At 40.4% G+C, this 60,948-nt stretch overlaps 5 protein-coding genes and 1 pseudogene across 8 annotated transcripts in view; 3 read left to right on the top strand and 3 right to left on the bottom strand.

Moving 5' to 3' along the window:
* The first annotated feature begins 6,703 nt into the window (after positions 1–6,703).
* LOC128736911 (UDP-glucosyltransferase 2-like) lies at positions 6,704–8,724 on the top strand. The gene is made up of 5 exons (XM_053831421.1): positions 6,704–6,815; positions 6,876–7,105; positions 7,171–7,462; positions 7,522–8,071; positions 8,136–8,724. Exons 1-5 carry the CDS (start codon positions 6,706–6,708, stop codon positions 8,514–8,516), a joined length of 1,563 nt encoding a protein of 520 aa, XP_053687396.1. The 5' UTR covers positions 6,704–6,705; the 3' UTR covers positions 8,517–8,724.
* Positions 8,725–15,861: 7,137 nt separating this feature from the next.
* LOC128734722 (UDP-glucosyltransferase 2-like) lies at positions 15,862–18,497 on the bottom strand (annotated as a pseudogene).
* An 8,160-nt stretch (positions 18,498–26,657) lies between these two features.
* Positions 26,658–43,096, top strand: LOC128736429 (uncharacterized). Its single transcript, XM_053830911.1, has 14 exons — positions 26,658–27,451; positions 27,510–28,062; positions 28,121–28,503; positions 31,306–31,339; positions 35,428–35,615; positions 35,682–35,899; positions 35,959–36,250; positions 36,315–36,864; positions 36,921–37,289; positions 41,241–41,407; positions 41,469–41,686; positions 41,746–42,037; positions 42,094–42,643; positions 42,701–43,096. The coding sequence occupies exons 1-14, from the start codon at positions 26,820–26,822 to the stop codon at positions 43,094–43,096; spliced, it is 4,842 nt and encodes a 1,613-aa protein (XP_053686886.1). The 5' UTR covers positions 26,658–26,819.
* Positions 43,097–46,260: 3,164 nt separating this feature from the next.
* LOC128736881 (UDP-glucosyltransferase 2-like) lies at positions 46,261–48,488 on the bottom strand. Its single transcript, XM_053831381.1, has 5 exons — positions 48,233–48,488; positions 47,958–48,175; positions 47,607–47,898; positions 46,995–47,544; positions 46,261–46,939 (listed from the first exon to the last, which is right to left on the bottom strand). The coding sequence occupies exons 1-5, from the start codon at positions 48,349–48,351 to the stop codon at positions 46,556–46,558; spliced, it is 1,563 nt and encodes a 520-aa protein (XP_053687356.1). The 5' UTR covers positions 48,352–48,488; the 3' UTR covers positions 46,261–46,555.
* Positions 48,489–53,181: 4,693 nt separating this feature from the next.
* Positions 53,182–55,538, top strand: LOC128738437 (pyrimidodiazepine synthase-like). Of its 3 annotated transcripts, none has more exons than XR_008412109.1 (4): positions 53,182–53,544; positions 54,011–54,603; positions 54,667–54,843; positions 55,334–55,538. XR_008412109.1 is itself a non-coding variant. In XM_053833562.1 (4 exons), the coding sequence occupies exons 1-3, from the start codon at positions 53,517–53,519 to the stop codon at positions 54,790–54,792; spliced, it is 747 nt and encodes a 248-aa protein (XP_053689537.1). In that variant the 5' UTR covers positions 53,182–53,516; the 3' UTR covers positions 54,793–54,828; positions 55,334–55,538. The 3 variants fall into 3 exon arrangements, 2 of the variants coding, with proteins under 2 accessions (XP_053689537.1, XP_053689536.1); XM_053833562.1 differs by having other exon boundaries at positions 54,667–54,828; XM_053833561.1 differs by having other exon boundaries at positions 53,183–53,544; positions 54,667–54,788.
* Positions 55,539–55,601: 63 nt separating this feature from the next.
* LOC128738435 (myoneurin) overlaps positions 55,602–60,948 on the bottom strand; it is a 12,414-nt gene continuing 7,067 nt past the window's right edge. For both annotated transcript variants that reach the window (XM_053833559.1, XM_053833560.1), the window contains one exon: positions 55,602–56,118. In XM_053833559.1, the coding sequence (XP_053689534.1) occupies positions 55,970–56,118 (149 nt within the window). In that variant the 3' untranslated portion in view covers positions 55,602–55,969. The remainder of the gene's footprint in view (positions 56,119–60,948) is intronic.

The raw sequence follows: 60,948 nt of genomic DNA, 5'->3' as shown, positions 1-60,948 counted from the left end.
CCACGAATTGCAAATAGTTGATTGGTAGAATCAAGTGAAGCATTCGGAAACATGACAAGACGGCCGTACAACGCTCCTGTTCCGACATCCAATAGAAGTTTCGCCAAACAGCCGATTACGAACCGTTTTCAATTGTTCACTTTTTTTCAACAATGGTTAATGTACATATCTTTAATTTCAGTAAATCAGATCTTCTTCAGCTATCGTGTACATCGTATACGATATACTAATAAAAACATTTTCTATTTAAATCTCAGTAAAATGGATATTGCGAACATTAAATTTTTTGCAGAAGATAAGAAATCTTATTTGCTAGCTAACGCACTGATGATTGAAAATGAAATGTGTATTTAGATCATGTATATGAGACCTGGATTTAGTTGAGGCATGTATGGTTAGTGTGTGTCATGAGAGTGTTATATTTAATTGTTTAAGGTCATTTTATTGGTTTTAAGCAAAACTGTAGCAATATTTCATTCACTTACTTACTTAGGTGGCCTGCCGTCCTAACCCAGCAAACATTTTCGTACGTATATCAAAGTATCAAATATGATATATGTACCGAAATGTATCTAGAAAAATCGCATTCGATGCACGAAACCAGCATATGCGTACTGTTTTGGAGGCGATATACGTACTTCAAATTATATGAAAACATTTCACATTCATAAGTATTTGTATGCGAAGAAATCCGACTCAACATGATTAGTTCCATAATGCTAAACAATTCTGTGACGACAATCGTATGTGAATCAGTTACTATCATTTTGTACGAATAAATGTAAACTAGGGTGCGCTTTATTATGCTTTAAGCACGATTTCGAATTTGTTTAGCGATATTTAAGATGATTTCCACACATTATTATACGATTTGTGGTTTGCTGGGAAGACAAAGCCTGTTGAACAAAGTTTTTCCATGTAACTCGGTTGAGGGCTACCGCTCTCCAATTCCACCGAGTACTCCCGCCAGATCTCGCTCCACCTGGTCTAACCATCTTGCTCGCAGCGCTCCTGGTCGTCTTGTTCCTACCGGATTTGAGGCGAACACCATCTTTGCAGGGTAGATGTCCGGCATTCTTGCAACATGCCCTGCCCATCGTATCCGTCCAGCTTTAGCCACCTTCTGGATACTAGGTTCGCCATAGAGCTGTGCGAGTTCATGGTTCATCCTCCGCCTCCATACTCCGTTCTCCTGTACGCCGCCGAAGATCGTTCTTAGCACTCGTCGTTCGAAAACTCCGAGCACTCGCAGGTCCTCCTCGAGCATTGTCCATGTTTCATGCCCGTAGAGAACAACCGGTCTAATAAGCGTCTTGTACAGGGTGTACTTTGTACGGGGACTTAGTCTACTCGACCGCAATTGCTTGTGGAGCCCATAGTAAGCACGACTTCCGCTGATAATACGCCTCCGAATCTCACGGCTGGTATCATTGTCCGCCGTTACCAGTGAGCCAAGGTAGACAAATTCATCGATTACCTCAAACTCATCGCCGTCGATCAGTATACTGCTGCCCAAGCGGTGTCGTTCGGCATCGGTTCCGCTGGCCAGCATATACTTTGTTTTAGACGTATTTACCTTTAACCCAATCTTTTCTGCTTCGCGCTTTAGTCTGGTGTACTGTTCAGCCACCGCCACAGATGTTCTGCCGATAATATCCAATCGACTAATTGTTAGAATTGAATATCGTGCCCCGCGTGTTGATAATACCTTGTAGCGCTATGTTGAACAGCAGGCGTGAAAGACCATCACCTTGACGAAGCCCTCTGTGTGATTCGAATGAACTTTACAATCCACCCGAAATCCGAACACAGCATTGTGTACCATCCATCGTAGATTTAATCAGTTTGATGAGCTTCCTGGGGAAGCTGTTCTTGTCCATGATTTTCCATAGCTCTTTCCGGTCGATGGTATCATATGCGGCTTTGAAGTCAACGAATAAATGATGCGTGGGAACTCTGTATTCACGGCCGACGGCGGAAAATGATTTAGGACAGCACTTTATAGGCGGCATCGCTGATCGCTCGATAGTTCTCACAGTCCAACTTGTCGCCCTTTTTGTAGATCGGGCAGATAACCCCATCTTTCCACTCCTCCGGTAGCTGTTCCGTATCACAAATTCTAACAATTAGTCGGTCAAACGGCTAGCTTTTCTGGTCCCATTTTAATAAGCTCCGCTCCGATGCCATCTTTTCCAGCTGACTTGTTGTTCTTTAGTTGCATGATGGCCTCCTTAACTTCGCCTATCGTTGGGGCTGACACCTCTTCCCCGTTTGCTGCATCGTCGAAATCGCTTTCCCCGCCGCTATGGTTCTCCGCCCGGGCGCCATTCAGGTGTTCGTCGAAGTGCTGCTTCCACCTATCAGTCACCTCACGATCGTCCGTCAGAGTACTGCCAGTCTTGTCCCGACACATTTCGGCTCGCGGTACAAAGCCTTTGCGGGATCCGTTCATTTTCTGGTAGAACTTTCGCGTTTCCTGAGAACGATGCAGCTGCTCCAACTCTGCATATTCCTGCTCTTCCATGTAGCGCTTTTTCTCCCGAAATATTTGGTTTCGCTGCATCTTCTTCTGTTTGTGTCTTTACACGTTCTGACGTGTGGCACTGCGCATCTTGGCCGCCCGTGCTGCGTTCTCCTCATCCATCACCCTCCTACATTCATCGTCAAACCAATCGTTCCGCTGATTCCGGGCCACATGCCCGATGGAGCTCTCCGCTACACTGCTGATGGCTGTTTTGATAGTGCTCCAACAGTCCTCGAGAGGGGCTTCGTCCAGCTCGTCCTCTTCCGGCAGCGCAGCTTCGAGTGAATGCGCGTAGTTTGTGGCGACGTCCGGCTGCTTCAGCCGCGCGAGATCTAACCGAGGCTGGCGTCGGTACCGCATGTTGTTCACAACGGAGAGTCTTGGGCGCATCTTAACCATCACTAGGTAGTGGTCCGAGTCAACGTTAGCGCTTCGATAGGAGTCGATAATGTCTGAGAAGTGCCGACTGTCGATCAAAACGTGGTCGATTTGTGAGATTGTCTGATTTGGTGACCTCCAGGTGTACTTGTGATGGATTTTGTGCTGGAAAAAGGTACTACGTACGGCCATATTCTTGAAGGCGGCAGAGTCGATAAGTCTTAGGCCCATTTCATTGGTTCGCTGGTGTGCACTGAACCTTCCAATCACCGGTTTGTATTCCTCATCCTGGACGACCTGAACATTGAAATCCCCGATGACGATCTTGATATCATATTTTGGGCAGCGGTCGTATTCACGCTCCAACTGTGCGTAAAATTCCTCCTTGCTGTCATCGGAACTAGTTAGGTGAAGGCTGTGCACGTTGATGGTGCTTATATTGAAGAATCGACGCTTGATTCTCAACCTGCACATTCGAGGATTGATTGGCCATCACCCAATCACCCGTTTCCGCATCTCGCCCATCACTATGAAAGCTGTACCCAACTCGTGTGTGTTGCCGCAGCTCTGGTAGATGGTATGTCCATCTCTGAACGTACGTACCGTTGAACTCTTCCAGCACACCTCCTGCAGCGCTACGACTTCGAATTTGCGGCTCTTCAATACGTCGGAGAGCACTCGAGTGCTCCCTTGGAAGTTGACAGATCGGCAGTTCCACGTCCCGAGATGCATAGTTCTTTTTCGTCGCATGGGTCTATTCCGATTGTTCCAGTAAGAATTTATTTGTTCTTCGTTCCGTGCTTTAGTATTTTTCGTGGTGACGGCTTGCAAAGCCTGCTACACCAACCCCTGTTTCACCGGAGGGCCAACGAAGCTCGAAAGAGCCCTCCTTTCCTGTCACCTTGGCTTCCACCGGGGTTGGTTACCCGATCTCCACCAAAGTTGCTCGTATCCCGGCTGGTACCACAAGGCGGTAGGAATATGAGTTGCTGAATAAGAGGCTATGAACCACAGTAGGGTCTATTTTATGCCTACACGTGCACAAGGCACCGACGGTACGCATTATTCAGCCGTTTACCAGCCGATTCATTTCATTCAAGGCATGCTTAATGCATGTCCATAATGGTTATTATTATATATGTATTAGGATTTACTATATCTATATAATAAAACCAAGTTGGCAATGGTGTATGTATAGAATAAACTCAAGAACGGCTTAACGGAATTGCATGATTCTTTTTCCAGTTGTTGTGTTTTGGTCTGTGTCAGGTTTATACGTAAAAAAATAATGAAAATGCACGCGAAAAGCTGAAAATAGTATTACTGATTGCATGAACTGACTGAATGACTGAGAATTGTACCATCCAAAGTGCGAGATCGCTCATAAAAGTGCTATTTTACATTAAATCGTTTCGGTAACTTCGGAGCACTTTTTCGTTACATTCCAAGCAATAAGTGCGCCGAAGAGCCTAAAACGATTTAAGCTAAAATAGCACTCTTATGAGCGATTGCGCACTTATACATTGGACCATTTTCCTTGCAATCCGCAATAGAAAACCGATATTTTGCTTTTCCCGCCATCCGTCGCATAGACATGTTTTCGACTGTTGCTGGGTAAACAAACACTTTGTTTAAGCTAACTTTGATGGAATGGTTGATTGCGCCGGGTTTTATCAGAACATCTGTTCGTTACAACTGTGCTAAACCATTAGTTAGAAATGGCAATCTTTCAGTCCAGCCATCTCTGAGGAAAATGGGTGAGATTGGAAAGCGTAACATACACACACACACACACACACACACACACACACACACACACACACACACACACACGCACACATACACACACACACACACACACACACACACACACACACACACACACACACACACACACACACACACACACACACACACACACACACACACACACACACATACACACACACACACACACACACACACACACACACACACACACACACGCACGCACGCACGCACACTCACACACTGGGGAAGTAGATGTACGAACGCCAGAGGAGCCAGCCTACTTGAAGCACTGGCAACGCTCGAAGTAGAGCCGAGCAACGTTGGAACCACCAGCACCTTCCACAGAGATGGCCGAGAATCTATTATCGACGTCACCTTCTGCAGCCCGTCGCTGAGAACCGACATTAGCTGGAGAGTGTGCGAAGAGTTCACGTACAGTGATCACCTATACGGTACAGTGGTACAGCTATACGGTACACTATTGGCCAACGGAATCCCGTGGCAGCACAAACAGGAAGAATTCAAGAGCGGCAGTGGAAAATGGAGGCATTCGACAAGGACCTCTTTGTCGAGGCACTACTACCACACAGCGAAGCCCAGAATTGTGATGCCGACGAGCTGACCGAGGCGCTAATGAGAGCATGCGACACAACCATGCCGAGGAAGGTGGAGTCTAGAAACCGACGGCGCCCGGTACTGGTGGAACGAGTCACTCAACGCAATACGAGCTAACTGCAACAGAGCTAAAAGGTGCTTCCAGAGAGCAAGAAGTACCGAGACAAGAGAGGAAAGAAGAAGTGACCTCCGCGTTTCCAAGGCCGCACTGAAATACGCGATTAAGCAGAGCAAAACTAACTCCTTTTGTAACCGTGCGTGGCAGAGCTCATAAACTTGGCGAACAAGGTGGCTTCGCGCTACTCTCCTAAGAGAGACCACCGGTCTGTTTGATTGCCCGACTAGTTTTATGTAGCATGGACTCTATGATCTCGCGAGCCTCGTACGGTTGCAACTTTGGGATACGCGACGGCCAACAGCTTGATTTCTGCGATCAGGCTCTTCGACGGAAAACACCTTTCATTTAAAATTAATATCACGACCGAATGGAGAAGCAGGATGGAAGAATATGGCAATCCGAAATGGGAACGAACGGTGACCCAGTAACGTTAGCCGGCGTTGATAACTGCAAAGTGCATGAGCACGGCATCCCCTCGATATGCCTGAAGGAGTAACGCTAGAAAGCGTGATAATTGGAAAAATGCAACAGCACATACTCCTCCTGATGTAATACTTCATTGTGGTACCGAGGGAATCCAGGCAGAGGGCAAGGATGAGGTTTTGGTGGGTGAGAGTCCCACACAACGTCCGGGTTGGCACCGGATAAGAACTTTAGTTTTCTGAAACCTTGTGTGTGTTAAATTTAGATGTTAACAGTCGCTAAATGCTTAAAATTGAATTCAAATGTAATATACAACGTCGCTGATATTTTCATTGAAGCGAAACAAATCAAATGAAGCGAGTTGGATGCGAAATCTGCATCTTTTAATAAATCTTTAATAAATAAATAGTCTAAGTAGAAGATAAATTTTCGTTTCACTCTATCTTTACTGTGTTTACTGTGTGAACAATGTGAACAAATAGGTCTGCCGGAAATATATAGGTCTCATGATACTTTATCAGATAAGTCCACTAATCATATGATTACTTTAGCAAATTTTAGTAAATGCTTTTTTATTCAACAAATAGATTAGTAAGTAAATTTGAATGATAGCCAAATATCCATATATCGATACATTTGATTAAAGAAGTCAAGAAGTCAATGGCCGTTGCCGACTTGATTCGGCGGCTGCAATCAACACATATTGCAAGTTCATGCCCAGCGGCCAAAATTAGATAACGAGCGACCTTGGATGGCTAAAAACTTACGCCAGTAGTGGCACCCGGTCAATTGACGGCCTCTCCGTTATCTATTCCATTCAGTCGTGTCCCGCGAGTGGTTGTGTGTAGATCGCGTGCCATTCAAACTAAACTCAGGAATGGCGCAATTGGTGTATGTTCTGCTGATTGCGACTCAGCTGGTGAACACCGTGTTTGGTGCAAATATTTTGTGTTTATTCGGAGTTGCTAGTCCAAGTCATCACATTTGGTAAAATAAAGTTGAACTGGGTTGGCGACAATTTGAAAACAATTGACTTATTTTCGGTAGGAATCGGGCAATCGTGGATGCACTGGCAGCAAAAGGTCACAATCTAACCATTCTTTCAGCAGACGTAGAAAAAGATTCACCTGCCAACGTCCACTATGTCGAACTGGAGCAAACGTACCCCGAGCTATACAGTGGACACGACAACATAGATCTAATGGAAATGGCCAATGAAAACATCTTCAAAGCGATAGTTTCTTTCTACGGAGACTTCGTTATTCAGGAATGCAGGGGTGCGTCATAATAGTAAATTAATAATAACGATTTTATTGAGTTAATCGAATTGTTTGTTTTATAGGGGTTCTCAAATCTGAAGGACTGAAATTTGTTAAGAATTACCCAGACAATTTCAAATTTGATCTTGTTCTGTACGATATGACGTGCGGTGGATGTATGAATGGCCTAATACATAAATTCAATTATCCACCACTAGTCAGCGTGACGGCATTCAGTAACCCACCCTACGTTACCGACGTTATAGGCGGTCACAAGTACTCGGCTTATGTGCCATTTTATTCCTTGCCTTACGGAACTGATATGACGTTTCTCCAACGAGTTCAGAATACGATCCTCTACTCTGTTGATTATATGTTTGTATAAAATTTGTTTGTTTTTGGACAACGTACTACAACTTTTTGTTATTTTTTAGCTATCGAACATATTACAGCAATCCGAGACTGGACAGTATGGTGCGAGAGTATTTCCAGTACGATGATCTTCCTTATGTTACCGACATTGACCGCCTGTCTAAAATCATTTTAGTCAATGCACATTATTCGATAGATTATCCAGAACCAGCGCCTCCTAACTTGATCCCGGTTGGTGGTTTGCAAATAAGGGATGCCAAAAAGCTGCCCAAGGATATCGAAGATTTTATCTCAGCTGGTAAGAAGGGAGCAGTACTGTTCTCACTAGGCACGAACGTTCGAAGTGATCAGCTTGGCAGCGAACGTCAGCGAATGTTTATTGAAGCCATGCGAAATATACCGGATTACAATTTTTTGTGGAAATTCGAATCGGATTTGAGTTTTGATTTGCCAAAAAATGTCATTATACGGAAGTGGCTACCGCAGAATGATATTTTGGCGCATCCAAAAGTTAGGGCCTTTATTACTCACTCGGGAATGTTAAGTACTCACGAAGCCACTTGGCACGGAGTGCCCATAATTGGACTGCCATTTATCGCCGACCAGCATCGTGTAGGTTGAAAGTAGTATTAACCAGATATTAATCAGTTCTTATCTAGCGCATGTTTTGTTTCAGAATCTACAAAGATCCATTCGATTAGGGGTTGCGGAAAAGATGGTGCTACAAACCTTAACAACTGAACAAATACGAAGCACCATCGTGAAGGTGCTGGAAACGCCTAGCTATCGGGAGAACATGAAAAAAGTATCGGCACTTTTTCGCGACCAGCCGGAAAAACCGATAACGCGTGCCGTTTGGTGGATCGAGTGGGTCCTGCGGCATCCCGACGATGACAGTCTGCAGTCCCCTGTGCTGAAGTTAGGATTCTTAAGAAGCAACCTGGTGGACGTGATCGGTTTTCTAGTGCTGGTACCAACGATCGTATTTTTACTGTTCTTAAAGAAATGTGTTTTCCAAAAACGCAAAAAACAGGTGGAGAAGAAAAAGCAGAATTAAAATGTTTCTTACGAAGTTGCGCGATCATGTGAGAATTGCTGCTTCTTTGTCTAGGTTTTATGGTAGTAACTAAATTTGTTAGATTATTAATTTGTGTTAGTAAAACACGACACCACAAATTACAGAGACTATAGTTGAATGACATGTATTCGAATTACTGTTCATTTGATTTTAACGTAATATGACGTAAGTGTTAATTGGTGTTGTATGAAAGTGTTATTATAAGCAAACATATTAGAAAAAGATCCCTAATCCGAAAGCTTTCTGTCTCAGAAATTTTAATTTAATCTTGCAATAGCCCAGTTAACCATTTGGTTTGTATATCTCGATTGCAACTGAGATATACGAAATCATATCTGAACGAAAAAGTTATCCATATAAGAACATATATGTACCAAAGTGGAGGCGATATACGTGCGAAAATTATGACAGCTATTTGTAATTCTATTTTGCGTAGTTTTTATAACACGCAACTAAATACTCCTGAATATATGATTAAGATATAACTTAATATTGAAATCGTCTATACTGCTTTATAATTCACAGTCATGAATTGTATATGAAGACACGGACGACTGCAAAACAACTTATTGTTCACTTCAGTTTGACATACTCTAATCATTATACAATGCCAATGTGAAATTGACATGAAAACGATTTAATGTGAACTTTCTATTACGATTTTGTGTTATCTGGGAGCTGAATATCTACTGAAATATTTTTTTCTGATTTCAACGTCAGAATTAATTTGCAAATGCTTTTTCAATTCCCAATTATCAAGAGAACTATAGGTATTGGAATTTTTCATTTCGAATAATCCCCTGAGAGGTAATTTTATTGCATTGTATGTAGTTTTGAATGATCAACTTCAAGATCTCTAGGGGAGGAGTGAAGAGCTTCCAATATGAAAATATAATTTTCATTGTTAGTCTAATGTGCGATTGCGATGTTCAGAAAGCGAAATATGGGTTATTGCCTAGCATTCTCACAACCTGTCCCGCCCATTGCACAGCGGTCCAAAATCACAAAAACGAGGACATTAGAAATTGGGTCTTTGGAGAAGTTTATTACTGAGATATAGCTCATTTTCTTATACTATTATGGAGGCCGTGAATTCACCTATTAGGGCGATACAATTTTCAATTTTTCCGAATAAGTTCAAAAAAATTTTGTCTTCGGAAAAGTTGTAGAACATACTTAAATAAGCAACTTTGTAGAATAAAGTAGCTAGCTATCTTCTACTGGTTGCGAAATATAATGATTTGTTTAAAAAGAGCATTTAAAAATCGATTATGCTCAATAACCTTGCAGGCGATTTTCTCTTTGCTTTTAAATGTGCGCACAAATTACAAGATAAAACCTGGCTGAAAGTAAATTTGGACGCTCCTCGTGTGTCACCGGCACGCCCCTTGCGGTACGAACTGGATCCATTTGACATAACTTTGTTTACATTTTAATGAAAAACAACTGGTGCAAGTTTAGCAAAAATATTCCACCACATTGCGGAGCAGGAGAGAATGGAGCCCGAACGACGCAAAAAAAAATCTTGCACAAACACCTGGGAAATCCAGAGTGGTGTGGATCAAAGTTAGCGAAAGTGCTAAGGATGCCAAAATCGAGTTTCAAGTCCAATCCTGGGATCTCCATCCGGAATATGGCTAGACGGTACGATACCAACTATCAAGTCACTCGAAATATCCTCGCTCGAGAAGGCTATAGGTTCTACAGTGCCAGTAAGCATCCGGATCGGCACTTGGAGTAGGATTTGGTAGCTAAGAAGTTTTGAGGAAATTCAACGAATATATTTTAATGGTCGACGAAACCTACGTAAATGAATTTCAAGCAACTTCCAAGCTACTGCAATCCAGTTATTTATGGGTTTTTCTGTGACACTCCCGAGTTATAGATTGTTCTATGCCTCCAAATTTACTTTTAGCTAGGCGCTAAGTCACAATTAGCTAACAAAAGACATAATTTAGAAGCCCTAAAGAAGATCCAATACTGAGATCGAAACGTTGATGCAAAAGAGCCTATAATTAAATAAAAAAGAAAACTATTCCAATTAAATTTTACTATCTATATTTATTTGCTAATAAATATAGATAGTACAATTTAATAGGAATTGTTTTCTTTTTTATATAATTTCTGGTTCCGTATTCTACTAAGACGCTCCAAAAACTTCAGATGTAAAAGAGAACAAATCGTCTACTTCATTTAAAAACTGAACAGCCAGCTCCCAAATCTATTATTACACATAATACATTTCAATGTTTATCTTATTGTATTTTATGAATCACTAGTTGATTGCGCGATCTTAATCGGGCCCTTTATCTTTCAGTCACTTGTACCTCTGTTATTGTAACGAAAATTCTCATAATGCAAAAGATAAAACCCTTTTTCTTCATTTGAATGTGTACACTTCCTTTGTCAGTTCTCCTTTTGTTGTCCTCCAGCCACTTGTAAATTTATCTTCTTCTCGGTAATCCGTATAAATCGACACAAAGACTTTGTTACGTTTTTGAACCACCCCCTTGTTAATGGCCACCCTATTCCCTGCCCCTTTCAGAAATCAATCCACCCACTTGTACAACTGCTATCGTTCCAAATGCAAGAGAAACGCACCCGTTTACCCATTTGAACCTTCCTCCGTTCCGGAATTATGGTGGAACATACATTCATACTCACTTTCCTAGGACGATTTAGCTAAAGCTAGGTTGAAACTACTCAAAATTCCCTTAAAGAGTACAAACTCAGATTTTGAGTAGTTTTTCAACCAAAAAATTGGGAGTAGAAACTTGAAAGTACGTTATTTGTCACAGAGAATAATTCAATTATCGGTAGCAAGTAGCCAAAATTGGTTGAATTTTTTACCCAAAATTTGAGTTTGAACACTTTAAGGGAATTTTGAGTAGTTTCAACCTAGCTTTAGCTAAATCCGTCCTATTTACGGGTAGAATTATTAAAGAGTGTAAGATATTCCATCAATATGAATCAACAATCAAACAACAAAAGCTGTTTTTTGCGTTGAAAGCTCATCGCAGTGCATTTGGCGACACTTAATGTCATAAAATTACGACGGCACCATTCAGCGAGAAAATAGTGCTTGGAGTCTGAAGCAACCATCGCAGCATTGAATAAGCTGGTAGATTTTTGTGTCATCGGAATACAAGAATCCCGTGTCACGAGGTAATATCGAAAACAGTAGAGGCTCAAAGATACTGCCTTGAGGGACTCCGGAATTGTTTCTAAACCAGCAAGATTGTAACGTTGCTTGCCTCACAGCAATTTTACGACCCCGCTGGAACGATTTTATATATTCAACCATCGTGACAGATATTCCGAGTTTATCACACTTAGCACATAATATCCTATGATTGACACGATCGATCAGGTCAGTGTATACAGCGTCAATTTGAAGACTATAACAGAAACGAAGGACTTTTTTCACATATCTCTCCTCGATGGAACCCCCCTCTTTTCTCACAGTCACTTGAATCTCCCCTCCTTGTTAGGGACCACCTTCCCTCTGTCAATTTCCCTGCGTTGATTCTTTTGCATCAAGGAGCATGTTTGCCAATTTTGATGAAGAACCGCCCTTTTCGGAGTTATGGTGGAACGTACGTTCTTTTCTCGTCCCGCTCTTTTTTAAACCCTCCGAGTCAGCTCTCTGTTCTGTCATGCAGCCACGTAGTAATGTAGAGTATTTTTCGTTGAGACAGAGCCACTACAGACACAAAGTCTACAAATATTGAAACACAACTGAAGTGGCCGCTGCAAAAACATCAGTCAATCATGGCTATCCAGTCGTCCGAGTTCAACAAATTCAACGAATTGGAACACAATTACTTACTTTACTTTAGTGGCAATTGTCCCTTACCGATCCTGCGCCGAACGAATTATGGTCCTCCAGTACCGTCGGTCCTGGGCTGCCGTTCTCCAATCCCCACGAGCACCAGCTGAATGTGCATCGTCTTCGACAGCACACACCCACCGAGTGCGGGATCTACCTCGGAGTCTACGGCCTCTTCCTGGTTCTCTGCTGAAAATAGTTTTGGCTACTCTTTCGTCGGGCATTCTGGCCACGTGTCCAGCCCACCGCAGCCTGCCACATTGCACTACCTTCACAATATTAGCATATTTGTATACTTGGTACAGCTCGTGATTCATGCGTCTGCGCCACACTCCATTTTCCATTTCACCACCAAGTATAGATCGCAGAACTTTACGCTCAAAAACCCCAAGTACTCGCCGATCAGCTTCCTGTAGCGTCCATGATTGTCCGTATTGGGCCACCGGGAGGATTAGTGTTCTGTAGAACGCCAGTTTTGTGCGAATTTGCAAACTACGGGACTTCAGCTGGCTACGTAATCCGTAGAAAGCCCGATTCGCGGCTGCAACTCGTCGTTTCACTTCGCGGCTTACATCGTTGTCACATGTCACGAGTGTACCAAGGTATATAAATTCCTCCACTACTTCATATCGTTCCCCATCTAACTCCACCTCGGCACCAACACCACCTGGGCTCCCACGTTCCCTACCAACAACCATGTACTTCGTTTTGACGGTGTTAATGTTAAGCCCCAATCTCGCCGCTTACCTTTTAAAAGGCTTGAAGGCCTCTTCCACTGCTCTACGGTTGATTCCGATGATATCGACGTTATTCGCAAAACCAAGAAGATCTCACATGCTGATGATTCGTGATGATAGTTCCATTCCTTTCCACGTTTGCCTTCGTAATGTACCTTCCAAGGCAATGTTGAATAGCAGGTTAGAGAGTGCATCCCCTTGCTTCAGTCCATCCATCCAACGTCACGAAAGCAGCTGAGGTCTCATCCTCTATTCGCATGATTTGGATCCGTCCAGCATCGCACGAATCAGCGTAACTAGTTTCGTCGGAAAACCATGTTTCGTTTAACTGAATCGTACGCCGCTTTAAAGTCCACAAACATATGGTATGTCTGCAAGTTGTATTCCCGGGACTTGTCTAGCAACTGATGCAGGGTAAGCATCTGATCCGTCATGGAACGACTCTCACGAAAACCAGCTTGGTACTCGCCGACGAAAGACTCCGCTAACGGTCTCAGGCTGCAGAATAGGATACGGGAAAGCACCTTGTAAGCAGAATTGAGCAATGTAATTCCTCGATAGTTTTTACACTCCAGTCGATGTCCCTTTTTGAAAATTGGGCAAATAAGACCATCCAACCACTCCGCCGGCATTTGTTCTTCCTCCCAGATCCTGACAATGATCCGATGGATTGCTTCGAACAGCCGCTCGCTTCCCGCTTTTAAAGTTCAGCCGGGATACCGTCCTTCCCAGCAGCCTTACCGTTTTTCAGCTCACTGATTACCTTTTTAACCTCCTCCTGTGTTGGTGGCTCCACAGATTGACCATCGCTTACAATTCCTATCCTGTTCCTGCTGATCTCCGCATTTACCTCTCCATTCAACAGTGTCTGGAAGTGCTCCTTCCCCCTGGCTGCTACCGCCGTTTTGTCGGTAAGCAGGTTGCCAGCACTATCATTGCACATCACAGGCATGGCAAAACTCCTGTATCTCACCGTTTTATAGAAACTTCGTGTGTCGTTGCTGGCGTATCGCTCCTCTGCGCCAGCGAGCACGTGTTCCTCGTACTTGCGTTTCTTTAGACGATGGATTCTTTTTTCCGCAGCTCTAGTCTCTCTGTACCTCTCTCTGTTTTGACGCATTCCCGCAGCGAGCATGCAACTCCTGGCCTGGCTCTTTTCATCTGTCACTCTCTGGCATTCGGCATCAACCCGGCTGTTACGCTGTCTTCCACGCGCCGTGCCTGCCACCTCTCTCGCAGCTGTTTCTATGCCACCATGGATGTTCCTCCACAGCCCACCTATATCTTCTCTTTTACCTGCGATTCGTTGATCAAGCTTCCTGGCGTACTCCACTGCTACGCCGTCTGCCGTTAACCGCTGGATGTTGAAACGCAGCGTCCTCTCAGTGCGAGCTTTTGCCGTGTTCGACAGCCTTGCGCGAATCTTACTCACTACGAGATAGTGGTCAGAGTCGATATTTGGTCCCCGAAAAGACCGCACGTAGATAACATCCGAAAAATGTCGACCGTCAATCAAGACATGATCGATCTGAGAGCTAGAGTCTTCATTCGGATGCCTCCAGGTGTATTTCCGAATATCCAAACGTGGAAAGTAGGTGCTACAGATGGCCATTCCTCTGGCCGCGGCAAAATGTATGAACCTCAGACCGTTATCATTGGTCGACAGATGAAGGCTATGTCTTCCAATGACTGGACGGAAGAATTCCTCCCTCCCGATCTGCGCATTTGCATCTCTGATGATGATTTTCACGTGGTGTTTTGGGCACTCTCCGTAGGTCCTCTCAAGCCTGTCGTAAAACTCGTCCGTAGCATCATCAGATTTATCATTTTTCGGTGCGTATAAGTTGATTAGGCTGTAGTTGAAGAATTAGCTCCTAATCCTCAACACGCATATACGGTCACCTACGGGCCTACACCGGTTAACTCGTTGCTTTTGTTTTCGCAACACTACGAAACCGACTCCATGTTCTGCTTTTTTACCGCCAGTAGATGTGGTACTTGAAAGAAGTGCCTACAATAGGGTCTACTGCACGGAACTCCCTTTCCCCGGAATTTGGCAACCGAACTTCCTGAATAGCAGCGATCTCCACTCCGAGTTGATGCTGCTCTCGAGCAAGCAAGCCAGCCCGTGCCGGTTCATGGAGAGTTCGGACATTCCAGGTACCAAGTTTCCTATCATTATCCCTTAATCGTTTCCTTGTCCCTTGCCGTGTCCTATACCGATTGTTCCGTCCTGAATTTCTTCCTTCGTTGTTCGTGGTAATTGAGTTTTCGGTATACTACCTCACCGGGGTCGCAATACCTACATCCCGCTTATGGGTCGCCATCTTAGGTATAGCTTGCGGGATACAGCATTACATATTCAGCCGCCCGTTACGAGACAGACGCGGTGTGAGCCGCCCCTCACCTGGAGAACAGGCGCTCTAGTTCGCACCTCCTAGCTTAGCTGCTTCAGTAAGTACATGCATTTTCGGGTAAGACCATCGACCGTCATCATTTGACTTAGATTTGCGTGGAGGCGCTAGGTGGGAGCTTGAGAAAGCCAGAGCTATGTTTGACGCTCCTTCCAGGCAACTCTCTCCATTTCATACCCATTGGAACACAGTACACTTAATGAATGCTTCATATAGATTTTTTCTCAGCTTTACAATGGTGAGCTTAAAACTGAAATCGGTTGGAGTGCTTTTGGCGAAAAGGGCAATTTTCTGGTAAAAGTCAATATGGCGATCAAATCCAAGTCAACCGTTTTATTTCGTGAAAGAAAGTATTATAAACAGTTGAAGAAATGAAGAAAGCAATGGTAAATATGCAAAAATATGTCAATTTTGTGGTTGTGCAAAATCTCATTGGTGTAGTTAAGGCCAAAGTACGTGAATCGGATACGGAGGCGAAATAAAATAAAATAAAGACGCTATAGATAAGTTTAGTTGTTTCATTTGCTACCCTGAAAATTAGATTGAAATCGGATAAACCCGTCGGTCATGTTCCCATAATTTTTCGTCCAATCTTTGACGGGATTTCTATGACATTCTACTTGAGCAAAGCAAGAGGATCAGCTGTTGTCAGAACAGCTGCTGATATCTTATCGTGTTTAATATGCACCATTTTTGGAAGATACAAATACAGAGTAGGCACTAAATGGTGTCAACGTTGGAAACATTTACAGCTTGATTCACCTTATCATTTGATGAAAACGATTGTTGTTATCCAAACACACGTGTTAAGATATCATCACAGCAGTAGCGATGGTTTCAAATTATCAACTAATTAATAATTTCAAATCCATTACAGCTAGTTTTGCTTTTTATCTTTGTTCGGCGCGGTTTGTACGGTACACAGTGATATAATCTTTTCTAGTGCAATTTTTACGCATACCGCAGCCAGCCCTAATCCAGCAATCAAAAAGAATTTCACATCGTAGAGATTACTTTCCAAGGTGCCCATCCATTTCGAGGGCGACTGAATGTGCCTGGAATTTGGATGCCGAATAGCCCATTCGATCCACCAAATGGCGCGATCCAGTGGATGCTCCGGCTGATCCCGGAAAAGTGACGATCGAATACGCATATTTTCCTTGTAGAGGGGATTTTTTAGAATTTCCGCTAAGGCTTCGTGAACTTTCGCGGCAGTTAACGAGTTGTGGTCCAGCTTAAGGGCAACTCCAGCACGTACGGATTTGTGTAGATTCTAGAATGAAATTGAGTACCAAATAAGGAGAAATAGTGCAATCCCGATTGCCGTGCTTACTCTATATTGATCGCAAACAAAGGGAATTCCCACCATGGGAACTCCATGCCAGGTTGCTTCGTGTGTGCTCAGCATTCCACCGTGTGTGATAAATGCCTTTGCATTCGAATGGGCCAGGATGTCATTCTGTGGTAAAAATGGCTTGATCATCACGTTTTGCGGCAAATCAAACTGCATGTTGGTTTCAAATTTCCACAGAAAATGGTACTCAGGAAATTGACGAAACACTTCCAGAAACATTCGAATAGTGTCGGTTCCCAGACCACTGCTCATAACGTTGGTGCCCAGTGAGAAGAGCACAGCACCTTTCGGTGCTGCGTCGAGGAATTTTTTGAGATCGCTAGGTAAATTTTTGGGTTTAATGACTTGTAGACCTCCTACTGCAATGTGATTGGGTGGAACGGATTCGGCAAAATCAACTGAGTAGTGGTAGTTTACAAGAAGTAGGAAAATTCGCTTTTCCAACTTGGATGCACTTTCTAGTTGAAAATGTAGTCATGTAGTCTTCGATCTTCGGAAGAAACACGTGATGACGATAACTGAAACGATTATTTTCATCCAATTTGACAAAATTATCAGTTAAATACTCTTTACTTACTAATGATCATAGCTGTAAACGATGTAATTGTACAACCGTTGAAAAAAGTTCATATCGTCGTCGTAGTTCAGCATTACATACGGAACGAACGCGTATTCTTTGTGTCCTCCAATGAAATCAGGTGTGTAGGAGGGATTATTATAAGCGGTAACTCCGATAACTGGTGGATATCCAAATTTCTTTAGCAATCCGAGCATGCAAGGCCCCAAAGTAATGTCAGCTACAACCAAATCCACCCTAAAATTATCGGGGTAATCCATGATACGATCCATTCCGGTAGAATTGAGAACTCCTTTACACATCCCCGTCCCCCACGCGTACAAACTGCGGATCCCACCAAATGCATTTGCATTTGCCATTTCATCGAGATCCAGAACTTCATGAAGAAAGGAATAGGCTTTCTCCAGATGGATGTAGCTCATGTTAGGTTTCGCTTCCTTTTCCACGTCAGCTGACACGATCGTCAGATTGTGTCCCCTTGCTGCAAGTGCTTCCATCCATGCTCGATTCCTGTAAGAAAAACATTTATATTATTGATTCTTTCCCCAATATTGTTCTCCGACAAACATACCAAATATGATGACTGTGGCTGGGAATAGGGGTTAAACAAAGGATGTTGGCCCCTAAAGTTGGGACCACCTGCGTTGCACACAAGCTGAGTAAAATAAAAACACTGTTGATCATGTTAGTAACTTAGAACAAATGAACCGCCATAGGTTAACGACGCAGGGTTTTGATTTCGCAGTCCGTATCAAGAACATCAGTATAGTAAATTATTTTTTGCTGGCGATCTCAGCTCAGTATATAACCGCGGCATTACAAACGACTCGCCGATAGACGACGAATGATTAATGCTGGCTGCACGTGAGTGCCTCAATGACACGCACGAACACCGGTCCGGTAGTTAATGTAAGTGAGCAAACTTGTTGCAAATTGCAACTGTACTTTGATGGCTGTGCAAAACACTCCCACATGCCTCTAGTGGACCTATCTAGTCGCGTTCATATTGTACCGAGAACGTTTGCAGGCATCTGCTAAGAGGTTGTGAAATATATAGCAAATTATTGTTCGTTATAAAATTTTTACTTTTCTTCCTTGAATTAACCTCGAGTAAATCTGGCAAAGTACCGAAGTCTTGTTTCAATTCGTGTATAACTATTTGAATTACAAAGCATTTGTAAAGTATTTTGAGAGGTAACACATGAATGCGCGAACTAATCCAGAATGTCATCCTCCGATCTAAAAATTGACGGTTTGATTCATTATTATCACTTAAATATTCTTTCTATAGGTATAGGCTGACCCGACGTGCCGGATTTTGCAGTACACTGCCGGGTTTGAATGACTTGCCCCAGTTGATCAAACATCCTGAAAAGTTTACCGTATTTATCATTTTTTTATCTTGACAGTTAAATGTTGAAACGCACAGAGAAACGCTGCAGGTGAGACAGATTTTTGCAATAAGAACGACGAACTGTTGAAATAATTGTGTGTCATTCAATAGAAAAATTTGTAGAATTTTGAATTAAATTGCCCTCAAACAAATTTGTTATACACTAGAGAATGAATTTAGCAAATAAGCCATTTAATATGTGCCGCATGCATTCAGATAACTTCTGCTTTATGCTAATACCTACCTCTCGTACTGACTACAATCTCATATTAAATCATTAAAAGTAATGTTAGACGATGTAAATGTTGCAAGTTCGTGGGTTTGAGTAAGAGTAAAACTTTATGCGCAACACATTTGAGGATATTTACCTAGCAGGTCTACTAGTTTGCTAGTATTGTTTGTTTATTTTGCTAAAAATTATAAATTAATTTCGATATGTATTACCAGTTTTCTAATATACTGTAGCTTTTTACAGGCATGAATTCAGAATCTTTCCGCCTAAATGTGTGATGACTCTTTATCACATTTGTTTTATAGGTATTGTCCTCGAATATATTTGGACTTGGAGAAAAGTATTACTTTTTTGATTTAAATCATTTCATGTACGTTTGAGATTTGACTTAAATTAATTAAGGACCCTCACTCACGACTTTCGTTATTGATCTTTCATCATTTACCTTTTTTTCGTACTTACTTACTTACTTTAGCAGCCGAAAGCCTTGCCTTATCAAGAATTCCTCTCCATTGTACTCGGTCCTGGGCTACTCGTCGCCAATTCGCTGCGCGTCTCGACACACGGAACGGATTTCAGTGCACAGTTGTCCGGCATCCTTGCGACGTGGCCGGCCCACCATAGTCTCCCAACTTTCGCAAGGTGTACGATGAGAATCTCTCCACGCAGTGCCTGTAGCTTGTGATTCATACGCCTCCGCCACTCTCCACTTTCCGTTTGTACTCCGCTAAAAATAGTCCGCAACACCTTTCGTTCAAAAACGGCAAGTGCACGTATGTCCTCCGTAAGCAAATTTATTGTCTCAAGTCCGTAGAGGACTACCGGTCTGATTAGCTCCACGAAGCATCTTGCGGAGGGAAAAGTAGGCTCGATTTCCAGCTTGAATGCGTCGTTGGATCTCCTTACTCGTAATGTTGTCTGCGGTGACCAGAGATTCCAAATATACGAACTCATCAAACATTTCCAGTTCATCACCATCAATAGTCCCTGTCCGTGAGAGGCAAACGTTGCCTTCTCTGGAGCCTTTCCCTACCATATATTTGGTTTTCGATGCATTGATTTGTAACTCTATCCTCCTAGCCTCCGTTTTTAGTCTGGTGTAGATTGCCTCCGTCGTCCCAAGGTTTCTAGTAATGATGTCGAGGTCATCTGCGAAGGCTAGGAGTTGGCTACTCTTGTTGAGGATTGTTCCTCTCGTTTCGATGCCCGCTCGCCGAATCGCACCTTCAATAGCGATATTGAATAACATACAGGACAGTCCATCTCCTTGCCGCAACCCTCTGCGCGATTCGAAAGGACTTGAGAATGTCTCCGAAACGCGCTCGTATCACATCACTCGCTCCAGAGTAGCTTTGATCAGCCGCGGCAGTTAGTCCGGCAAACCGTACTCGTGCATTATCTGCCATAGCTGTTGTCGTTCAACTGTATCGTATGCTGCCCTGAAATCCACGAAAATATGATGCGTGGGCACGTTGTACTCTCGGCGTTTCTGGAGGATTTGTCGAAGAGAAATGCTGAGAGTACAGCGTGCCCACGCATCATATTTTCGTGGATTTCAGGGCAGCATACGATACAGTTGAACGATGTTGTTGACGAAAATGATTTTTCGTCTTTCATATTTTTTTCGTATGGATTTTCGGTTCGGTGACGATTCGGTGGGTCGTTTTTTTTTTTAATCTGCCTTTCCCGAGCAGGAGCGAAAAGTCAAATAATATAAAAACAATATCAAACTGTGTTATAATGCTATATTTTGTTATTGAATAGATATGGAGATACATTGATAACACATTTTGTTATTGAGTAGATATTTAAAACAGTGGTTGTAGGATGAGTTTAATAACTGACTTTGTTATCATATCATATTATGACCTTAAAATGGTTTTCGATATATTCCATAATATTTTATTTTATTGATTAAAGAGATTTTGGGTTATAAATATTTTATAAAATGATTGTTTAATATCTCATATGCTACTGCTTTTGTTATTCAATACCTTAATAATAGTAAAATATCTTATTTCAAACTTTGAATACATTCATATTATTGCTTTGTTATTCAAATAACACAAGTCGTTATTCTTTGAGCCTTAAAGGAGCCAAAATTTTGATACTATTTTTTGTTATTTTACCAACTATGGTAGCCAAAACAAGACAAAATTTTGATATGAGTTATTCGATTTCCATAACACATTTTGATATTATTTTGCTCCTGCTCGGGTTCTGGCATCTTTAAATAGTCTTTTTGTCTATTTCCAGCGATTTGTTGTTATTTTATATCGTCTTCTTTTGCGTTCTTCAGTGCGTTTGTAATCTATTTTGCCATTTCTTGTTGCTGTTCTGCCTTCGTTTAATCGTATTTTTATCACCTTTTCTACATCTATTTTTGTCTTACCGTCGTTTTTGGCATATTTAGTCATTTCATGTCATGTCTTTTCATTGTATTGTTGTTGTCTTTTGTCTTTATTTTGATCAGTTTTTCGCCTATTTGCCATAACTTTTTCGTTATTATCTTTTCCCCAACTCATCGCCATGTTTTTGTTGTCTATTTGCTGTCTTTCCGTCTTTCTTACGTTGTATTTTGGTTTTTCTACACGTTGTTACCGTACACGTTTTCTACTTACACCGTCGCCGTTTTTAGTTCCGCCGTCTGTTCGTCATTTTTTGACTCAATTTTTGTATTTTTTTGTCACTTTTTTCTTCACTTCATCTTACCGTTGCTGTCGGCTTTTTGGTTGCAGTTCTGGTAACTTCATTTTGGCATGCGATTTTTTTTCGTTTGTTTTTTCTTATCAACTTTCTATCGTTTTATGTTGTCTTTTCATCACTTTTTTGGCACCTTTTCTCGTCATCCTTTTTGTTTTCAAATAAACCAAAACTGTCATAAAAGATCTTTAATCTCAATGCAATATAAAAAAGTTGGTAGTCTTTGTTGTTTTGTTTACTGTCGTTTCGTTTTTTTAGTTTTTTGCATATTTTGTCATCTAATATTGACGCCTGTCGTTTTTGTTGGTTTTTTGACGGCCGTTCCCCATGTTTGTCGCTGTTTTGTCGTCTTTTTGTCATCTTTTCTTCGTTTTGTATTGTCTTCGTTTCGCCTTTTTTTTCGTTGTCGTTGTGCCTATGTTTTGCAATTTTATCCTCGTCCTGTTTATTGTGAAGACAACAAAAAGCTATCTTTTTACTGTCCTTTCGTCGTTCTTTAGTCTTCTTTCTGTCGCATATTTGCCAACTCTTCATCGTGATTTTTTCGCGTCTTTTGTTGCCTCTTTGAAGTTTTATATTGTGTTTGGTCATGATAGATGTTTGTCCCTTTTTACCGCATTTTTATTGTCTTTTGATCGCCTAGTCTACATCTATTTATAGTCATTTCGTCGTTTTGTATAGTGTTTTTATTGCTGCTCTATCGTTTTTTTCGGCGTCTTGTCATTGTATTTTGCCACCTTTCGTCGTCTTTTCGTCATCCTATTGTAGTCTTTTAGATACCTTTCCGCCTTTTTTCTTTGTCATCTCTTTGTTATAGACTAATCTCAAGTTTTTAGTCTTGACCTTGAAATGCGGTCATACATATATATTAATATTTTTTGAAACGATGGTTCTACAATTGATGAAGGGACGGTAGGGGAAAGAAATAAAAATTTTAGGGTGAAGGATGGAAAGAGCGGAAAGGAAAGGAGGGGGGGTTGTTGGTAGCTACGCTTGACAAGTAGTCATTTTGACTCCTACCTTTTGTCCAATGCTGGAAGGTGCATGAGTCGAACCAAGCTATAATCTGAGATTATAACCGGATTCGAACCCAGGCGGGTGTTGCGGGTGTGCTTTTGGCTGTTTTTGTCGCATTTTCGTCGGATTGTGCCGTTTTCATCGTCTTTTTTGTCTTTTTGAAACCTTTAAACATCGTTTTGTCGTGTTTTTTATGTTCATTGTAAATACTATAGTTTTTTTTGTTTTTTTTTTGTGAGATACTATAGTATTTAATCATGTTTTTTTGTCGCCATTTTGGCTTCTTTTCGTCATCTTATTGTTTTTTTCGACGCCTTTTTGTTGTCATTTATAGTGTTTCCCGTCTTTTTGTCATCTCTTTGTTACATTTTTGTTCTTACCGTTTTGTCCACTTTTTTGTTGCTGTTTTGGGATCTTTTCATCGTCTTTTTTCGCGTTTCGCAGTTTTTTTTTGTTTCTTTAACACTTTTTTGTGAATTTTTGGTTATTTTGTTTGTTGTTAAGACAACAAAAATGGTTCCTTTTTACTATCTTTTCATCGTTCCTTCGTTGCTGTTTTTTGTATGTTTTGTCGGCCTTTCAACCCACTTTTTGTCATGTTTTTGTTACTTTTAACGCTGCAGCTTTGGATCGCATTTTCATATTGTTTCCATCGGTTTTTTGTCGTTTATCGTTTATCGCGCCATCTTCGCAATTTCGACGGCGTCTCATCGTTGTCTTTTTTCGTCTTTAAATTTCTTGTGTTTTCTGTAGGTTTAAATGTTTAACAGTTTTCGATTACGGCGTCAAAAGATTAAAGCTAATTTATGCAAATAGAACAAGAATTCCAGCTACTTGGTTATAAAGAACAACTATATTCGCTTGACAGTAGTAAAGGATTTGAAAGTCCAATCGCACTTCTTAAATTATACATTAAGAACTATCAAAACGTACGAAAAAATTGAAATGAAAATGATTCGCCTTTTGCAATACTCCAACAGGGAACAATAAAAGTGTGAATATTCAGGGGATAGACAAGATCATCGGGACAGGCAAAATTTGGACGAAATTCAAACAGACATAATTTCTACAAAATAAGACCTTTTGAGATGATAAAAATATTATTAAATTTCCATAACATAAAAAATAGAAGCGATGAAAAAAATCAGTTTTTGATCATACCCCTGGACAACTCGCAATAAGGTAAGAGTGATACGATCGCAGTAAACAGCGCGTGTGGACGGCAGCAAAATTTTTCGCTGTCAAAATTTTTCTTACAGTTTGTAAAACAATATTTAATAAAACGAATTATCGGTTCCGTACGAATTGGGAAGTTGGAAATAATCAAGCAGATTAGTTGTTAAAATAATCAAACAGATTAGTTTTTCGGCCAGCGGCAGCAGATATAGAATTAGCATGTGCCTTGAAGATAGTGACAAACAAGTTACATGTTTGGATGCAGACGGAATTACTGGAGGCAACTGTTACTGGAAGTGGTCCGAATTTACGCTTGTGCATACGGTAGTGACTTTTGCGGTTTATGAAGTTCTGCCCCGGAGGCACCCAAAACCTAGCTTTCGAATAGGACTTTAAACTGTTTCAAGTTTAATCGAAAATGCTGTTCAGTGGCGGGATTTAATGGAATGGACGAAGAAACAAATGCCGGTGAGGTCGTTTCATAACTTCACTCGTTTATCTATTTGATTTTCCTGCATTCATATATTTTATTATTTCTAAATTTTATTCTTTTACTAAGTAATTAAAATGATGCCAGGTAGACGGAATTTTTCAATTTTCAGAGAGCGAAAAAAAGGCGCTATAACCTTGGCCTATTGCAGCCAGACTATGGTTAATGCCATAAGTTCATCCCCGAGGGTCCGGAGTATCACTTAACCTTTATTAGCAAAGATACTCCCAACGACTACAATTTGTAATCTGTAAATTAATCAATATCTTCAAGGGAAGCGGTTGGTACGGGAGGTCCACGCTTTCTTCCTTCCCCTTGATTTCAATGAGTCGAATGGAATTCAGTATCATTTTTAATTCCAGTTAATTCTTTGGAATTCTCTCTGCGGTACATGCTGCGCAGTTGGCCTGGCCGTTGACAAGAAAAATGACCGATTTAAGCAATCGGCATTTTCCAGGATGCCTTCAAGTATTGGCTGCGTTAGTGTGAGATAAGATAAGATAAGATACCCCTGGACAACTCGCAATAACTCCGGTGTCCACTTGCTATTGCAAATCTCGAAATATTTTAGAAAAACTAGAAAAATTCGCCCGGCGAATGTAGTTTGTTTCATCACGAAATTTTCTATTTTGTAGAAAATATGGCCGTTTGAATTTAGTCAAAGTTTTATATTTTTTGAACATTTTCTGTAGCCAATGACTGTAGCCTGAAGATGATGAATATTATACTATCAATGCATAAAAGTGTGAAGAGTTCTATGTGTTGTGAAAGTGAAAAATGCAAGTTTATATTGACAGCATCGTATCATAAAGTAAATCTTCCGCTTTTAATTCACTACATTTTTTTTCTATTCTATTTGTTTCTTCCTCTTAGAAGGCCTCTATAAGAAACTTTCATTCTTATTCACTTATATGTAGCGCACCCGTAGGTTAACTGAAAGAAATTTTCAACTATTTTCGTAAAGTTTATGAAAATCCCAGGGTACGAGCACTTGATCCGTAGGTCCGTAGAAAATTCCTAAATCCGTAAAACGACGGATAAATCCGTAGATCAGTCCTCGCAGTTCCTACTTTGAGAGTGTTTTGTAGAAAACTTGATATATTTTATAATAAATTCAATGCATTGCATAAATAGATTATCAGTGTGATTTCCTTTTCGATGCTCGTCGACCAGGATAAGTAAGTTGTAGAATTTGATTCAATCCGTGCCTGATGTTGACAAATTTCCGAAGCCTTATATGCCAAGTTTTGCTCAGCCGGACCAAGTGATTGTTCAGCAATATCCTGCCTATAAAAGCACCCGTACCAATCTTTGATGGAACCAGTAAAATGTTCAGTGAATGTTACTTCCCTGCCTGTTAAAAACGCAAATGCTAACGGGTTAGTCCAAACTCAAATCGTTTCCTTAACCTGTTCTGTAAACCTTGGTAAAACAACATTACCGAATGTGTGGCTGCGCATTGCTATGGAAAATTTAAAGGATCAGCATGGGCAACTCGTCGTGCTCTCCTAGATTGCAGGGTTACTTAATTTTCCGCCTTGTCCCCTTCACGTTTTATCCCACACTGTTTGGATACTATAAATACCTTTTGTTGGATTATTTTCATCTACCGTCCCCTCCGTCGATTGCAAAAACTAGTATTATTAAAAATTAATTATTTTGTTCTTGAAAGAAGCCATGAGTTTTTGTCTTTTGCCGTAATTTTCCACCACCCGTAAAAAGCAAAATTTCGTTGCTACATTCTAAACTGCTGATTTAAAATATTTGATCCATTTGAAAGCGACATGACGAAAAACAAATAAGCTGCTTCTCTTGAAAAAGATTACCTTACTCCAAGACCACAGGCAGATTGGGATGCCGGAAACAAAATCCGTAAAATAAAACAATACTTCAGTAGGACGGACCTAATCAGTTCCTTGAAATTTGCTTAGTTTACTATCAAAACTAATCAATCCACACAGCATGTGGTGTCCTATATTCAATAACAACTATCATTTGTTTAACTTTCCTATCTCTTTTGCAATATGTAGTTAAGAAATAGTATTGTAGAAAATAAAGCTCGCCTGTGTGGTCACACGACGATTACTGCACATAGCGGGCTTCCTCAGTGTCAAGATTGTTGCCATCGCCACTTACCCAAATATTAACTATATGATTACGGTTGTCCATTATCATTTAATTTTGCACGATCATCTTCGGTCACCGGTGTTTTTAATGTACACTGCGTTATCTCCGGCACTCGACAAAGCGAGCCGTCCGTCATGATGCAAAACGTGCATTAGACTGATCCGTAAACATCATGTCTCGAATTGTCTAGGGCCAGAAAAGTGAAACCGATTCACTTGGGTTTTGGTTGCAGAATGGATCGGATCGCACGGTTGATAGTTTTTGTGGTGATTTGCGTGTTGCCGGTATGCCGCGGGATCAACATCCTATGCCTGATGGGCGTTCCCAGTCCCAGTCACCACATCTGGAATCGAGTGCTGATGGAAGCGCTCGCCGCAAAGGGATACAATTTAACGATTGTTTCACCGGATATCGAAACGACGGTGAAGCCGAATTTGACCTACATTCATCTGGAGGAAACATATCACACAATTCATGACGGAGATACGGCGATCGATTTCTACGAGCTGGCGCAGGAGGGTTTAGTGAAAAGCATGGCCACGTTTTACCAATACGGATTTTCCCTGTGTGAAGGCGTTCTGAAATCGAAAGGATTAGATGTTATTTTAAATTATCCTGACAATTTTAAGTTCGATTTAGTGCTGTACGATTTTACGTGTGGTCCCTGTTTGATGGGTTTGTACTATAAATTCGGCCAGCCTCCGTTGATTGGTGTAACGGCATTTAACGTTCCACCTTATAGTGTCGACTTCATCGGAGGACATAAATATCCCGCATATATTCCGTACTACACATTGCCCTACGATGTAGACATGAATTTTTTTCAACGGCTGAAGAACGCGTTTATCTACACGGTAGATCACATGTTAGTACAAAACGTGCTCTGTGTATACTTAAGCTAATTAGTTTGCATTCGCTTACAGCTACCGCAATTATCACGTGACACCAACGACCGATCGCATGCTTCGGCGTATTCCAGCGTTTAAAAATATGCCCTATATCGGAGACATGGATAGAAAAACGATGCTGATGCTTGTAAATTCGCATCATTCGGTCGATTTTCCGGAACCAGTTCCGCAGAACATGATTCTGGTAGGGGGCCTTCAAATTATTCCTGCCAAGCCACTGCCAGCGGATATCGAAAAGTTTATGCAGCTTGGCCGAAAAGGAGCTATTTTGTTCTCTCTGGGGACAAACGTGTTGAGTGCCGACTTAGGAGAGGATCGTATTCGTTCGTTCTTGGATGCGTTCCGACAACTACCCGAGTATAACTTTCTGTGGAAGTTCGAAGCAGATCCGTCTGAATATGATATGCCCAAGAATCTTATGATAAGAAAATTTCTACCTCAGAATGACATCCTAGCACATTCAAGTACGAAATTATTTATAACCCATGCTGGATTGTTGAGTACCCATGAAGCAACCTGGCACGGAGTTCCGATGGTTGGAATACCGTTCATCGCAGATCAATATCGGGTTAGTGAACGTCCAATTTTCCAATAAAAAAATATTACTAATTTTTTCATTTTAACAGAATCTGGAGAAATCGTTGCGAGCCGGTGTGGCGGAAAGACTGATTGTTTGGACCATTACAACGGATAAAATCGTGCAAACCATTCGTAAAGTACTGGACAATCCATCGTATCGAGCAAACATGCAGGAAAGATCTGACCTATTCCGTGATCAACCGGATAAACCGCTGGATCGTGCCCTGTGGTGGATAGATTGGTCCCTAAGACATCCGAATGCGGAAACCATTCGATCTCCGACGGTCCGTTTGGGACGGATAAGAAGTGAACTCTACGACGTCCTATTGTTTGTGGTGGTTGTTGCCATAAGCATAGTGCTATTGTTAAGGAAATTTTACCAATACGCTGTGTCCAATCGGAAAACATTGGACAAAAAGAAAAAACAAAAGTGAATTATGTTGAACAACTTGTAATATATTTTGCGAGGATTGAACAGTATCAATTTTGCTCTCTGTATGGATCACAATACATTGCAAAAATAGTTTTTGTTTACTACTGGGACAGGACAGATGGGCTGTTCTTTGTTTACCATCTAACAATTAGCCGAAATCATTATATTCTTGGTTCTGGACAAGGCAAAAATTCCGCTTCAAAAACTTATGATTTAACTTGTAAAACGTCTTAAGTTCAAATACTGTTTATCTTTTCTTTAAACAAGAAAATGAAGCAAATAGAGGTTAAACATAGAAAATCCGATCACGCAAAAGTTGCTGCTATTTATTTAATTTATGAGTAACAATTTTACAAAACTCACTGAATTACGTTAAGATTGTATACACGCACAGTAAGCGTTTGTTGCCAGAATAAGTTTATTTGTTTATATCATGGTGTCGCCCTGCGGGTATTAAATGGGGAAGGCAACTAGGAAGAAGCGCCCAACATAGCTCTAGCCATCCCAAGTCCCTACCTAGCGCCTCCACGTGGCCATACCTGGAAATACTTCAATTTGTATAATTGAGTAGCCAAGCTAGGAGGTGCGGGGTCGTGCGGTTTTCAGTTCCTAACCTTACAAATGTAGTTTTAGGCAACCATTAAACCACACGACTTTAATTTCTAGTATTATATGATTTATACTAATTTTTTGGTAAACTAATCTATTTTCAGAGAGCGAAATAAGGCGCTATATCCTTGGCCAATTGCAGCCTGGCTTCTGGTCTAAATGCCATTAGTTCATCCCTGAGGGTCCGGAGTATCACTTAACCCTTATTAGCAAAGATACTCCCAACGACTGTAAATAAATCATTATCTATGTATATGGGAAGCGTTTGGTACGGGAGGTCCACGCTTTCTTCCTTCCCTTGATTTCAAGGAGTTTGATGGAATTAGGTATTTTTTCTAGTTCCACTTGATTCCTTGGAATTCTCTCTGCGGTACATGCTGCGCAGTTGGCCTGGCCGTTGACAAGAAAAATGATTGATTCAAGTAATCGTCATTTTCCAGGATGCCTTCCAGAATTGGCTGCGTTAGTGTGAGATTAGATTAGATTAGATTATATCATGGTGTCGCCCTGCGGATTCGTCATGAAGAATCGAGACTATTCGCTCGTGAGTTGGTTGTACTGTTAAATTATTTCAAATTCACAGTGCGTGTAGTAATGAAATGATTCGGAAAACGTCTGACGATTGACAGAAGAGTCACTGGTAGAAAAACAAAAGCTGCTGATCCTATGACTCATTCGAATGTGGTGACTCTTTTCAAATTGCACCTAAAATTGTCAGAGAGGGACGCAGCAAAAATGCCAGGAATTTCACAGATCTATATCGAGAGAATCATAGAATTAATAAAAAGATTTGATTTCTTAGAATTGAAAAAGTACTATGCACTCTTAACGGGAAACTAGCAGTCATTGACTTTTCGCCGGAAAGCTCAATTTCGGAAGCAGTTTTTGGGCCCAAAAGCGGGGTTCTGTTTGTAAAAATGTAAATACTGCATTCTTCTTGCAAATATGAACACAGCGAATATATTTTCATGAACAGAATTTTTGTTTCAAACAAAAAAACTGCTTTCGAAATTGGCAGAATCGATGACTGCTAATTTCACCTTAAGTCTATAGAAAACAGGCAATGAAAAGTTGACGGCAAGACAAAAGAAAGACGAAGAAAAAACGAAAAAGGGACAGCAAAAATATAACATTTATGTTATCTTGACAACATTCAGGACGACGAAAACATGGAAGAAAAGTGACATAAAGCAACCAAAAGCGGTAAAAACATGTAAAAAGACGATGAAAAAAGATAAAAAACGGAAAACCTGGCAACCAAAAGCCTCATAACATCAACAAAAAAAACGACAAAAACGGCGAAAGGTCGAGAAATATGAACGGAACAAACTACAAAAAACGAAAAAAATTATACATAATGATAACAAATCGCAAAAACAACACAAAACGATAATGTAAACGACTAACTGATGTATAAGGATGACAGCAAGAGGCAATAAAGTACCCAAAACCTAAGTTTGGTGTAAAGGATGATAGGTCGCGTTCGGAAAAAGTCCGACTAATGCACTATAGTAAAATGTAAAGTTGAAACAATGGCCTTACAATTACGATCATTTTCGTTTTCAACCTTTGAAGTAAATTAAACAAATCAACAAACTCAACAGGGCGTTTCAGCACCTTCATTATCATCCCGGCTTGCAGCCAACCCTTTTCAAAAAACAAGTATCACCCTGACAGAATAGCTATAGCTTATCTATCCACCCCCGGTTTTGGACCCGCTTCTGTTTTCTCAGGTAAATCCAACGCGAGCATGTCCACCCGAAGCTATACCAGATACTGCGCGCCCCCATAATGCCCTTTGCGTGCAGCCAGTCGATGAATGCAACACATTTGTTTCTGCAGCCGTGGCTCAGCGTCGTCCCACTGTGATTTTGGTTGGTTACGCGGACCGACAACCAGCAGGCAACTCAATACACATATACTATCAGAACGTCAGAGGTCTGCGCAATAAAAATTTTTCAGCTATTCGTTTATGTCTCGTTGTGACCTTCGTTGGATTTTACGTTCCATGTAGGTTCAGTATGTAATGAAACAGAGCGGAAAGTTTTTGATTAGCATTGGTAATTGGTAATATTAGTAAGACTCACTTAGGCTCATCTCTTGCGGGCTCAAGTTATCCCCTATATTTGTATTTTCAAGCATTATCTATATTATTTGCGGGTCTATCATTTTCATTTGGTATTCAACCAGAGCCATTATGCATTATCCATTAGCAACATCAAATGTAAGTAAGTTTTATTGAAAACAAATAAGTAGTTTAGAAATTGTGCTTGAAAAACGAGCCGATTTGGGCGTTATTAGTGAAATGCACAAAATATATTGGCAATACAAGAAATTATGCATAGTTCCATACTACTTAACTACTACTTCCATAACTACTTAGATTCTGATGACCGCTATAAAACTGCTTTCTGACTAAGTGTCTCATTCTTCGGAATGTTTTCATAGCCTCTACAAGAATCAGGTTATAAACTCAAGTAGTCGTATCATGCTCTGCTGAAAGCAGCAATAAAACCGATTAAGCTTTCGCTGCTGACAGCCACCGCCATCTATTTATATAAGAGGCTTATGTCTGTACCGAAAACCAGGTCTCTGACAAGACGTCATAATAGGTTTATCGGTAACTAAAAACAGGTCCCTGACAAGACGTCATGCATTCATAGCAATGGGTTGTATTCTCAGTCACCTCACTGGTCGACTGCTGGGTTAGTCGATTGCTCAACTGGTTGACTAGACTGCTCGACTGGACTAGTCGATCAGACTGCTCAACTGGCCTGGTCGATCAGACTGTTCGAATTGATTGCTCGACTGGACTGCTTAACTGAACTGCTCAACTGAACTGTTCGATTCGACTGCTCGAATCAACTGCTTGATTGGACAGACCGACTTGACTGCTTGACTGAACGGCTCAATTTAACTGCTTGACACATTTGCTCGACTTAACTGCACGATTGAACTGCTCGACTGGACTGTTCGATTCGACTGCTCGACACAACTGTTTGACTTAACTGTTTTATTCGACAGCTCGACTTAACTGCTCGATTCAACTGCTCGACTGGACTACTCGACTTAACTGTTCGACTTAACTGCTCGAGTGAATCGCTTGACCCGACTGCTCGAGTGAACCACTTGACCCAACTGCTCGACTAGACTGCTCGACTCAACTGCTCGACTAGACTACTCAATTCAACTGCTCAACTAGACTACCCGATTCAACTGCTCGACTGGACTACTCGACTTGACTCGATTAAATTGCTCGACAGGACTGCTTGATTAAACTGCTCGACTCGTTTGCTCGGTTAAACTGCCCAACTCGACTGCTCGACTCAACTGGTCGGCTGGACTGTTTGACTGAACAGCTTGATTTAACTGCTCGACTAGACTGTTCGACGAGACTGCTCGGTTTGTCAGCTCGACTCAACTTCTTGACTTCTGTTTGATTCAATAGCTCGACCTAACTGCTCGATGCAACTGCTCGACTGGACTACTCGACTCGACTGCTTGGGTCAGCTGCTCAACTGGACTACTCGACTCAACTGCTCGAATAAATTGTTCGACGGGACTACTCTACTCACCTGCTTGACTCGACTGCTCGACTCAACTGTTCGACTTAACCGCTTGACCCGACAACTTGACTAAACCATTCGATTCGACTGCTCGACTGGACTACTCGATTAAACTGCTCGACTGGACTACTCGACTTAAGTGCTAGATTAAACTGCTCGACTGAAGTGCTCGATTCACCTGCTCGACTTGACTGCTCGACTCGACCACTCGATTCAACTGCTCGACTCGACTGCTCGACTCAACTGCTCGGCCGGACTGCTTGACAGCTTGATTTTACTGCTCGATTAGACTGCTTGATTTGACTGCTCGTCTTGACTGTTCGACTCGACCCAACTGCTTGATTCGACTGCTCGACTCGCCTGCTCTACTCGATTGCTTGTCGCAATATCATATGGTCGGTGTTAAATCAGACCGGACCAAGTCGCAAAATGTTAAAAAATGAGTTAATGATAGCAAACGATCAAGAATTTTCTAAGCAACATTTTACTCTAATCAGACTATATAACTGTTGCAAACAGCCAGAAGTTTTTATCAGTTAAATAAAATCCAATTCGACCATAAAAACTATTTATTTCAATTTCCGGCTCTTTTATGTACAATATCTTAGAGCTATATTATGCAATATAAGAACTCAAAGAACTAATACAAAGATTAAACATCTTCGCAAACACTGGCCAATGGGATGTATCCGCCATTTTCTGAATTCTGAACAGAGATTTATATTTTCCGGATCGTAAGATTCGGGCTCAACTAGTAATTTAATAAAGCTTTTCGCTACAAAGCTATAAAGAATACAGCTTGCTGAAAAGCTAAATCCGTCCGCCAACTTTGTTAACTTGAAAATATATCCGTGAGCAGAAAATTTAAAGTTTTACTGTCAGATCATCCTGATCGATTTGTTTTGCTGCGACCATAATAAAATCCCCTAGAATAATTTACAAATTTTGGCAGTTTATATAGATTTGCAACACTTGCGCATAAAATTGTATCGTGCATATTGACATGATAGGTGGATAAAATCAACGCGCCATCGAAATTATGCAATTTTCGAAAACTGGTTGTTTTAACAAAATAAATATATTCAGTCAGTCAATGTCTATTTCTAGCTCGACTGGAAAATCAATTTAGTTGCTTCCTGTGACTGGAAAACCGAGTGATAATAACTTTCTTTCTACAAAACACTTTGTTTTGATAAATTTTTCTTTGCGAGCTAAAACAGAATACTAGAATATGCCAATATGGCCTCGCATAAAAAAATGATTTCGCTTGAATTGTAATATTCTTCGTAATAGCCATAATATATCTAATTGGTCATGGTGTTACCGTTTTGATAGCTCTATATACCTAACAGATTTATTGCGGTTTGACAAACAATCGTAATAAGATCAATTTCGATTGGTGCGCCATATTGTATTAATATGCCACACGTATAGTAAGTTTGTAAGAGTCGTGGTGCAGCCAACAAGTTTTAACGTGGTAATATAAGCAACCACAATAAATTTGCTTTATTAACAGTTTTATTATGGTTTTCTAGCTAGGTACAATTGTGTTTGGACTCGTATCCTCTTGGTATTGCGCAATACCACAATAAAACCTTTTTAAAATTCATGTAAAACCAAGTGGATCTAGAATTGTTACTTAGGTTCTCATATCAACAGCTTACTTATACTTACTCAGCAATTTCATGGAAAAAAGATCTGTCAAAATTGAAAAGTGCTCGAATTTTGTTATATTTTTTAAGCTTGTTCATTTTCAGAAAATTTCAGGCCCGTATTTTTTCATTTGGTGTTTGAGGTACCCGACTCTGAGTTAAGGTGACCCAAAAAATCGTCGTTTTGCTAACCTTTTTTTTATTAGAATTAAAAATCTTCAAGAGCCCAATTCATATATCAACAACTAACAATTACCAAGCTGGCTGGCGTACAACGCAAAAATCACATTTGATCATTTTTAATTCCGAATTCTGCTTGAATTCACAGCAATTTTGTTATATATGAATATTCAAATTTAAACGTGATCGTTATTCAATTACTGATTAGTTAAAAAGCCCCTTACACCACGATAAGGTTCATATCGTAAGGTTTTATCATACCGTGTTTGCACCTAATTCTGCGCATGGCTCCTAACTCTATGACCGGCATATTTTACTTAAAAATCATAGCATTCTCAAATGAATTCCTCTAGTACACATTAACACTCTAGATGTGTTAATTAAGATAAAAATTTGCAGGAATTTGGAAGTTTTAACTGAAATGTGGGGTACGCAGAATTAGACACCATGCGCAGAATTAGGTGCGTTTACGGTAAATGCAAAACGCCAATAATTTGCCAAAGTACAAACAAGAGAACTGGCATAATTTTCAAGGTTTGCCGAGTCTCACTACGTCGCGACGCGTCGCTTACGTCACAGTACACAGTACTAGACAATTTGCACCGTTTAAGAATAGTACCGTGAACGCACACAATTCTGATCAGCGCCTAATTCCGGTTACTCAGCTGAAGTTGTAAATAGCAGCATGCTATTTGACTGTGGTTTTTTATGCAATCTTTAAAAATTTGTTACTTTGGTTTGATGATCGAACTTGGGAACTGATTGGAGTTACATTCGATCACGGTAAATAAATTCAGAGAACTGATAAGAAAGAACTTTTCAATACCTCCGTAACAGGTGCCCGATCGACATGTGCCTTCTCATTTTCAATCAGTACGAATTAAGCTGGCTGTCTGCCGAAGCTCTCAGTTTAGCATTCAGTTGCTTTTATTGCCTCACTGAGATTGTTAATAGAATTGTGGCCTTTAGACTACGAAAGGATGCCTTGTAATAAAATTTTTAACATCGCTGCTCTGTTAATTCTACTGACAGCAACGTCAACTGCCGGCGGCGCAAATATTTTGGCTATTTTAACCGTTCCCAGTCCCAGCCATCACATCTGGTGAGATCGTAATCAACCAATTTAAATTACGTCACTGAGAATCTACGTGCTTGATTCACTTAACAGGAATCGCGTATGGATTGAGGCATTGGTTGATCGGGGACATAATTTAACCGTTATCTCCCAGGATGGTGACAATTCGAGAACTAATCTCACATATCTGATTTTGGAAAAAGTTTACAGTAGCATGCAGGAGATGGATGTAAATTATGTGGAATTGTCTAAAGAATCCCCTCTGAGTACAGTGTTCTATTTTCTCAACTACTGGACTAGCTTGTGTCATGGTGAGAATAAAACAAATAAATTTGATTAAAATAATTTGCACTGAGGTAAATATTTTCAGCCATGTTGGAGTCACAAGGGTTGGCAGTACTGGAGCGGTATCCACACGATTTTAAGTTTGACCTTGTGGTGTATGACTTTGGTGGCGGACCGTGTCTCCTTCCTTTACTCCACAAGTTTAACTATCCTCCGTTACTATCGTTGACTGCCTTCAACAATCCTCCCTTCTCCGTAGACGTTGTAGGCGGTCATAAACATTTCGCATACACTCCCTATTTTGCCCTCAACTACAATTCCAGGATGAACTTTTTGCAAAGGGCATATAATACTTTTCTCTCCTTGCTTAGTTCAGGGTAAGTAAGAACAAACACTTATGTATGTGCTCGAAAACTTACTATTTACTATAATTATTTACAGTTACCGAAATCTTTATGTGATTCCATTACTCGATAGACTAGTACGTACTCATTTCAACTACTCTAATGTACCATACCTGGGTGATCTCGAACAGCGTACTCAGGTGATGCTCGTTAACACCAATCCGGTGTTGGACCCTCTGGAACCTCTTCCGCCGAACCTTATTGCTGTTGGGGGACTCCACATCAAGGATCCCGAGCCTCTCTCCCCAGGATTAGAACAATTTATCACCAACGCCACACAAGGAGCAGTTCTGTTTTCGCTCGGCTCCAACGTTCGTAGCGATAAAATTGGTGAGGAACGTCAAAGAATGTTTATCGAAGCTTTCCGACAAATACCCCAATACAGTTTCCTATGGAAATTTGAATCCGAACTCGCTTTCGATCTTCCTCCCAACGTAATAATCAAACGGTGGTTGCCGCAAAATAGCATATTAGCCCATTCAGGTGTCAAAGCATTTATCACACATTCGGGAACGTTGAGCACTCAAGAAGCATCGTGGTTCGGCGTACCGTTGATTGGCATGCCCTTCTTCTTGGACCAACATAGGGTTAGTTTAAACTAAAGTTTTCCGGACCTTCCGTTACTAATTCAATCTTTGCTCAGACTTGTCAACAATCCGTGACCGCAGGAGTTGCAGAAGCTCTTGATTTCCAATCGCTGTCTGTGGAGAAAATTCGAAACACAGTGCTAAACGTTCTGCAGACAACGAAGTACCGAGAAAATATGGAACGGAGATCCAAGCTTTTGCGCGATCAACCGGAAAAACCACTGAACCGTGCAATCTGGTGGATGGAATACACTATTCGAAATCCAGACATGAACCATTTGAAGTCGCCCACCCTGGAACTCGGCACTATCCGTTCGAATCTGCTGGATGTTTATGCGCTCTTCATTGGAATCGCTTTAGCTGCCTATATGGTTATAAAAAGTGCATTGAAAAAGTATTTCTTTGCGCGCAAATTGAAGAAGTCATTGAAGAACGACTAATCTCGAAACAACATTAAATTTACTATTCCTCAATACAACAATCAAATTAATTGTGGAACAAATGCTGTCAGATATGAACAACGGAAAGATCTTGCTGTTTCCAAGAGAGCCCTCTCTAAGCCAAAGTTTTTGGAGCGCCTTAGTAGAATACGAAACCTGAAATTAAATTAAAAAGAAAACTTTCCACTTTCCAAACTATGTATATTTATTCATGACAGATCCGTATTTCGCCTACGACTTGCAGGCTTCATCAGTGTCTGTTCGAAAACGTATCTGTCAAGAATAAATATACATAGCAGACTTTATTTGGTAAGTTTTCTTTTTAATTTAATTTCAGGCTCTCTAAGCTGTTTGAGAAGTCAATCCAAAGCCGAATTTTTTCGTTCGCTGATGAGAATGGTGTCTTCCTCGAGGAACAGTTTGGGTTCCACAAGAAAAGGTCCATCAACTCTAACGAGTTACCTACAGAATCTAGCGGAACAAATCGCTATCCAAGACGACAGCAATGGCACTCTTGAATATCGAAAAGGCGTTCGACAATGTGTGGCACGACGGTCTGGTGTTCTAGCTGCATCGATACAGTTTCCTGAGTAATCTTAACAAGATTAGACCAAACCTCGTGATTTCAGTCATAACCTTGAAATGCGGTCAGGCATTTGATGAATCCAAAGCCTTTTTGAATATTTTTGGTAGACCTAAAAGAAATTATTTGACGAATTGGTAAAATTGAGGACATCCTCTACCCTATTAATATTTTTTGAAACGATGGTTCTACAATTGATGAAGGGACGGTAAGGGAAAGTAATGAAAGAAGGATTTTTTGGGAATAGAGGGGAAAGAGTGGAAAGGAAGGGGGGGATAATAGGTAGCTACGCTTAACAAGTTGTCGTTGTGACTCCTACCTTTAGTCCAATGCTGGAAGGTGCATGGGTCGAACCAATTGTGATTGTAGAACCATCGTTTCAAAAAATATTAACCCTTTAACGGGTAAGACCTAGAGTCTAGAGACGGCCTTCGCTTTTGGAGCTCCAGAGCCGCTTACGAAATTTGTTTTTAATTGGCAATATGCAAAATGTGTTCAGAACAGATTTCTTGACATTTTGATACTAATATCATAACATTCTGACCATGCATTCAAAAGTTATCATTTTTCAAAAACAAAAATTCCGGAAAATTACGAAAATAATTAATGCGCGAATATACCCTTTTTTACTTTTGAAGGAAAAGGACATCTAGAACAAAATGATTGACCAAAACAATTTTTCTATTAATAAATACTTTACAATTATTTTAATTTTGTAATATATCTGAATTGAAAAAATATCTGGGTAGAGTGTTAGATATGAAAAAAAGAAAAGGAGAAATTGGACTTTTTCTTACCTGGCGCTCCTCCAGATAATTATTTTTGCATAAAAATCAGAACGTAAGGTTTTTTTGTGTGTACTTCCATGATAAAATAGTCATTAGCTTGATCGCATCGTTTTTACGGTGTTGCCCGTTAGATATTAACATATGCCTGATCGCATTTCAAGGTCATGACTAAAATCATGAGGTTTAGTCTATTTTCACAGGAACGGGGCCTTCCCCTGAAACCCCGCGCTGAGAATCGCGGCTAACACGCTGACAGACGAACAGCGTTCACACGCAGTACCTTGGAAGTCGCAAGGGCCTGCATAGTGTCGTCATGCCGCTAGTAAACACAAAGTTAAATTAAACTTCTCGGTCGGTGGTTTCTACAGTAGGTGGAGGAAGAGGCACAATTTGTGTTTAAAAATAGCCCAACCCATGTCGCTACATTAATAAGGGGGGTTGTGCAGTCTCCTTTTGTCCAGCGCCTCTGTTGTTCATAGGTAAGGTACCAGCGAGCCACATGCCCTGGCGGGTGTTGTGGGTTGGAATGCGGTTATAATCTCAGATTACAGCTTGGTTCGACCCATACACCTTCCAGCATTGGACAAAAGGTAGGAGTCACAACGACAACTTGTTAAGCATAGCTATCTATTATCCCCCCCTCCCCTTCCTTTCCATTCTTTCCCCTCCATTCCCAAAAAATCCTTCTTCATTACTTTCCCTTACCGTCCCTTCATCAATTGTAGAACCATCGTTTAAAAAAAATATTAACAAGATTATCAGAAGCAGAGTATTCCATATATCTCTGATTTCTGTCGGTTCGCAACCATTGAACACCGCTGCAGGTGTGCCTCACGGAAGTATCCTGGGTCCCATTCTATATAACATATGTACATCTGAATTTAGCCTCCTCTCAGAGGACGGTGTATTGTCTCAGTTTGCGGACGACACAGCAATCATGTATACCAGTCGTGTCATTCGTGCCCTCAAATGCAAGCTTCAGAGAGGGCTGGATGCCTTTAACAGACTATTTTACGAGCTGGAGAATTGTGATCACTGTGGCTAAAACCCAGGCTATCTTTTTCCCACACTCGAAGTGGGTTGTTCCAGTTGAGAACGCAAGAGTCTGGTTTGGCGACTCTGTCATCCAGTGGTCCAATGAAGTCGATTAGCTCCAATGCTAGACAAGCAGATAATCTTCATGTAACATGTTAAAAAAATTATTCACTACATTTGTACTGTAGCATGTGGTGTAGAGTAGGGTATTGTCGTTATCGTCGGGCCACTGTTATGGTCGGGCCATCACAATTTTACAGTTTTAGTAACTCATGATATCTATGATACAACCATTGTAATACTTCTGATTGTGAAAGCTAACTTTTCACAATATTGTGAGTGTCAATCGTGTATTCAAAACACCCGTACTGAATTCGGTAAGTAAATCTTACAAAAAAAGTTTTCCAGACGCAATGAAATTTTCTTCAAGAAATGATTCATGAAATGCAATTATCGAGATAAATTTTGAAAATATATGAAGTGTATTGTGCTGCACACGAAGACTATAGAAAAATCCCCTCCAGTAAGGTGTTTGGGAAGGCTAAGGTGAAATACTAGAAAAGCGCTATTTGTAAAGGTCGGGCCACTTGAGTAGTCATGGTTGGGCCACCATAATTTTAAATGCAGAAGCGCAATAATCGCTAGACAATGTCAGTGACGTAAAATGTGATGAAATAAAGCAAAATTAATACGATAAAAACCTAGATTTTTGTTGTTTTTTTCGATGTAGTTGTACACTTCGGAAAAGACGATTGTAGCAATATTGATTTTACAAGATTGCCTAAATTTCGCAAAAATGCAATTAAAAATAGGGTATTTAACTATTTGAGCCGTTGTTCACGGAATTCCTTCTTTTCATGTCTTTATATAGAATTTCAATACGTATGTCTTAGATTTTATGCGGTGGCCCAACCTGTACAACATGGCCCGACTATGACAACATTTTTTGTCTTCATGTAAATGCCTATAACTTTTTTATTTTTCAAGCAATCAGTTCAAAACTTTCCGAAAATATACTTTATTCTTAGACCTTTGCAACGACGTATTTAGTTTTCCAAAATTTCTTTTGAAACGAAAGTTATGGGCGAATTCCAAAACGTGGCCCAACCACGACGACACTCCCCTACGCGTAGAGTACAAATTAAGTCAAGAGGAAAATGCAAACAGCACAACAAAGATGATAAGCAAAAATTTGATACAAAACACTTAAAATGTAAAATATTGTAAAAAACAAAACAAACATACAGAAATACATGTTAATTTAGTCAAACGAAACTCCATGTGTTCCTGTGCATGTTTAAGTCGTCGCACACTAGGTGCTATTTTTATCGATTTTACCAGAGTGAGTTTAAAATTCTTAATTTTATGCATTACAACTCTGTTGTCGCAATAAAAGATAACACCTATACATAGTTCCGTTGCAGATATCTGACCGATACGCCCGTTTGTGGCTTCTTATCCTCAATCAGTACGTATCAGTATCGTTAGCCGTTTGCTGCATCACTCAGTTGCTTTTGTTCCCTTGCGCAGATTATTAGCAGAATTGTAGCTTTCGTAGGATCAAATGGACAAATGATGCATTCAAATTCAATTTTAACCACTACTGCAGTGTGGATTCTACTGACGGTGACATCAACTACAAATGGAGCAAATATTCTGGCTATTTTAACCGTTCCCAGTCCTAGCCATCACATCTGGTGATTTAAATTTAATTTAAATTACGCCATTGAGAGTCTAAGTGTTTGATTTACTTAACAGGAATCGCGTATGGATTGAAGCATTGGTTGACCGTGGACATAATTTAACGGTTATCTCACCGGGTGGTGACAATTCGAGAAGCCATCTTACGTATTTGGATTTGGAAAAAGTTTACAGTAGCATGGCGCTGATGGAGATGAATTATGAGAAACTTACTGATGAGTCCACTGTAAGTACAGTGTTCTCTTTTCTCAACTACTACGCTAGCGTGTGTCATGGTGAGAAATGAACCAGTGATTTTGATTAATATAATTTGCACTGGATTTGATATTTTCAGCAATGCTGGAGTCGCATGGGTTGGCAGTATTGGAGCGGTATCCACGCGACATAAAGTTTGACCTCGTGGTGTATGACTTTGCTTGTGGACCGTGTCTCCTTCCTTTACTTCACAGGTTTAACTATCCTCCGTTACTATCGTTAACTCCCTTCAGCAACCCTCCCTATTCTGTGGACGTCGTGGGCGGTCATAAACATTTTGCCTACACTCCCTATTTTGCCCTCAACTACAGTTCCAGAATGAATTTTTGGCAAAGGGCCTATAACACCTTTCTCTCGTTACTCAATTCAGCGTAAGCAAGAACAGTTACGTAAGCGGAAGCTTATTTATTACCATTACCATTTTCAGTTACCGAAACCTGTACGTAGTACCATTAGTTGATAAACTCTCACGTTCTCATTTCTACTACCCAGACATGCCATATCTGGGCGATCTCGAACAACGTACTCAGGTGATGCTCGTTAACACCAATCCAGTACTGGACCCTCTGGAACCTCTTCCGCCGAATGTTATTACTGTTGGGGGACTCCACATCAAGGATCCCGAACCTCTTCCCTCAGGCTTAGAACAATTCATCACCAACGCCACAAAAGGGGCAGTACTGTTTTCGCTCGGCTCCAACTTTCGTAGTGATAAAATTGGCGAAGAACGCCAAAGAATGTTTATCGAAGCATTCCGACAAATGCCGCAATATCATTTCCTGTGGAAATTCGAATCCGAACTCGATCTCGGCCTTCCTCCTAACGTAATAATCAAACCCTGGATGCCACAACATAGCATATTAGCTCATCCGAATGTCAAAGCATTCATAACACACGCGGGTTTATTGAGCACTCAAGAAGCATCGTGGTTCGGCGTACCATTGATAGCCATGCCCTTCTTCATGGATCAACGAATGGTTTGTTTGAACTAAAATATTTGCTACCTTCTCGTTACAAATTCAGTGTTACTTTAGACCAGCCAACAATCAGTAGCCGCCGGAGTCGCAGAGGCACTTGATTTCCAATCGCTGTCTGTGGAGAAAATTCGAAACACAGTGCTGAAAGTTCTGGAGACACCCAGGTACCGAGAGAATATGAAACGAAGATCTAAGTTTTTCCGTGATCAACCGGAGAAGCCATTGAACCGTGCAATTTGGTGGATGGAATACGTTATTCGGAATCCAGACATGAACTATTTGAAGTCACCCACCCTGGAACTGGGAACTATCCGTTCAAATTTGCTAGATGTATATGCGCTCTTCAGTGGAATAGCCTTAGCCGTCTATATGGTTATAAAAAGTGAATTAAAAAAGTGTTTCTTTGCACGAAGGATGAAGAAGAAGGATGCCCGAAGGTTGAAGAAAGATTAAACTCAAGACAGGATAAAATTTACAATGCATTATCATTTTTACTTTAAACAATTCATTTTACACCAAATGCTGCCAGAGATTAACAAAGGCTGTTTTCATGATTTTCTGAAGATCTAACCCTACCTGATGAATCGCACAATTTGTGTGAAAATCGAATTTCAGCTTTCAGCACAGTTTATGGATAACTTAGGAGTACCACAAGGTAGTAAATCAGGATCACTGCTTTTTACTTTGTTCATCAGTGATGTGTCGCTGCTTCTTCCGGATGGTTTCCGAAAACTTTACCCACACTCTTAAATGAATCTACCTGTAAAGAGGTCGCATTTCGCTAAAACTTGGTTTAAACTACTCAAAATACCCTTAAAGTGCACAAACTCAAATTTTCACAATCAATTTTGGCTACTTGCTACCGATAATTGAATTATTCTCCGTGACAAATAACGCACTTTTAAGTTCCTACTACCATTTTTTTGGTTGGAAAACTACCCAAAATCTGAGTTTGTATTGGGAAATTATTAACTGGTGATACCGACTTCCTGGAAATACTGCAGCGCCTGAGTTTATGCGGACATCACAACTCAATTTGCTTCATTACAGTTTATTTATTTATTCACGGTAAAAAACTATCACGTTAAAGTAAAGTGATTTACCTTTGAATTCGCACTACTTGCCAAACATTAGAATTTGAAATGAAAACGTGTTGAAAATGAATCAATTCGAAGCACGATGAAACCAACAGAAAATCACTTCAATTTCGGGTGTGTTACGTTTTGAATTTTGGACTGTTAAATGAATTGAAAAAAAACGCATATTGAGATTATTAACTTGTTCGAAAAGTTTATTTAGTATATTACATTAATATGATGGGTAACATAATTTACCATAATAACTGATATTGCGTAATTATCCGTAACCACAATCACCGATCATTGAGGAGGATTACCATTCTTGAATATTTTTGGTTGCCGCTGCCGTGTTCATGTCCATCTCTATTTGATCAATTCCCTAAACTGAAAACATTTAATTTATTAATTTCGATCACGGGGATAAATTCACTATACTCACGGTCTAGAATAGCAGTGATTTCAAACGAAAACATGGTTTGGCTAGCTGATTTTCTGTTTTTCTGCTGACCATTATAAGTTGCCCGTTTGTTTCGTAAGACTTTGACATATATGAGTTGCAAAAACAAGATTCATTTTCAATGGATGAAAACAGTTGTGCAGATTCTAAGGATATCCATTATAATTTGATGGTGTTCTATATTAAATACCTCTCAATAGAAGATCACTTTGTTGAAAAATAAAAATCTCTCGAAAATCAATGCTAAATCACTTCAATTTGCAGTGCGGCGTGACAAATTGAAGCAAATGCAAAAACCCTTGAAATAGACGTGACAATTTTTTACCGTGTTTATTGGTGATTCATCTGACACATAAAATAGTCTACATGAATAAAAATCTTAAAGTAGACTGACCAGACGTCCCGGCTTATGCGGGACTGTCCCGGATTTGGATGACTTGTCCCAGATTACAAAGCGTCCCGGAAAGTGTCCCGCATTGATTAATTTTTAAATCGAAACAGTTTCTAAGGATGAAACATAGAAAATTACGCTAGATTGCACGAAAAAACCTACTGCTGACACCACTCGTCAGCCGGTGCACAGCCAGTCCCCAGTCACAGTCCCCAGTGCGGCAGGCTATCATGGTACTTAATGAAGGGCACAGTCCGCCTGGTGAGGCACCTACCTCTGTGTATCTCCGAATTCTTATCCGTCCCAAAACACTGGTTTTCACATGGATGCCAATCAAACAAATCCCTTACCAAGTCATGACCTTTTATCACGAACCCATCCCCAAAACAAATCTCGAAGTTGCTACAAATCCAACCGCGAGCCAGAGCATGAAGAATTTAACCCCTGGGTTTGGCTGAAATCGGCCTTCTAAAAGCAAAGCCATGGGTATAAACGTCCTTCAGAATTTGACCCTTCTTTATCGACAGACCTCGCAGTCGGTTATTAGAGTACAGGAAAATTAGGGGCTAGTGCAAAGATCCTATTAACTCTGTAGTGGCACCACCCAGTCGAGATTCAACCATACGACGACTGGCTTGTTAGGTCAGCATCTTACCCTAGAGCTAACTGGGCGGGCCAATCGGCCTTCTCTGAAGCTTATTCATCATTGAGTCAGACACATGCATCGCTTCATCACCACACGTCCGCACCGAGACCGGATTCTAGTGTTTTTTTTATTGTTTGAAGCTTCTGTTGGGCTCCTCCTCGGTAACACTTGTAGCCATTCCGGGACGGATTCGCCGTGCAGTACAGCGGTCAGTATTCAGTTTTTCGCCAAAGCACACTCCGTGATGCTGAGATCAACCTTGACTTTTCGAATGACCCTCAAGCGCAATTGACAATCTAGAATTCAACTCCAACATCTGGCCTGCGCCGTGCGGACAGCCCTGAGAGTTTCCTTGCATCCCTTAATTACTCACACCACAGCTGTTTTAGTATAAGTCGAACAGATGCGTCGACTAGACTCGAGTAGTCGGGTCAACCGGTCAATCGAGCAGTTAAGTCGAACAGTTGAGTCGAACAGTTCAGTCGAGTAGTCCAGTCGAGCAGTTAAGTCGAGCTGTCGAATCAAACAGTTCAGTCAAGCAGTTGAGTCGAGCAGTCTAGTCGAGCTGTTGAATCAAGCTGTCAGTTGAGTCGAGCAATCAAATCGAGTAGTCTAGTCAAGCCGTTGAATCGAGCATCAGGTTGAGCAGTTGAGTCGAGCAGTGGATTCGAATAGTCCAATCGAGTAGTTGAGTCAAGTAGCTCATTCGAGCAGTCGAGTCGAGCAGTTGAATCGAATAGTTCAGTCGAGCAGTGGAACAGTTGAGTCGAGCAATCTAGTCGAGCAGATAAATCATGCTGTCCAGTCAAGCAGTCCAGTCGAGCAGTCGAATCGAACAGTCCAGGCGAGCAGTTCAATCGTACAGTTAGGTCGAGCAGTTAGGTCGAGTAGGAAGTCAGGATAGGATAGTACCAGACGCAAAGGTGCGCAACGAACTAGGTATAGGTAGTTAAACGATATGGTGCAAGAGCTAGGAAGCGTAAGACTTTCAAGGAGTTGGAGACAGAAAGGCCGAGTTTGTTAGCGAAATATTGTAATGCAGGACAAATCCTAACGAACATAGCACCAGATTAAGTAAGAACTTCTGTAGTGAGCAGTCGTGATAACGCAATGTTTGTTGTTCGTGCCCTTTTTGCAGTAATCTGTTTTTCCAATAAATAACAACAACTTTGATTGAAGTAGGACAGTATCTTGCCTTTAGAAAATCCTAATAAATTAGTAACAAATAACAACTAAATGGACAAATCCCTTCCTTTGACCATCTCTGACGGCACTTTGTGCAAAACGATTCGTTTGCATTTTGGTATTTAGTTTCGGTAAATTTAATCTCGTTTCAAATTTAGTCTTTCTTCAATGACTTCTCCATACTCGGCGCAAAGAAGCACTTTTTCAATACACTTTTTAAAACAATATAGCTAGCTAAACCGATTCCAATGAAGAGCGCATAAACATCGAGCAGATTCGACCGGATAGTTCCCAGTTCAAGGGTGGGCGATTTCAGATGGTTCATGTCTGGATTCCGAATAACGTATTCCATCCACCATAGCGCACGGTTCAGTGGTTTTTCCGGTTGATCGCGGAAAAACCTGGATCTCCGTTTCATATTCTCGCGGTACTTAGGTATCTGCAGCACTTTCAGCACTGTGTTTCGAATTTTCTCCACAGACAGTGACTGGAAGTCAAGGACTTCCGCAACTCCTGCAGCCACTGATTGTTGACAGGTCTAAGAGAAGATTAAATTAGAAACGGAAAGTCTGGAGAACGTATTTTAAACAAACCCTATGTTGATCCATGAAGAAGGGCATACCAATCAACGGTACGCCGAACCACGATGCTTCTTGAGTGCTCAATCCACCCGAGTGTGTTATGAATGCTTTGACATTTGGATGAGCTAATATGCTATTTTGCGGCATCCACCGTTTGATTATTACATTTCGAGGAAGATCGAGATCAAGTTCGGACTCAAATTTCCACAGGAAATGATACTGTGGCATTTGTCGGAATGCTTCGATAAACATTCTTTGACGTTCTTCACCAATTTTATCACTACGAACGTTGGAGCCGAGCGAAAACAGAATTGCTCCTTTTGTGGCGTTGTTGATAAATTGTTCCAAGCCTAAGGGAAGAGGTTCGGGATCCTTAATGTGGAGTCCTCCAACGGCAATAAGGTTCGGCGGAAGAGGCTCCAGAGGATCCAGCACTGGATTGGTGTTAACAAGCATAACTTGAGTACGTTGTTCGAGATCACCCAGACATGGCATATCGGGGTAGTCGAAATGAGAACGTGCGAGTTTGTCGACTAACGGTACCACGTACATGTTTCGGTAACTGAAAATGGTAATGGTAATAAATAAGTTTCCGCTTAGGTATATGTGTTTGAGTTTGCTTACGCTGAATTGAGTAGCGAAAGGAAGGTGTTGTAGGCTCTTTGCCAAAAATCCATTCTGGAATTGTACTTAAGGGCAAAATATGGAGTGTAGGCGAAATGTTTATGACCGCCCACGACATCCACAGAGTACGGAGGATTGTTGAAAGCTGTCAACGATAGTAACGGAGGATAGTTAAACCTGTGGAGAAGAGGAAGAAGACATGGTCCGCAACCAAAGTCATACACCACAAGGTCAAACTTAAAATCGCGTGGATACCGCTCCAATACTGCCAACCCTTGCGACTCCATCATTGCTGAAGATATCAAATTCAGTGCAAATTACATTAATCAAAATCACTGATTCAGTTCTCACCATCACACAGGCTAACGTAGTAGTTGAGAAAGTTGAACACGGTAGCCACAGTGGATTCTTTAGACATTTCCACATAATTTACTTCCATCTCTTGCATGCTACTGTAGACTTTTTCCAAAATCAGATATGTGAGATTACTTCTCGAATTGTCGCCATCCTGTGAGATAACCGTTAAATTATGTCCCCGGTCAACCAGTGCTTCAATCCATACGCGATTCCTGTTAAGTGAGTCAATCTGTTAGATTCTCAACGACAATGATTGATTATGATCTCACCAGATGTGATGACTGGGGCTTGGAACTGTTAAAATAGCCAGAATATTTGCTCCATTTGTAGTTGCCGTTGCTGTCAAAAGAATGCCCACGGCAGTGGCTAAAACTGATACTGAATTCATCACGTTAAAATACGAGCCCAACAATTCTATACGCAAGCTTCGTGATGGAACAAAAGCAACTGAGTGCAGCTTCGTCAAATAACAGCTTTAATGAATACTGATTGAAGATGAGAAGGCACATTCGAGCATGTCGGCCTGCCCGACACCTACAACGGAACTAAGTATAGTTCTTATCAGCTGTCTGAGTTTATTTAGTTTTCTATACGGTGCAAATTATCTGTTGCTGTATACCGGAAAGTAAAGCGACTCAGTAAGAGTTGGCAAACGCTAAAAATTGTGCCATTTTTTATTATTTTTGGTTTGTTTGATTTGGGCTTTTTTACTTAAGGCTATTGTTTTTGATAAAAATGTGGATTCTTTGTGATCTGCTTCAATTATGATTATTTTTGCTAAAATCAACTTAAGAAATCGCTTGGCTTGTTTTTACTCAGAGGTCTCATTTATCCTACACACCCGTTTTGCACATCTTTCCTATTCCCATTCGATTCTACTTTTTAATCGAAGCTTTTTCTTCAACAACATTTCTGAACATTGTTTTTACACTTTGCCAGAGTATAATAATATCTCAGCATTTATTCTACATTCTATGTTCATTTTAGTTTTATTCCTTTTCTCTGGCGATATGATTTAATTAATAAAATGCGAAAACTTGCATTGTAATCCAACACTGTACAAATTATTACTAATTTATATCTATTTCACGCGGCTTTTCTTAATGAAACTTGGATCAAAACCTATCAGGGTATGTTGCTGCTTCGTCGTAATTGCCTATTCCCGTCCTATCCAACACAAATTATTAAAAATATCAGCATTTTTATGACACACAATGCAAAACTAGCTATTCCCTAATATTTTAGTTTGTTGTCTATCATACGCGATCAATCAAAGTGAGCTGAGATCTATTTAAAAGCTTTTTATCATTAAAGAAGTCCTACCGGCCAAATTCCCTACGTTTTTTCGTGCGACGAAGAAGAAAATGTCGACTAATCGTTTCAATTTCCGTCATTCATAAATGAAAATAACTTACGCAAGGCGTTGTCTTTATCCTACAGCCAGGAAAACTTGCCTGACCTGCAGAAATTTTGCAGAATAACATTTGTCATGCCGTCCTACACAAATACATGCGCATTAACTTCGTAAACATTGTTGTGATTTTTAGTTCGGACGATGAAAAATGTTGATGGACAGATTTTAAAACGGTACGCCGAATTTAGGAAATAAAGTCAGATGCGTAATTTCAATAATATACCTTAATAATCGTTTTTCAGTGATTTCAAAGTTTACGGATCGGAAGGTAAGTGTGTTTTATTCAAATCAGCACAAGAACTTTTGGAGTATTCATTAAAGCCATCCAACAAATGATGAAATTTAAAATGGCTTTACTTACTACGACAGGAATTAGAAATAAACCCTATAATGATAATGGATAAAATGCTTTACAGTTTATTAATTTTAAAATAAACAGCGGCACTTCATTATGAATTATGAATCAGCAACAATTCGGCTAGTTGGTTAGCGAATTAGCGAATTAGCGGTGCCACTGGCACTGGCAGCTAGCAAATCCTCAATTAAACCACCGAGCGATGTGACTTGACCTTTCTACTGCGCAGTGGTCGGAAAGCGCAAAAACGCGATCATTAGTAATCTGGTCTTTTATAGACAGGTGCGAATTTTTTTTCTTAACATTCATAACTCATCAAGGGAGAGGTTCAAAAACGTAAAAAACGCTTTGTGTTGATTTATAGGGATTACCGAGAAGAAGACAGATTCAGTAGCTGTGGGACAGCATCCTCTCCTCACAAAGGGAGAAGACACATTCAAATGAAGTAAAAATGTTTTGTTTCTTGCAATTTTCATTACAACAAAGAGACAAAGGCGCCCCAAATTGGGCACTCAACTAAAACCATTATATTTGTGGTAAATACATTATCGGCATAATTGCTTATCAACATCTGAGTCACGCTTGGAGTCACAAGTAACATCAATACAGCTGTAACTCAATTGTTGTATGAAAAACTTTCAAAACAATGATTTAAAACTTATTTCATGGCTGCGCAATCTTATAGCAAATGCAGTAATTTTTATCGTCAATCGTCGATTTCTTATATTCGAAGTTTTCAAGGGTTTATTTTTTATTTGTTAAAATTCTAGCTTGATTTTGTGTTTATTCACGTATATTGTAACTATCTACATACCATAATATCGTACCTAAAGGTTGTTGAACGGGTGGTCATCTTGTTCTACGTAAGTGCCATTTACTTTTTTTTATTTTTCCAAGCTGCCGGTTGGATTTGCCTTGTTTTTAGACCTTTGCAACGATGCATACAGATTGCCGAAATTCCTTTTGAAACGGAAGCTATGGGCAATTTCCGAAGGATGGCCCAACCACACCGACATTCCCCTAACTTTTTAAAAATTTCGTTGGCTGCGGTGGTGCAGTCAAATAAGTTAAATCAGTGGACAAAGAGCAGTACAGCCCTGTCCAAAAATAGCCTCTTGAGGAAAGATTCCAGTTCCAATAAATATCCTACAACTGAAAATTCATCGCCTAAAAATCAAAAAAGTGAAAATCGAGAAATAGAAGAGTAAAAAAATAGAAATTTTAAAAAGATGAATAAAATAATAAGCCCGTGCCGGCGAATCACCCATCGGCTGAAAGCCTTCCGAATAAAGATTTAAATTCCAATAAAAACCCAAAAATTTAAAAATCATCAAGATTAAGAAAATCCAACAGCTGAAAATCGACAAATCTAGAAGTCGAAAAGTTGTACAAAAAACTAAAGTGGCAACTCGAAAAATCAAAAAGTATAAAAAGCCTATATTTTTGATTTGATGATTTTTTCATCAATTCGAACAATAAAAAGCTAGGGGTTTTCAGTGAGGCGTATAAGTGCGTAGTAATCAGAGATTACTTTTGTAATCATTTACTAATTAATTAGGTAATCAATGGTAATCAGTTGAGTAATCAAAAGTAATCATTGGTAATCATGATTAATTTATAGTAATCACAAGAGATTGATTACTGGTAATCAGAGGTAATCAGTAAAGTAATCAAAAGTAACTTTTTTCGAAGGTGCGTAGTAATCGTTGCTGTTGGAAAACCCTTGATAAAAAGCATACAAGTCAGGAACTTAAACATTTGGAAAATTTAACAAAAAAATTGAAAATTCAAAATTTTAAAAACGGAAAACTGCGAAAAAAAATCTGACAGGCAAACAATAAAAAATGAGAAGTTAATAAGTCGATAATTTGAAAACTGAATTATAGAAACTCATAAATCATTACAGTAGAATCAATATATATAGAATGCCAGTGTCGCTGCAGTGCTCGTGGTAAACATCACACATTTGAAAATTATGTATTTACATTGTATGCGCATATGTGTGAGTAATCGAATCGAAACGGGAATCTGATTGTCAAACTAAAAAGGCAGCCCAATAAAAAATCTTTCTGCTTTTTCGTAAATCACGTAGGATAAATCACCCGATTTGGTCGTTTTAAGGTATTTCGTCGGCAGGAAAATTTTCTATTGGGCAATTTGACAATGTAGTTCCCGTATCCAAGACACGAACCAGCAACATGTTTGCCACCAAAATATCCATAAAACACCAGCGACACTGGCATTCTATATATATTGATTATACAGTATCCCCCCGCTAATCCGACACCCAATAATCCGACGACTCGATAGTCCGGATCTCGCTAATCCGGAAAATTCTGAATTAAAAAGCATTGTACTTAGCTTCATTCAACCGAACACTGTTTCATTGGGTGTCTTTATTTGAGTCAAGATGTTACACAACTAAATGGAAAGGGTAAATGGTGCTCCTTATAACTGCGTTCAATTTTGCCAGGAGCTCCATTTTTCATCACTCTTCTCAAAAGATTGACGTTCTTGCGCTCATTTCTAAGCTAAACAAGAATTTAAAAGTATTTTATACAATAAATTGAGCATTTCTTAGTACAACACAAATTTATTGCGTATTTGCAACATTTTTTTCGGAAATTTCCGGAGTTGTTTATGTCTGGATGTAAACAACACGACATCTCAAAACCCCGCTGACGTTAGTTTGACTGCCGGATTATCGAGTCAAAATTCGTTAATCCGGCCATGAATTTGTCGGATTAGCGGGGTGGTACTGTACTATCATTACATACCTACATGCGCTAAATTCGCCCAAATCACGATTTACTCCACATTTTCAAAAGTCAAACGCTTTCCGGCGGAGTTCATCCTCTAGAGTTCATGCAATTCACTCGCTTTGTTTTGTACATACGTAAAAGCATCAAAACGGTCACAGCGGTTGCGTTGCGGTGGCGGTGTTGGATGTAGAACACGGGAATGACCACGGGAATGACACTTCCAATACCAACCTCTACAAAAAAACGTAGCCAACATAGAGCGGGCCCAAGCTGACAGCTTCATAGATGGGCTCAAGCTGACAACCGAGTTGGATGTGTAAATTGTTAAATTTTGTTAGTTTAAGTTTGATTTTAGCCAAGGTTTTAGCATCACATAGCCAATGCCAGGCAGGCAATTGATGCGAAATACATGAAACTGTGAAAATGGTTAGTTAAATTCGTTTTGTGAAATCGCTTTGCGTTTGCCGCCTTTTTCATGTGAGCAACGAAAATGTGACGTCATATCAGCCCCCTGGGAATGACACTTCCAATACCAACCTCTACAAAAAAACGTAGCCAACATAGAGCGGGCCCAAGCTGACAGCTTCATAGATGGGCTCAAGCTGACAACCGAGTTGGATGTGTAAATTGTTAAATTTTGTTAGTTTAAGTTTGATTTTAGCCAAGGTTTTAGCATCACATAGCCAATGCCAGGCAGGCAATTGATGCGAAATACATGAAACTGTGAAAATGGTTAGTTAAATTCGTTTTGTGAAATCGCTTTGCGTTTGCCGCCTTTTTCATGTGAGCAACGAAAATGTGACGTCATATCAGCCCCCTGATGTAGAAAATGTAGAAAACCTGGAAAACAATCAAACAGAAGCAGACACAGCAGACAGCACACGGATCGACCAAAGCAAGAGTTTGACTTCAGTGATTGTTCGTCATCAATCAACCGCGATTCAGCTTCGCTGAAATTTCTGGGCGATACCTCTGAATATTGTGCTTGTTACCGTACAGTACGTAAACCGGAAAATTTTAAAATGAGCAGTGGAAAGCATTTGGCAAAAGGTACGAATAATTCATTAGACAAATCTAGACGATTTATTGATTTTTTTTTGTTCTGTGAAATAAGTGAAAGATAGGAAGGAATGTTTCGATAGCGAATGAAGACAAATAAGAAGATATTGAAGGTGAGGTCATCAGTATGAAACGATGACGGATTTAGCGATTACATATCAGTCTACTTGAGAATTTTTAGATGGTTAGTGTTTGAGAATGTTTTATGATGGTCAGCATAATTTAAGGTACGCAAGGTTTAAAATTTTTCCTTTCATGGAAAACTTCAAAAACAAATATATGGTCCTAAAGTTTTCACCTTTTCACAAAACATCAAGCTAAATTTTATGAATAAATTTTCGCCTACCCATAATTTATACAGAATAACCCATAATTTATCCTCATTAATAAGACAGTTGACTAAATCGAATAAGTGCATGGGGTTTTGCGTTATTTTTTTTTGTGAATTTATTTTCAGGATCCACTCCACCCGTGCTCGGAAACGATGGAAAGCTCCGGCTTTACTCGATGCGTTTTTGCCCGTACGCTCAGCGGGTACACCTGATTCTGGATGCTAAGAAAATACCATATCACACAATCTACATCAATTTGAGCGAAAAGCCCGAGTGGTACTTCGAGAAAAACCCTCTGGGCAAGGTGCCTGCCCTGGAGGTTCCCGGCAAGAGCACCGAAACGCTCTACGAATCGCTTGTCGTCGCGGACTACATCGAGGAAGCCTACCCGGACAAACAGCGCAAACTATATCCGGTGGATGCTTTCCAGAAGGCTCAGGATCGTATCCTGATCGAGCGATTTAATGGTTTGGTTATTTCACCTTACTATCGGATCATGTTCTCCAGTGACGGCATTCCACCGGGTGCCATTACCGAGTTCGGTACTGGTTTAGATATTTTCGAAAAAGAGCTAAAATCTCGAGCAACTCCATATTACGGAGGCGACAAGCCCGGTATGCTGGACTATATGATTTGGCCGTGGTGCGAGCGGGTTGATTTGCTGAAGTTTGCTCTGGGCGATAAATACGAGCTCGACAGGGAACGTTTTGGCAAGTTGGTGAGTTTGGTTCTGTTTCACAGTGGAATTCTTTAGGAATGAGTTTTTTTTATTCTTTCACAGCTACAATGGCGCGATCTCATGCAGAAGGATGAAGCCGTGAAAAAGTCATTTCTCTCCACTGAAAGCCATACCAAGTTTTTGCAGAGTCGCAAAGCAGGAGAGAATAACTACGACTGCGTAGCGTAAGCATTCAAACGAATAAACAGCTTGGCTGCTTCAGAAGTTTGTTTCTCCAATGTAAAGCATATTTGTAATCATGTTTCGTACGTCATCACTAGGTGCACGCTTTTGTTCACTGATACTAACATTCCCATCAAAGATGGACCCACGGTACTATTATTAGATAATCTCACCTGAGTTTTATAAGCAAATAAAGCGGCCAAATTCCAAATTTACGATGCACGGGCTAAATTTATTTCTGTCACTGTTTCTATGTACACTTCACAATCATTTCTTCAGCTTGAGTTTCCTAAAGATTAGAAAAAATTTTTAAAGGGTTTGGAGGAAATTTCGGCTAGATACTAAGATCGCAAATTTAGATCGCTTATGTGGCAAATCTTGTCGAAAAGGTAATCACTGTGCATTTGTGCTGAGAGCGTGAAAATTCAGGACCATGGAATTGACCGGTAAATAATCATGTGCGAAGCAAACAATACTAACAAAATCATGGGTGTTGTCGTTAGTATCAAGCTAATTATTTTAACTAACTCCGCTCTACAACTTACAGAAACTATGCCAAAAGGTTTCGCGTTTGGTAGCTCAAAAATCGTGAAACGTTGAAGAAATACAGTGAACTTCACTAGATCGAATAAATATAACTCAATCAAATCGCAAACAAAACAAAGCAATGTGTAATGGACTTCGGATCTGAACAATGTCAAAAATATCAGCTTCGTCGATTGTACGAATAAATATATACTTAATTTTTACTTACTGACAAACGTTCGTTACATTATGCTCTACGCTCTAGTTCGAAAGAAAAGAAAAATGCCCCTCTTTCTATCACCACCGAAATGTTTTAGCGGTAGATCAATGTTAACTGCCACAATGAATATGGACAACGACGTTGGCCCCGCTCGCGCTAGATGTAGATAGTGAGCGGCGGTACTTGCACTAGTGCATAGAGATTGAAAGCGGTCGAAAACGTTACATCAGGGAAGCCTTAAGGATAGTTGAAAAAGTGACAGAGCGGATTCGCTTAACATTTACACTTGACTGTACAAAAGGATGGTTAAGCTAGATTGGCGTAAAAACGGGTTTGCTGCACTGCGATTTTTGGTCTTACCTAAGGTTAAAACATTTAACATACAGCTTGCTACCTCTAGAGAACGCGCGAGACCACCAGAGGACCATCGCCGGTCGTCTAGTCGTTGGAACTGTGACTGCTGTCCGGATCGCCTTGCGTCGGTGATTGGCTGCCCTGTTGGTTGTGCAATGTTCGCATGTGCCGCAAAAGATTGGACTTCACATTGAAGCCTTTATTGCAGATTTCACAGTAGAATGGGCGTTCACCTGAAAGTAGCATACATGCTTGATTAATGAGTTCGAACTGTACCAGTAAGAATGTGGAGAATATATGGTGCAAGACCGCTATGCTGAGTTCAACGGGAAAGGAGATATTCGGCCTATCTGCGGGACGTGCTCTTAAATTAAATAAAATGATCATAGATTTTAATCTTGTTGTAAAAGAGATTAAAGACATAGATTGTAGCATCCTAGTTCTAAGTCTGACCATAATCTAACCTTTTTTGTAAATTTTTTATGTTTAGGATAATCAGCCTTGTTTTGTATTTCAAACGACCATTTTTTTAATGAAAGTAGATGGTATTCTTCATTACGCCAGCAAAACCAAATGGGCGAAACAATTCGTTCGAAATAGGTTGAACGAACTTAGATCTGTCGGAATACAGAATGAGGGGTGAATATCTTCGCTTTCACATATTTTTAATATAGCAGCAATTGAATTGAATAATTTCGTGATTCTTATCCACGCCTTATCTATAATACAAAAATTTATTGATTATTTCCATGAGGTGTTACTTATCGTACGTGCCATAATTCGTTATCATTCTCATGTGATGGGACTTCCTCATATTTCTGATCGTAATTATTATTTTTATAGACTATGTTCTTTTGATAATTGCTGCCACTGTGCGTAACGATAGCATCGCTTGTTTCCAATAATCGCCTCGATTCTGCATTCCGATCGGGCTCGTTCCGATCAGAAACGTCCCAGTCGACGTGTGTTATAGCATGCGATGTATTCCGATCGAAGGGCGATTATGAAATCAACCGATTTGATGATTGAAAATTCAGCTTCAAGTGGGACTTTTGGAGCCCCGAACTTTAAACCAAAATTTCTATTTCAATTAAACTTTTTCTATGACTCACGAATGTTCAATTACTGGGGCTCCATGATTTATGAAATCAACCGATTTGATGATTGAAAATTCAGCTTCAAATGGGACTTTTGGAGCCCCGAACGTTAAACCAAAATTTCTCTTTCAATTAATTTTTTTCTATGACTCACGAATGTTTGATTGCTGGGGCCCCATGATTTATGAAATCTTACGATTTGATGATTGAAAATTCAGCTTCAAATAGGACTTTTGGTGCCCCGAACTTTAAACCAACATTTCTATTTCAATTAAACTTTTTCTATGACTCACGAATATTCGATTGCTGGGACGCCATGATTCATGAAATCATATAAGTTGAGCTGTTGGGGTTCAAGCTCCGAAAATATTACCAGCTTAAATTCTGAGTATTTAAAAGTAGAATTAGTATTTCATCCGCAGTTATTTGACTACTTATAAATATTGAACTGTCGGTTTAAGCTCCATACTTAGTTTACTTCAGTGGCGACGGTCTGTTAACGATCTTGTGCCGAATGAATTATAGTCCTCCAGTACTCAATACTGGACTAAAAAAGCACGTGAGGTCTCATCTGCTATTCTGACTCATAATTTTTACTCATCCAGCGTTACACGAATCAACGTAACTAGTTCTGTGGGAAAACCATGTCCTAGCGTTAACTGTCAATGCTCATTTCGTTTCACTGAATCGTATGCCGCCTTGAAATTCATAAAAATATGATGAGTCTGCAAGTTGTACTCCCGGAACTCGTCAGTTACTAGACGCAGGGTAAATATCTGATTCATCGTGAAGCGACCCAGCTTGATACTCGCCGACGAAGAACTCCAGCTAACAGACTCAGTCTAAAACACAGGATAGGGAGAGCACCTTATAGGCAAAATTGATCAACGTAATACCTCGATAGTTTTTACTCTCAAGTCGATGTCCGTTTTTAAAATTATGGGAAATGAGGCCAGTCAACCACCCCTCCGATATTTATTTTCCTCCCATATTCTGTTCCTGACAATAAGGTGGCGAATTGTTTCGTACAGCTGCTCGCTCTCCGCTTTTAGAAGTTCAGCCAGGATACCATCCTTTACAGCAACCTTACCGTTTTTCAGCTCACCGATTGCTCTTTTGACCTCCTCCTGTGTTGGTGGCTCCACAGTTTGGCCGTCGCTCAAAATTCTTATCCTATACCTGCTGATCTTCGTGTTTACTTCTCTATTCAACAGCGTCTGGAAACCGTCGCTTTGTCAGTAAGCAGGTTGCCAGCACTATCATTGCACATCACAGGCATGGCAAAATTCTTGCACCTGACCGTTTTGTAGAAACTCCGTGTGTCGTTGCTGGCGAACCTCTCCTCTGGACTGGCGAGCACGCGCTATTCGTGCTGGCGTTTTTAGACGGTGGGTTCTTTTTCCGCAGATCTACCAGGACGAACCAAAAAGATTCGCGCAGAGTCTCGGGCACTCCTCACATTGGAATCGTGTGAAGAAATTCTGCAGAGGATTCGAACAGAATACCTTGCTTATAGAAGCAGGATTCTTATAGGAGAATCCAAGAGTTCAATTCCAGGGATAGCTATAACTCGGCACGGGAATCACTTGCACTATGAACTGTTCTGTTCTGACGTGTAGACGCAGTAAACTACTCATGTATATTGAACTGTTGACATCCTATCATTTATAAAATCAGCTTACCTATTTGATATTTGCAATTTTGCATGTCATTAACCATATAACTTAAAATCTGCAAAAATATAAATGGGTGATAGAGGAGGAAAACGTTGCATTGCTGGCAAAGATGCACAGTGGCACTCATCAGAATGTGGAAAGTTCTCTTCCGAGTACGCTTCATTGATTTCAAAGTTGCGTATGATACCATCGACCGTCAAATCGTGGCCATTCTAACCTCGCAGGGAACTTTATCAACGTGATGGTCCCTCATGTGGGCTGTTCAACATGCCGGTACAGGATGTTATGAAAGGAGCAACACACAGGTACAATCTTCAGCAAATCTAGTTAGTTAGTCTGCAATGAAATGGATATTGTTGATAGAACATCTGTGGTGGTGGCTGAACAAACTAAAACTCAAAGTAACGAAGATTGGGTTGAAGGAAAATGCGTCCAAACTAAAGTACCGTGAACCGCTAATATGACGCACACGCTAAAAGCTGGTAACTCGGTCCTAATAACGACTGAGTTTGTTTTGTTTCGAGCATCGAGCCCGTTCTCCCGATAGGGGAACTGGGGGGAAAATGAACACCCTTAGCAATTTCGCCATTTGCTTCCCCAGGAACCAACCAAATGCTGAACGCACTACATGAATTGAAAGCTGGATTCATATTCCATGTAGCAAAATATAAAGATGTTTGAAAAAAGACGATTTGTCATGAAAAATTCCTTATTTCCGAAAGCGTTACATTCGAGCCTGATTTTTTTCGTGTGGGTAAAATGAACATGCAGTGAGGGCAAAATGAACATGTCATGGAAAACTAAAGTTAACATGCAGCTTGGATAAATTAAACATTATTTTACCTTATCATTGTTCTACATAAGCTGTAGATAATCAACAAGGCTGCTGGAATTAAAATAGGACTCCACAAAGTTAACATAATGTATCTTCGCCAGGTTCAAACAATGCTTGACTTTCAACTCGCTTCATCGGTCATTTTCCGTCATTTTTCGAGAAACTTCATCATTTTTATTGATTGAATTGTAATTAGGTCTTGGCTGCTGATAAATGGAAAATAAAACATCATGATACACACTGTTCATTTTGCCCCCATAGTGAAGTGTTCATTTTTCCCCCAAAACACCAATTGTTTTCTAGTGTTTATTATAAACAAACAGTTGATAAAAATATTTGGAATTTTCGACAGATCCGCAGGACAGTGATAAGCAAACAACACTAAATGATACAAATAGACGAAATTCAATTTGTTTCGCCAAAAAAGCTTATATACTAATAGTGGAAATTAACATCGGCGTCAGATTTCAACAAATATTTTTTACTTTTTCAATTTTTTTCACTTTAGAACGTTTATGATCACCACATATTGTCTTAAATAGCTTGAAATACTTCTAGAAGAAGATACCTATTGATATGGAACAGATTTTAATCGGTTTACTGGAAATTTGGCTACCTGTTCATTTTACCCCCCCTGTTCATTTTACCCACAGTTCCCCTACTCAAAACTCGACAGTGCCTGAGTGAGTGCCTTTTGTGTTAATTTACTATCATGAGAATATTGCAAACTGGGGCCCCTAACCTCAAAGGCCCGGTGGGCCCTTTGGCTCCCAGTCCGCCCCTGAGTCGGGTAATGACAACGATTCCACCAACGTAAATGATGGTGAGAAACGTGCCGCACGAGCCAAAGATGCTGATACCGCCAACGTAATAGTTATAGATCTACAAAAGAAGCTAACCTGCTAGCAGCACTAACCACGAAGCCATGACATGGTGTCTTCTGTTTTCATTTTAGCAATATAGTATTTTTGGAACTTTTGTTCGTATGAATATCCCCCATAATCCGAAAACCTCAAAACGCTCTTTTTGCTACCTAGCCATAAATACAAGAGATAAAACTATACTTCCTTTTACTGTTATTTGCTCCAAAGAGACATTTCTGCAAACCCTCACATTCCCCATGGTCTACCAGCACTTTAAAAAGTTGTAAATCTGCTAAACAGATGGCTCTAAGGAGATTCTCGAAACATGGTACATATCAATTTAAATGTCGCTATATTTCCCTCAATACTCGTTATAAACGAATGAACAAGAAATACACATACAGAAATACATTTCGTACTCAGTTTAGCGCAGTTTTCTCTCATGAGACACTTAGATCAACGCAGATTATCCTGAACGCTTGCTCTACCTTGAAGAGCTCATCGAACCTCGGCCACGACGGCATTCCATCAATAATTTAAAAAAATGTTGCTCTACTTTATGTAGCCTATTGGCAAAAATTTTCAATATGAT

Source organism: Sabethes cyaneus, chromosome 2, assembly GCF_943734655.1.
Source record: "Sabethes cyaneus chromosome 2, idSabCyanKW18_F2, whole genome shotgun sequence".
NCBI lineage: Eukaryota > Metazoa > Arthropoda > Insecta > Diptera > Culicidae > Sabethes > Sabethes cyaneus.
This window is presented reverse-complemented; position numbering and strand designations above follow the sequence as displayed.

Bases quoted from the DNA above. Each gene is read 5' to 3' on its own strand.
- LOC128738437 (XM_053833561.1), top strand. From the start codon at position 53,517: ATGAGCAGTGGAAAGCATTTGGCAAAAG. The intron at 53,545-54,010 runs GTACGAATAATT...ATTTATTTTCAG, and splicing joins TGGAAAGCATTTGGCAAAAG to GATCCACTCCACCCGTGCTC. The intron at 54,789-55,333 runs GTAAGCATTCAA...TACAACTTACAG, and splicing joins AATAACTACGACTGCGTAGC to AAACTATGCCAAAAGGTTTC.
- LOC128736911 (XM_053831421.1), top strand. From the start codon at position 6,706: ATGGCGCAATTGGTGTATGTTCTGCTGATTGCGACTCAGCTGGTGAAC. The intron at 7,106-7,170 runs GTGCGTCATAAT...TTTGTTTTATAG, and splicing joins CGTTATTCAGGAATGCAGGG to GGGTTCTCAAATCTGAAGGA. The intron at 7,463-7,521 runs GTTTGTATAAAA...GTTATTTTTTAG, and splicing joins CTCTACTCTGTTGATTATAT to CTATCGAACATATTACAGCA.
- LOC128736881 (XM_053831381.1), bottom strand. From the start codon at position 48,351: ATGAATTCAGTATCAGTTTTAGCCACTGCCGTGGGCATTCTTTTGACA. The intron at 47,899-47,957 runs GTGAGAACTGAA...TGATATCTTCAG, and splicing joins CTACGTTAGCCTGTGTGATG to CAATGATGGAGTCGCAAGGG. The intron at 47,545-47,606 runs GTAAGCAAACTC...TACCATTTTCAG, and splicing joins CTTTCGCTACTCAATTCAGC to TTACCGAAACATGTACGTGG.
- LOC128736429 (XM_053830911.1), top strand. From the start codon at position 26,820: ATGGATCGGATCGCACGGTTGATAGTTTTTGTGGTGATTTGCGTGTTG. The intron at 35,616-35,681 runs GTGAGATCGTAA...TTCACTTAACAG, and splicing joins AGTCCCAGCCATCACATCTG to GAATCGCGTATGGATTGAGG. The intron at 42,038-42,093 runs GTAAGCAAGAAC...TACCATTTTCAG, and splicing joins CTCTCGTTACTCAATTCAGC to TTACCGAAACCTGTACGTAG.